Source organism: Eptatretus burgeri, chromosome 12 (genome assembly GCF_056783735.1).
Source record: "Eptatretus burgeri isolate ZD-2024b chromosome 12, Ebu_testis_v1, whole genome shotgun sequence".
NCBI classification, from domain to species: domain Eukaryota; kingdom Metazoa; phylum Chordata; class Myxini; order Myxiniformes; family Myxinidae; genus Eptatretus; species Eptatretus burgeri.
The window spans coordinates 52,597,063-52,669,151 of NC_140972.1; the positions used below are offsets into that span (position 1 = coordinate 52,597,063).

The window sequence follows — 72,089 nt, forward strand, 5'->3', positions numbered from 1 at the left end:
ATAAATATGGAAGCCAGTGAGATTACAAAAAGATTGGGGGTATTACGGAAAATAACTCAACTCACTGAGGAGGAAAACAAAGAATTGACAAGTCTATTAGCAATATTTTCAACAAGACTTTTGTCATCGGCAAGATATTGATTTTAATTCAAGTTTTTCATTTTTTTCTTAAATAAATGGAGGAGAGAGTAAAGATGTTTGTAAGGATTCTTTATGTTTTAAAAATTAAGATTCAAATGTGCATGTTGGAAACTAATAAGGTTTTCACACTCTGTAGGAATTTTTCTCATAAATAAATGAGTTGTCTCAAATGTAAAAAGAAAACTAATACTAAAAATATTTCATATTTTAAAAGTAAAAATAACAGGGTTATACAAAAAGGTACATGTTCGGTGTGTGGTTCAAAAAAGAGCCAACTTATTTCCAAACACACACATGGAGGAGATATACAAAAGTTTTTATCAGGAAGTAAATTTACAACTACTGGAATACCAGGGGAATTACATCTACCAGGGTATTCTTTCTGTGGTCCAGGCACAAACTTGGATAAAAGATTAGATGAGGCAGACAATCCTAAATCATGGAGTAAGCCCATCAATAGAGTTGATGAAGTGTGCATGAGACACGATATTGATTATGGGAATACCACAACTTTGGAAGAAAAGCATGAAGCCGATAGAGAAATGTTGAATAATTTGTCTCTGATACAAAAATCCAACCTTGAGAGAAAAAATTGATAGGTTCATCATGAAGAAGATGATTAGTGCTAAATTGAAACTTGGACTTGGAAATTCAAAAAACTTATCGGCTCTAATGATGTCATTAAGATTGAAGAGCAATTAGCTGATGAATTACATAAACCAATATTCACAAAGTTTCAGAGAAGGAAGGTTTATTCCAAGGAAGTTGATTATATCTGGTCCACTGATTTGATTGAACTCAATAATGATAAGGGGTACAAGTATGCTTTTACTGTTATTTATTTGAGGAGTAGATACGCATGGGTTGTCCCTTTAAAAAACAAAACAGGTAATACTCTTGTGTTAGCCTTTCAACAGATATTTAATGAAAGTAAGAGAAAACCTAAAAAATTGTGGACTGATGAGGGTAGAGAGTTTTATAACGAGACATTTATGAATTTTCTAAAAAATAACAGTATTACATTATACAGTACCTTTAATGAAGGGAAGGCCGTTGTTATTGAATGTTTTAATCGTACCTTAAAAGAGAGACTATATAAAAAATTCACACAACTCGGTTCACAACAATGGTCATCTTTTATTCAGGATATTGTAGATAGGTATAATGACACGATTCACACGTCAACGAATATGAAACCATCAGAAACATTTACAAAATTAAAATATGCAAAAGAGAATAATGTCAGACATCCTAATATAAGTTCAAAGTTGGTGATATCGTAAGAATATAAAGATGGAAATCTCATTTTGAAAAGGGTTCTACTAAACGATGGACGAACGAACCTTTAAAATTTTTTTGATGTAATAGATATGGTTCCTTGGACTTATAAGATATATGATTTAGAAGGGGAAGAGATTTTAGGTTCCTTTTATTCACAGGAATTACAAAAGACAAAACGAAGCAGATAATACCCAGATAAAGCAGACAAAAGATAATGGGTTGGCACTTCACTCCCTCCTACTATACACCGTTGTGAACACTCGAGGGCCAAGTCTAAGGTGTATAACAGTATATAATGTGTGTCAAGGGGGGACGTTCTTAGATCTGTGAACCCAAAACACAGAATCCTCAACTGAATAGTCAAGGCTTAACGTGTGTGTGTGTGTGTGTGTGTGTGTGTGTGTGTGTGTGTGTGTGTGTGTGTGTGTGTGTGTGTGTGTGTTTCCCCCAACCCTCACATTCAAAATCTCAACCCCAACCCTCATTCAATATCTCAACCCCAACCCTCATTCAAAATCTCAACCCCAACCCTCACATTCAAAATTTCAACCCCCCACCCCAACCTTCACATTCAAAATCTCAACCCCCCACCCCAACCTTCACATTCAAAATCCCAACCCTCACTCCAACCCTTACATTCAAAATCTCAACCCCAATCCTCGCCCAACACAATGTCTTTTTTTTTTCAATACGTATTTCAACAAAATATATTTTTTATGTTTGTTTTTCTCTTCCTCCAATTCTGTCTTTTAAGACTTTCAGGTTTGATGAAGTAGAAAGGGGAAGTAAGAGCCTTCCTGCATATTCTTCTCTGAACTAACAATATATATTTTTATGTTTTTTTCTCTTCTTCCAATTCTGTCTTTTAAAGCCTTCAGGTTTGATGACGTAGAAATGGGGAGTAAGAACTTTCTTGATATTGCTCTCATCAAGCACCATCCAACAAAGAACTACATCGATAGGTTGAGATCCCAAAGAGTGGTAGCATTTCAAGTCTCCAAAATAAACCCAACTTTCCAAGTCTCCAAGGTATAACCACATTCCTGTTGAGTTTCCAAGATACGCATCACATTGTGAGTTATCAAGCCAGAACCCACATTTCAAGTCTCCAAAAATATAACCATCTATCCAAGACTCCAAGGTAACATGACAATTTCCAGAAATATTGTTGGTTTCGGTGATAGATCTCACATAGTATAACTGTGGATCATCAAGGAAAACTCCATTTTTCCAATTTTTATGGGTTTCAGTAATAGATGTCACAGTATAACTGTGGATCATCAAGGAAATCTCCATTTTTGCAATTTTTATGGGTTTCAGTGATAGATCTCACATAGTATAACTGTGGATCATCAAGGAAATCTCCATTTTTCAAAATGTCTGGAATTTGTTAGTCTCCAAGGTAGGTTCCATATTTAGAACCATCTTGGCAGAACCCTTTTCCCGAGTCTCCAAGGTAGTTATTTAAACCATCAAGGCAGAACTCATTTCCTGATTTTTTTTTTTCAAAATTTGTGAGTCTTCCAGGTAAAACTTGTATTCTGGCTCATCAAGGTATAACTCGTTCAGTGGGTATTGTCTTGATAACTCGCAATGAGTACTATTGCTGTAAGACTCTTTTTCAGGATTTTGCTGGTCTCCAAGGTATAACTCTTTGGTTGGGCCATCAAGGTCGAGCTCGTTCTGTGGGTCTTGGTCGCTCATAAGGTCTTCAACCAAGCCAACAATTTCGCCCCAAGTTGTAGCAAAAGCAGTATTTTCTTTTCGTATTTCAGATACAATTTCCTGTGAGAGAAAATAATAATGTATTAATTAAGTGATTTAATTATTAAATGAGTCTATGCTTCAATCAAATTTTGAAAATAGGAAAATAAAATCTTACCTCAACAGATAAGAGGTTTGAATCCAGTTCAAAAACTTGAAGGTTTAGTTCCATACAAGTAGTACAACTCCAAGGAACCCCAAAATCATCCCACTCAAGGTCGAGTTCGTTCTGTGGGTCTTGGTCGCTCACAAGGTCTTCAACTAAGCCAACAATTTCACCCCAAGTTGTGGCAAAATCGGTATTTTCAGATACAATTTCCTGTGAGAGAAAATAATAATGTTTTAATTAAGTGATTTAATTATTAAATGAGTATGCTTTAATCAAACTTTGAAAATAGGAAAATAAAATCTTACCTCAACAGATAAGAGGTTTGAATCCAGTTCATCAACTTGAAGGTTTAGTTCCATACAAGTAGTAGATCTCCAAGGAACCCCAAAGTCAGTACAGCACTCCATTGTCAGAATTTTTTTTTAAAATGGAGTCTGGGTTGAACCTTTTATAGAGAAAGACTGGTTGCTATGGTTTCCTTTTTCAAAATGGAGGATTGTTTGAAAAAAATTGCCTAACATCCCAAACAAGCCTTGGAAATTTTTTCAAAACCATAACATTCTAGAATTTTCCAGTGATTTCTTTGTGAGTCAGAGATGAACTGTAAATGATGTAAGAGGAGGTTGGGCTTTGCAAAAGTGGGCGGGGCTTAGTAAAAGTGGGCGTGGCTTACGAAAACACCTCATGAAAAGTGGGCGGGGCTTATGAAAAGTGGGCGTGGCTTATGCAAAAAATAATCTGTGGCTCAGGAGGTGGTCAAACAAGAGCATTAAGAAAAGTTTATCATTTCGTAATGGCACAAAAGGGGTATCTTAAAAAATATAAAGATTCAAATGTTTTATTTTTAAATATTTTAGATGGGGATTATTGTGCAAAGAAAATTAAACTATTGAAGGAATTTGAGAATGAACAAATCTTTATCGGTTCAATGAGTGAGCTAAGCAATATGCATTGGTTATTTGAAAAAGAGTGCCTTACATGTTTCGAAAGCCTTAAAAAAGGCTTATAAGGTACATAAAAATAATTACATAAAATACAAATACAAAAAAAAATACAAAAAAAAAAATAAGTACATAAAATACAAATAAAAAAGGTACATAAAAAAAGCCTTAAAAAGGCTTACATGTTTCAGATATTTCTTGAGAATCACCTTTAACAAATCACATTATTACTTTACTACTTGAACAAATCTTTTTCTTATTGCATTGGTTATTTGAAAAGAGTGCCCCTAGGTTAAAAGGGGAGACTAATAAATATACCTTGGGATAAAAAGGGGGTTTCTTTGTAGGGGAAAAAAATATAAGTCGCTGAAAATCCCCCATTCACTTACATGGGGAAAAGTGAGCCAGAATCAGTATATTCACCCTACTAAGGTCAGCATAGGCCCAAGGTCAACAGTTAAGGTGATATTTCTAAAATCTTCAATTTTCATCCGATTGACTTGAGATTTGAAGAAGATTTATATTTCAGGTCAATGAGTTCAACCACCAATTGTTTTTGAGATCCACATCGGCCAAAAGGTCAACATAGGCCAAATTTCTAAAATTGTCAATTTTCATCTGATTCACTTGAAATTTGAAGAGGAGTTGCATATTTGGTCATTGAATTCAATCACCAATTATTTTTGAGGTCAAATTTGTTTTCTGGATTTTGCAAGTGTGTGTTCTGCACGATGTCTTCTTCTTGTTACTTACGAAACCTAAAGATTTCGTAAGTATATTGATGACTTCCGTCCTCTGTTTGTGTGTGTGTTTGTGTGTTTGTAGGCACGATAACTCGAGAACGGAAGAAGCTACCAATGTCAAGTTACACCATGTGATTCAGGAGGGTGATGGCTAGCGATGTTTAGATTTTGGTCAAAATCGGTCAAAGATCAAGGTCACAGTGAAGTCAAAGATCCAAAACATGATAACTCGAGAACGGAAGAAGCTACCAATGTCAAATTACACCACATGATTCAGGAAGGTGATAGCTAGCGCTGGTTAAATTTTGGTCAAAATTGGTCAAAGGTCAAGATCACAGTGAGGTCAGACATTCGATTTTCGTTGGTTTGGTACAGAATCATCATAGAAACTTCTGGTTTGCGTTGCTACCTTCTCTAGAGACAGCTTTTATTGGACAAGGTCAGAGGTCAAGTTGACGATTCCGTAAGTACCAGTCTATGACTGCTTGTTACTTACGAAATCTAGATTTCGTAAGTATATTGATGACTTCCGTCATCTGCTTGTGTGTTTGTTTGTGTGTTTGTTTGTGTGTTTGTTTGTTTGTAGGCACGATAACTCGAGAACGGAAGAAGCTACCAATGTCAAATTACACCACGTGATTCAGGAGGGTGGTGGCTAGTGCTGATTAGATTTTGGTCAAAATCGGTCAAAGGTCAAGGTCACAGTGAGGTCAAACATTCAATTTTTGATGGTTTGGTACAGAATCATTGTAGAAACTTCTAGTTTGCGTCGCTACCTTCTCTAGAGACAGCTTTTATTTGACAAGGTCAGAGGTCAAGTTGACGATTTCCTAAGTGCCAGTCTATGACTGCTTGTTTGTTTGTTTGTGTGCATGATATCTCAAAAAGTTGTAGACAGATATAGATGAATTTTTCTGGACAGGATGGGTGTGTGACAAGGACAAACTGATTGAATTTCGGTGAAGATCCGGACCGAATCCGGCAACTAGAATTTTTTTCAGTGATTCTTCACCATTGAGAGATCGGGCCGAAAAGCGATGGAGTACTGCAAAGCATGATATTTCAAAAATGTATGGGGCCCAAAATGTTCTCGTGGAGCAGGCATTACGTGGCAGAGGTATGCGCTCTACCGAGTGCCCTTTTCGTGAATTTTATCCGCTGGGGCTATCTGGTTAAAGTAAACAAAGAAACCTGGAAGCGATTGCAAAATCCAGCAATCTTGTGTGAACGCGAGGCAGATGGGCTGAAAGGTTCTATTTGTACTGTTGCGGATTTGGAAAGCTATCGCACACAACATTCAAGTTCCTATAGCTCAGTTATATTGGTAAGTATGTGTTTTTTAGATAGCTTACTTCCCTTGTCTAATGGGTAAATCAATGTAAATGCGCTGTGATTTAATTTAGGAAAACCTCATCTTCAGCGACGAAAACACAAATGACCGTTGGGGCGAGTCTGCAGCGCCATAAAAAAGAATGACGGTTAAAGCAATGCTGCAGCGAAGAGCAACGATCTCCCGTCCTGAGATTCTCCACGGGCTGAGAAGAGGGAGGGGAGTGCGCCAAAGCGCATAAAAGGAGGGAGAAGCGAAAAATGAGGGAGAAGCGAAAAATCAGGAGGAGAAGAGAAAGGAGGGAGCAAGCGAGAGAGTAGCGAGCCAGCAAGAAGCAACGAAGGAGCACCCACCTTGCTGGATCGTTCATCAGTTGGAGCGCTCGTGTTGTGGGAGCGCTCGTCTCTGAAGGCCTGGACTGGTCTTGCCGCTGCCCTCTGGAACGTCTTCTTCTTCCTCCTCCTCCTCCTCCTCCTCCTCCTGAAAGATCGAGCCAGGAGTCGAAGTTTTGATGGCCGGGATGGGCGCCGAACTGAGTCATCTTGAAGACGGCACGAGGCGGACAGGTCCAAAATAGACCCTGGCCTTTAGCTCCACTACCCTCCGAGCTGAAGACGTAAATAAAGGCATCAGCCACCACTTCTTTTGCGTGTGTGTGTGTGTGTGTGTGTGTGTGTGTGTGTGTGTGTGTGTGTGTGTGTGTGTGTGTGTGTGTGTGTGTGTGTGTGTGTGTGTGTGTGTGTGTGTGTGTGTGTGTGTGTGTGTGTGTGTGTGTGTGTGTGTGTGTGTGCGCGTGTGTGTGCGCGTGTGCGCACGCTGTTCAGAAAGCATAACAGTTCCTCTCTGCGAACTCCTCTGCCTCCGAAGGCAGTGGAGCACACTCCCACAAAATCTCTCGCTCTCTCTCGCTCTCTCGCTCTCTCTCGCTCTCTCGCTCTCTCGCTCTCTCGCTCTCTCGCTCTCTCGCTCTCTCGCTCTCTCGCTCTCTCGCTCTCTCGCTCTCTCGCTCTCTCTCTCTCTCTCGCTCTCTCTCCCCTTCTTTTTCTCTCCCCTCTTCGTATTGATGTTATCCAAGTGACAAGTGGTCTTTGCTGGTGATAAATAAATGAAGAAACCCAGAAGCGATTGCAAAATCCAGCCATCTTGTGTTCACAAGTGGCAGATGGGCATAAAGCGTCTATTTGTACTTTATGTGATTTTGATGTCGTTATCAATGACTCTTCTCCATATTCTAATCATAAATGTTGATTGAAAGTTTGATGACAAAAGCTCAAATGGTGAAAAACGTGTGTCTGTGTGTGTCTGTGTGTGTCTGCGTGTTTGTGCGCAATGAGGGACGTTCTTACCCGTGAACACCAAACACATCAACTGCATAAACTGAGCAGTCAGTCAAGGCTTATCAACTGCACACAATTGTGTGTGTGTGTGTGTAGGTGTTTGTGCGTGTGTGTTGATGTGTGTGTTGGAGAATGTGTGTGTGTGTATTTGTGTGCAATGGGGGACGTTCTTACCCGTGAACCCCAAACTCAGAATCATCAACTGAGCAGTCAGTCAATGCTTAACTTCTGCACACAATTGTGTGTGTAGGTGTTTGTGCATGTGTTGGTGTGTGTGTATGTGTGTTTGTGTGTGTGTGTGCGCAATGAGGGACGTTCTTAACCGTGAACCCCAAACACAGAATTATCAACTGAGCAGTCAGTCAAGGCTTACGTACTGCACACAATTGTGTATGTGTGTATGGGTGTGTTGGTGTGTGTGTGTGTGTTGGTGTGAATCATATCAGACCTATCAGTGGGATACAAAATGTAAACTATTCAGCCTGGTGGAGGGAGGTAGCTCTGCACCAAGCGCCGTACCGTTTCACCTAGTTCACTCCATGAGTCAGGTCAGGTCAAGTATGGGAGCATGTGCCAGAACAGCGCGTCGCTGCGTCCACTTTCCGCCGGTACTCCAGGGGCCTCCGTCTGGCCTTTCTCCAGGCAGATGCCAGGCCCATCCCCATCTCCTTGAGATCAACCTACTGCAACCATGAGGGACATGGTCGGCCCATTGGCCTCCTCCACTCACGATACTCCCTCGCTGAGAGAATCTGGTGAGCAGGATCAGCGTCAGGAAAACGAGCCACATGTTCATACAGCCGCAACTGACGCCCATGGACCATGCAGGTAACAAATCTCATCCGAGTCTATCTCAGCAACCGCTCGTTGGACACAAAATCTGACCAGCGACAGCGAAGGATTCTCCGAAGAGACCTGGTACCAAAGGAATTAAGTCTCCGCCTCAGATCCTTGGTCAGAGACCAAGTCTCGCATCCATAGAGCAAGACTGGAAGTACCAAGGACCTGAAGATTCGGACTTTCGTCCTCCCGCACAGGTACCGGCAGCACCACACCCCATGATCCAGTGAATCCATGACTCCCCAGGCCCGACCCAGACGTCGATTGACCTCTGACTAACAGCCAGCAGAGACATGAATATCACTGCCAAGGAAAGTGAATCTCTCCACGACCTCAACATCCTCACCACAAACAGGCACAGACAGGACAGCAGCATCCAAGATGTCATTGAAAGCCTGGATCTTAGTTTTGACCCAAGAAACCCGTAATCCCAGTGGCTCCGACTCCTCATTCAGCACCTCGAGTGCCCCCAAAAGGATATCTAAAGTCTCCGCAAAGATGACTGCATCATCTGCGAAATCAAGGTCTGAGATCTTGACATTCCCAAACGATGCACCGCAGCTTGATCTTTCCGACATCCTTCCTAAAATCCAGTCCATACAAGTGCTGAAAAGTGTGGGGGCCAGTACACACCCCTGACAAACTCCAGTAACAACTGGAAATAAGTCAGAGATGGTACCACCACACTTCACAGCACTCTCAGAACCAGAGTAGAGTTCAGACATCAGATCGATCAGTTTTGGTGGCACCCCACGAAGACCAAGAATCCTCCAGAGGACATCCCGATTCACTGAATCGAACGCTTTACAGAGATCAACATAGGCTACAAGCAGCCCCTGCCGAAACTCTCGTCTGCGTTAGGTGAGGACACGAAGAGCAAGGATACAGTCAATCGTTGACCTCTTTGGTGTAAAGCCTGACTGCTCTGGACACTGGTGCTCAAGCAGATGGTGGCGAACCCTATCAAGAATTATCCGAGCAAAGACCTTGCCCGGCACTGAGAGCAGCGTCACCCCTCGGTAGTTGTTGCAGTCTTGGTGATCACCCTTCCCTTTCCAGAGAGGGACAACAAGGCCCATCCCAAATCTTCCAATCAGTTGGGATGATGCCTGTGTTCCAGGCAGAGCACAAAACTGCATGTCATGACATGAGTGCAGCATTTCCACCAGCCTTGAGAAGTTCAGCATGGATGCCACAGATCCCTGGAGCTTTACCCTGTTTCAACCAGTTCACCGCAGCCCGTGTTTCCACAAGCGAAGGTGGACCACAATTGCTTCGAGGGTCAGCAACAGGGATTGTAACACCATTGACGTCCAACTCGACAGCTGGTGGATCAGCCTGGTACAACCGCTCAAAGTAACCGGCCCAGCGGGCCTTCACTTCAGACTCCTCTGTTAAGAGCCTACCACTCTCTGCTCTAACTGCAGTGCTCCGAGGGATGGGCTTGGATGAACGCAATGCGTGAATTCCCCTGAAAGCGGGACGAGAATCACCTGTCCACAGGTGATGCTCTACCCCCTCAGAGATTCCTCACACATAGGCCTCCTTGTCCACCCTTAGTGCATGTACAGTTTTACGCTTCAGCTCCCTGAACAGGTCAGCTCTGCCATTCAGCCTGGCCCTCCGACTCTAGTCAATGGTATTCAGTGTCCCTTGATAGACAAAATTCTTCTTTGCCCTGCGGTGAGTTCCAAGACATCCACCGGCAACATCAAGGATGGTTTTCTTGAAGGTAATCCATAACTCTTCAGGACCCCCCAAAGCGCCCAGACACCCCAAATGTCCACTCAGCCTGTTGGCAAACTCTTCAGCTACTCTCTCATCCTTGAGCTTGCCAACATCCAGCCTTGGCTGAGATGGTACCATTCTCCAGGATTTAAGGTGCAGCTTTAGAGTTGCTACAACAAGCTGATGGTCAGTATTGAGGAACTGAGCACTCCGGTGGAGCCTGCAGTGCTGGATCATCCTCTAGCAACCGTCAACGAGGACATGGTCACTCTCCTTTGCCGCACCGCCAGCGTTGGAATACCAAGTCCAGCGATGAGCTTGTGGGCGCTGAAACCATGAACCGGCCACCCTAAGTCCATGACTTCTTGCAAAGTCAAGGAACTTAGTGCTATTCTGATTCATAGTTCCTGACCCATGGGGACCAACACACACCTCATAACCATCCCTATCAGTTCCAGTCGATGCATTGAAATCCCCCAAGACTAGAAGTGTATCTCGTCTGGGGCACTGATCAACCACAGACTCGAGCGTGTCGTAGAATGTGTCCTTCACGGTGAGGTCACTCCCCTCAGTCGGAGCATAGACAGAGACCAGGGAAATGACACCTAAGGAGTGATGAATCCTTAGTCTCATAATATGCTCGTTGACCGGTGTGACCTCAATTATCATTGGGGTCAGCTTATTGGACACAGCTACAGCAACTCCTTGAGTCTGGTAACCATCAGAGCGACCAGACCAATAGTAGGTGTAACCACCCACCATTATCTCGCCGCAATCCGGTCTCCGAACCTCAGGGAGAGCTGCAATCCCGATGTCCAAACACTTGAGCTCAGATGATAACAGAGACAGGTGATCATCCTCTCTTCGGGATAGGACATTCCAGGCACCCACCCGAAGGGACCGCCTCAGGTTAACCCAAGGAGACCGCCGTCTGGTGGACGACACCTCAGCACCACTCCGCAACACAACATTTCCCGCAATCTGACCTGGGGAAGTTACCCCGTGGTTTCCCTCCTTCCATCAAAGATTGGGGGTCCCGAAGGCTTTGCCCCAATCCCGTCAGCCGGTGAGCTGCCCTGCGAAGGGAAGCTGCATAGGAGGTACTCCCAGGTAGTGGGTTTTCAGATTTTTTTGCGTTTGTGTGTTTTGCGGAATGAAGGGTTCTACGGTGGCCGGAGTGCAAATCCTGCCACCAACCTCCTGATAAGAAGTAACCCAACTGCAGGAGGACGTCCGTAGACACAGTTGGGCACTAGATATGGATGGCCGTTGGCTCACAAGGAGCTCCTCTGTCCTTTAACAGGTTTTGTTTTTAATCCTGCTGGGTGTCCATATCCAAACACCCTCCTCACCAGAAAACCTGGTGGGGGAGATGGTTTAGTTGCCGACAACCCGACCATGGAACAGGTTAGTACGGGTTTACATGGTACCTGTAGAAAGTCACAGATCTGACATGACGTGTGTGTGTGTGTGTGTGTGTGTGTGTGTGTGTGTGTGTGCGTGCGTGTGTGTGTGCGTGTGTGTGTGTGTGTGTGTGTGTGTGTGTGTGTGTTGGTGTGAATCATATCAGACCTATCAGTGGGATACAAAAGGTAAACTATTCAGCCTGGTGGAGGGAGGTACCTTCTCCACCGAGCACCGTTCCATTTCACCAAGTTCACTCCATGAGTGATTCCTCATTTATTTGTTGTGCGATTCGGATGGAAAATATCAAAAGGTAACAAAAGCACAAATGGGTTTCCAATCTCCGGATGACGTGTTCCGCTTTTAACAACAATTAATTAATTTTCTCTCCCTTGAAATCATGAGAATATAATATCTACGTTGTGATTTGATATTAAAAGTGGTTGTCAACATCTTCCATACAATCCTAAATTTAGTCTCTTTTAGTTTAATTTCCGAGTGGATTTTATGGCTTTTGCTCTCGAAATCAATGATAAAAACATCGTCAACAAAACATATTCTACTCCCCTGTTACATCCTGGTCCATTCAGTGTATTAACACGAACTCTTCCATGAGCCTCGACGATGTATAAAAAATTAAATAATTATAAATCCTTGTCCGTCATTCAAACTTTCATTTATTATTACATCGGAACACACAAGGCTCCACAATACCTGTTCAGGTGACTTGAGGAAACACCAGCCGTCAAAGAACGAGAGTTGACCCGCGGGAGACTCTCAAACAAACCGCCTCTCGAACACCAACGAACACTTCACTTGTTTTGAAGATTCCCAGATGTAGTTTGGGTCCCGAAGAGTTCCCTCCCTATTGATTTTCCGTGTTTTTTTTAAACTTTAATATCGTTTCAATAACAATAAAAACGAAATGGCGGGTTTAATGTACACTTCGAAGGTAAACAAGATTGACAATGTGGTGTCCGAGGCGCAGCGGAACCTGGAGACCGAGACCGTTAGCAGTAACCCCGCTTTATTGCGCGTCCGGATGTACATCACTGCCACCCCTCGCGGGCGAGTCATGATATACGAAAACCCAACCACGTGATACAGCACACTCCTCCCCTCGTAAAATGACAATTCTAATGATGAAATGACAATTATAACATGACCAAATGAAACCAATCAACAATCAAAATCCTCCAAGTACCGCGGTCGTTTCTTGACCCGCCTCGGGCAGGCAGCGCCCAGGCTCAGACGCCTCCCGGCTAGGTTGAGATGACACCCTTGCCGGACTCGCCCCATCCGCAATAACAACCGCCCCCGGACGACCAGCTTGCTCGTCGTCCTCGGGCAGGACTGAATCAGGCAAAGACCCCGCGGGCGTCAGCACGTCCGGCCATGGCAATACAACGCCTGGCCACGGCGACAACACAGGAGGGGGTCCCACATCGCTCGGCACGGGGGGGGGGGGGGTGACGCTGAACAGCGATCATGCATTTGGTCCACGTGCCGCTTCCACACCTCTCCACCATCAGTCCGCACCATGCAATTCGCCGGCCCCAGTACCAAAGAGACCACAGCCGGCACCCATTTGGAACCGTGGAAATAATCGCGCACCATTACCCGCTGTCCCATATCAAAACCGCGCAGCAGCGTCGGGCGCGACACCGCCCCACTCACCGACCCTCTAGGTCGCAGCAAATCTAGTCTGGACCGCAATGCCCGTCCATAGAGACGAATGGCAGGAGAATTGCCCGTGACAGGATGAATAGCATTCCTGTATTGAAGCAAAAAGACATCGACCACCATCTGCACAGGTGCAACACCCCCCCTGCGCAAAGCCCGTTTCAACATTTTAACAAACGACTCCGCCTGCCCATTCGTCGCAGGATGATACGGTGCGGAACTTAGATGTCGAATACCATTTTGACGCATAAACTCATCAAATACACCTGCTATGAACTGCGGACCGTTGTCAGAGACCAGAATCTCGTGTAAACCTTTATTAGCAAAGATCGTCTGCAGTTTTTCTACCGTAATGTTTGCCGATGTATGCTGCATCACTACAACCTCCGGTCATTTAGAGAATGCATCGATCACAATCAAAAACATTTTGCCATTAACCGGCCCCGCAAAATCCACATGGACCCTGCCAGGCCCTGTCTGGGGTAGGCCATAGTTCCGAAGCTCGACGCAGGTTATCAGCATCTGTTTGGCACGTGGTGCAACGCTTAACCAACTGCTCAATGTCTTTGTCCAACCCCGGCCACCACAACAGGCTACGAGCAAGACTCTTGGTCTTCACGACGCCAAGGTGACTAACATGCAGTTTTCCAAACACCGCTGCCTGAACTTCGGTGGAATCACCGCCCTCATTTCTCACATAACGCACTGTTGGACCAACGACAGCTCCGACGCACGCGACGCGAAAGGCTGAAATGCCGGTGTTGAAGGTAGATCGCTCCAATTCCCCGTAGAAATCGCCTGAACGACACGGGCGAGCACTGAATCATGAGCCGATTCCACCGCGACCTGTTTGGCCGTGATCAGCCCGCGTTGGACCTGGCCCAGCGCAAACACATCAACCCGGTCGGCCGACTCAGACGCAGCTGGACCCTCCGCGCAAGGCAAGCGCGAGAGCCCGTTGCAGTTAGCATGCTTTTTGGTGCTTCGGAACTGAATATCGTAATTGGAAGCAGCAAGAAATAGACACCACCGCTGTATTCGCGCGGCCGCTACCACCGGTACCCCGCGTTCGGGTTTCAGGATGAATTGAATTGGTTTGTGATCCGTCTGCAAAGTGAAATGCCGCCCCAGCAGGTATTGATGAAACCTACGCACACCCCAGACGAGGATGAGAGCCTCGCGCTCGATCTGGGCATATTCCCGCTCTGCTGCGGGCAGGGTCCGGGATGCAAAACAAACAGGCCGCTCGGAACCATTGTCCATCCTGTGGGAGAGCACTGCCCCGATGCCATATGCAGAGCTCTCACATGCCAATAAGAGCGGACGCGCAGGCTCGTAGTGCACGAGGACCGTATCCTCTGAGCAGCCGCTTGACGCGGTCGAACGCCGTCTGGTTCGACGGTGCAGTGTGCAGGCCTCCAGGCCCAGCGCTCGTCCCTCCTGAGCAACTGTGTTAACGGCGCAAGCTGTGAGCTGAGCCCATGCACAAACCTTTGGTAATACTGTGCCATATCAATGAACGAGCGCAGCTGTGTCTTGTCGCGAGGCGGTGGCATGTGCTGAATTGCCTCCACCTTCCGAGGACCTTTCAACAGCCCTCCGGCGTGATGATGTGCCCGAGGTATTCCAAGCACTGCTTGAAGAACGCGCACTTGTCCCTGTTCAAGCGCAGGCCGCACGCTTCTAGCTTTGTCAGCACTTGGGCAATGTTCGCAAGGTGCTCTGCGCCATTTTCTCCGCAATGAGCACATCGTCCAGGTAGGTCTGAGCGGGCAGGCCAATGCAAACCTGATCCATGGCTTTCTGCCACAAGGCCGGGGCCGAAGCAATTCCAAAACAGAGTCGGATATATCGATAGAGTCCTTAACACGTGTTGATTGTCAAAAGGTCGCTACTCCCGGGATCCATCGGCAGGTGAAAATATGCATCACGCAGGTCTAGCTTCGTGAAGTATTGACTCCCCGCCAATCGTGCATATATTTCATCGATTGACGGCAGTGGATATTACTCCACGCTGAGCCCCGGGTTAACTGTGGACGTGAAGTCCCCGCACAATCGGACGTCTCCATTCCGTTTCAGCACTGTGACGACCGGGGTGGCCCAATCTGAGTACGACACCCGTTCGATCACTCCACAGGCCTCCAGCCTATCCAGTTCACCCTAGACCTTGTCCCACAGGGCATACGGCACCGGTCGTGGTTTACAAAAATGAGGAACCACCCCCTCCTTCAGGAAGAGCTTTGCCTCCACGCCCTTGAGTTTCCCAAGGTCGTCGCAAAACAAACCTTGATGTCTTTGAAGAATCTTCTCCAACTGATCCTCCCATCGGCTCGGCACGGGTTGCACAAGGTGAACGGCGGCCCAATCTCGCCTGATGCGGGTCAGCCAGTCTCGGCCGAGGAGAGACGGACCCCTCCCCCGCACGACGTACAACGGAAGCGCGGCGACCTGGCCTTGGTACCGCACAGACACGTCTGCCATCCCGACTGGCGTTATCTTCTCGCGGGTGTACGTGAACAGTGTGAGGTCGGACCTGATAAACTTCAGGCCGTTGAGTCTACGTGCGGTCTGTTCGCCGATGATCGACACCGCCGCTCCCGTATCAACCTGAAACGTGATCGGCGTGTTGTTCACTTCGACTTCCACTGTCATCGGGCGCGCCGCCGCAGGACCAATTGAAAACAGGCCCATCAACGGCTGCCGGTTCCGCCTCGTACATCGCCGTCCATGACCTTTATGATGGCCAATGCCCCTCGGCACTCACGCTTCAGATGACCCACCTTGTGACAATGTAAACACACGGTGTCTTTATACGGGCACACACGCCACAGGTGTCGACCTCCGCATCCCAAACACATCCGCGGGGTCACCTCACCGCTCGTGCGGCCGCGCGGCGACGTCTGGCCCCAGCCCGCACCGAAGGTCGTGCGTGCGTCCTGGGGCGCTCTTGACACCGCGTGGGCCCCCGGGCCATCCGGCATGCCGCGGCCGGTGATGGCCCGAACATCTCCGAGAGTCTGCTCAACAGCTGTAGCAGTGTTGACCGCCGAGGTAAATGTAATGGCTTCACCCTTCAGCCGTAGAACCGCCGAAACCATTTTCGCATCTCGCAAACCAGAAATAAAACGATCTCTGAGCCGAGCCGGACGCTCCTCCTCCGTGAACTTGCATGCCACGGAAGAATGCTTCACTCGCGCCACGAAATCAGCGACGCGCTCCTCCGTACCTTTCGCGAGGCGATCGAACTGGTATCGAGCCAGCTGTAATGACTTCTCCGGCGCCATGTGTGTTTTCATCCTCTGCACAATGTCCCGAAATGACAGCCCGTTCCCACTGGGCTTGTCCGGCGCCACCAAATCACTCAGCAGTCGATAATGTCCCATCGATAGCGAGGCGAGCAAGATCGACTTCTGTTTGCTCTCGTCCACCACATCATTCGCGTGGAAATAGCACACCAACTGTTCTGAAAACAATTCGAAGTCGTCTCCGACGAAAACGGGCACCTGTCCGTGAGCCGTGACTCGTCGATCAACCATCCTCGTCGCCAACTGTGGTGTCCGAGGTGCAGCAGAACATGGAGGGGAAGAGCGTAGCAGGAACTCCGCTTTATTGCCCCTCCGGATGTACATCACCGCCACCCCAAGCGGGCGAGTCATGATACACGAAAACCCAATCACGTGATACAGCACAACTATGAGCAGCACTGATGAAGTACAAGAGTGATGCGTATGAGGCAAAAGGTGAAGGAAGTCACTGAGTCGGTTCCACAGATGAGAAAAATAGAGGGATGAAGGGTGGAGATGAGTGTTTAGCTTGAAATTGTAAAAGCTAATGAGGCATGGGATTCTGGAGGAGCAAGTTTAACCTGAGTGGGTTGGGGTCAGATGGAAGGACAAGAGGTTGAAAGAAGTGGGGTGATATAAAACTGTGAAAAAAACACACATCACACACACACACACTCACACCACACACTCACATACTCACACACACACACTCACACACACACACACTCACACACACACACACTCACACACACACACACACACACACACACACACACACACACACACACTCACACCACACACTCACATACTCACACACACACACACACACACACACACACACACACACACACACACACACACACACACACACACACACACACATACCACACACACTCACATATTCACACACACACACACACACACACACACACACACACACACACACACACACACATACTCACACACACACACACCACACACACTCCATACTCACACCACACACACACACACTCACACCACACATACTCACTTACACCACACACACACACACACACACACACACACACACACACACACACACACACACACACACACACACCACACACACTCACATACTCACACCACACACACTCACATACTCACACCACACACACTCACATACTCACACCACACACACTCACATACTCACACCACATACAAACATCACACACACACACACACACACACCACACACACTCACATACTCACACACACACACACCACACACACTCACATACTCACACACACACACACACACACATCACAGACACACTCACACACACACACACTCACACCACACACTCACATACACACACTCACATACACACACACACACCCACACACACACACTCACACCACACACTCACATACTCACACACACACACACAGACACACACACACACACACACACACACACACACACACACACACACACACACACACACACACGCACACACACACACACATACCACACACACTCACATATTCACACACACACACACACACACACACACACACACACACACACACACACTCACACACATACTCACACACACACACACACACCACACACACTCACACCACACACACTCACATACTCACACCACACACACACACACACATACTCACACCACACACACTCACATACTCACACCACACACACACACACACACACACACACACACACACACACCATACTCACACACTCACATACTCACACCACACACACTCACATACTCACACCACACACACTCACATACTCACACCACACACACACACACACACACACCACACACACTCACATACTCACACACACACACACATCACAGACACACTCACACACACACACACACACCACACACACTCACATACTCACACCACACACACACACCACACACACTCACATACTCACACCACACACACTCACACCACACATACTCACACCACACACACATACTCACACCACACACACATACACACACAAACTCACATATACTCACACCACACACTCACATACTCACACACACACATACTCACACCACACACACATACACACACACACTCACACCACACACACACCACACACACTCACATACTCACACACCCACATCACAGACACACACACACACACACTCACACACACACACTCACACACACACCACACACACTCACATACTCACACCACACACACCACACACACTCACATACTGACACACACACACACACACACACACCACACACTCACTTACACCACACACACTCACTTACACCACACACACACACACCACACACACTCACATACTCACACCACACACACACACATATACTCTCACACACACACCACACATATACACTCACACACACTCACATACTCACACCACACACACTCACATACTCACACCACACACACACACATACTCACACACACACCCACTCACATACTCACACCACACATACTCACACCACACACACACACACTTACACCACACACACTCACATACTTACACCACACACACATACTCACACCACACACACTCACATACTCACACCAGACACACACACATACTCACACACAGACACCCACTCACGTACTCACGCCACACATACTCACACCACACACACACACTTAAAACACACACACACACACACTTACACCACACACACACACTTACACCACACACACACACACACCACACATACACTCACACACTCACATACTCACACCACACATACTCACATACTCACACCACACACACTCACATACTCACACCACACACACTCACATACTCACACCACACACACACACACACATATACTCACACACACACACTCACCACACACTCTCACCACACACTCTCACACCACACACACACTCACACCACACATACTCACACCACACACACACACTTACACCACACACACACACTTACACCACACACACTCACACCACACATTCACACACACACACACACACACACACACACACACACACACACACACACACTTGTGAAGACAAAGAGGATTGACGACAGCAGAGAGAGATAAGGAATTGGGAATGAGGAGGGAAGAGAAAGTTTTGGACATGGGATATTTTTTCAACCTTCGTTGCCCTCATCGTGGTTTTTTGTTGGAAGTTAAGGAAACAGAGACACATTGCAGGAACAAACGGTGAGAGAGATCGGCGACAGGGAGAGGTTAAAAAAAAAAAACCAAAATAAACCAATGTCACACGCAGGGTGACCCGTATCTTGCCAAAAGGTGACCACGTGTGACATCTTTAAGGTCACACTGAGGTGAACAGAGCTGCTATCCACCAGGAGCGACTCCTTGAGGAATATCTGCCTACGAGAGATTCCGATGAGAATCGTTCTACAGAGTAACCATGAAAAATATGTTTTTGCCTCATAACGTCACCAAATGACGTCATAATGTCTCAAGCTTGACATATCTCGAAAGCACTCATCGAGGTGTTCAATTTGAGGTACTACACGATATGGTTCCTAAAACTTGAAATTTTGACCTTGGGGTCAAATATGTTTGACCTCAGGCGCTAACCATGAAGGTCAAGGCCAATCGCCACCAAAAATTAATCAGCTGAGCGCCAGACCATGAACTATATTCCCATGAAGTTTGAAGATGATCCGATCAAAATTACTCAAAAAATAAGGGTTTCGTCGACTACCCTGATTTGCGACAAAGTGACCTTGACCTTTGACCTTGACCTTCAAAATTTTGTGCACTGAAAGGGACCTCTATAGGCCTCTGATATGAGAAGTTACAAAAATTTCCGATGATAACTGTGCTCTGCAGAATTTTTTATACGTGATTACAGACAAAAAACAAACGAACAAAAAACATACAAGCTGACTAACATATCTTACAAAAACTTCGTTTTGGCAAGATAATAAGTTCGACAATATTTCCACACTGTCCATTATAAATGTATGGTGGTGACAGAGGGTATGAAGCACGAGGCGGTGTATAGTATCAACATCAATTATTTTGACCTGTGCACACGTCTTTTATATTTCTCTTTATTTATTGGAAATTACACCGTTCGGTCACTCGTCTGATCGTATCCGTCAGCGATGTAATAATAACAACAAGGAGAGGTCGTGGGGGGGGGGGACCCATAAACGGCGGGCACGGTGCTCAGTCACGAGGCCTGACCTGACGCATGCTTGCTGGTGCACGCGCGGCATTGTCACGGCCACGAGTCCTCTGGAGGTTTCTGACTGGAATTGTGTGGGAACGTGTTGAGCCAATCATGGCGGAGGAAGCCAAGCGTCTCGCCGCTGTTGAGGCGGTGAATAAGCACGTGGCGGTATGCTTCTGGTTACGTTTAATCGTAGAGATAATTTTCGCGCTTCATTTGGTAAATGAAATTCACTGTGCTTGTCACGTCCATGTTCCATCACAACCAAACGAGGATATTACTTCGTAAGAGATTTTCATATTCACAGAAAAACTAGGTGGAATCTTAAAACTATTTAAGTCGAATGACTTTCTTCTTGATAGGGCAGTCAAGTTGATATCCGTAGTGAGACGTCTATTGTTTGGCAGTTATCATTGTCGTGTTGTATAAATCACTATACATACATGAAAGTTATTTAAAACCAGTAATGTGGGTAGTAACTTGTAAGCACAGTGGTATGTCGAATAATCTGTGACGAATCGAGTGCCTGGAACTCGCGGATTTGATGACCATGAAGACCTCTGATGGGAGCAAGCGGAGAGAGAAGCACATGGTCATGGAGGTTGTGCCTCTGACGGGCTCAAACGCTCCGAAAACTGCTGTCTGGTGCAGTGACAAGCAGGGGGCCCTGCCTTACCGGAACGTCGTCCGTTACAATCACCCTTTGGTGACGTTAAGCCGGCTGTCCCGTCCGCTTTTAAAGAGCAGGTTGCGGGTCACCAAACATGTTCTGAAAAATTATCAATATGATTATATGTGCATTAAGTATTTCGATGCAAACTATTGTGGTTGCCTAACTATTGGGAAAATTGATGAAATTTAACTCCGAAGTTATTTCTCGAGGCTGTTGAAAGAAACAGCCGCGTGCCCATATATGGATGGTGACGTCACGTTCTCCAAAACAAAGCGGACGGACGCTCACTCGCTCATTGAAGAAGTGTCCAGTTCAGCGGACCGTTCTTTCGCTTTTTTGAGCTTGCAACTGTCTATATTATCCTTTTTTATTTTGAATTATTGTGGAACAGTTATTTGGATATTTGTACATCATGCCTTGTACGCGTGTCGTCATGTTTTGCGAAAATGGTTGGAAAACGGGTAATCGCTCCCACCGATTTCCGAAGGAATCGGACATTCGCCGGCAGTGGATAACATTTGTACAAACAAAACGGGCGAATTTTCTCCCAAAGAAAACTGGTAAAGAGGACCCTTTGGATAGACTTGTCATTTGTGGGGCCCATTTCACAGCCGACGATTACGAAGGCATAAACACATCTGATCACCACTCTGTGAATATGAGTTGTTGGTTGACAAGTTCTCCAGATACTGCTCTGTCACAGAATCAATTGTTGAGTTTAAGTGAGACAAGCCGGTAGGTGACATGGCTGCTCGCTCTAGATGGAAAGCTGGCCGACGCGACTTGCCGATATTCATGTACATGCTATCAATCAATTTAGCACAATAAATATGATTATCACAGCCCTCTTAGTTTGCGCCCAGAAACCCGCCTTGTGAAATTTCAGGCATGTTTCCAAAGAGACTCTAACAAATGGCAGCCCTGGTAATTCCATTTATCTATTCGCTAAAGATTATATTTTTTTATATGATGCTGTAAGACATTCTCCTTGGGCACATAAAAAACAGGTCCCCCGGAGGTCCAGTTTCAGAGGTATTGATTTTTTTGTACGGTCCAAAATAAGTGTATGATGCATGATGAAGTATTTTAGCTGTTACTAAGCAACGGAGGTGTGCATAGCAACCATTCATTTTTGTGTACATGCCAGCCACGTTGTACACATTTCACCCAAGTTTCATCAAAACAGACTTTCTCTTCGAGATATTCGCAATTAACCGTTTCTGAAATGTTCGACATGTACTCGCCCAAAACCTATCTCCTCCTACAAATATTTTTTGTTAGGGCTGCAAATTGGCATGAAGGGAGCGAGATAGATTGCGCACAGAACTCTGAGCTTTGATTTTTCGATTTTTTTAATTATTTTTATTTTCGATTTTTTGACCACTTTAAAGGGCCCTTGCTATGCCGTTGCTAGGGCCCGGAGTCCCATATTCGAAAGCACACGATTCCCAGAATATTGGTCCTACCTCCCAAATTTCATTGGAATCGGTTGAGTGGTTTAGCCCCGAGGCTTGACCAAAGTTTCGCGGACAGACAGACAGATGGAAATGTCCAGAATAAGGGTGCTCGAAGAGCAGCCAAAAAACCTTGAAATGTATTCTTAAAGAGTACATGGAAAAACACATAAATAAACTCTAAAAAACACAAGCATAAAAATTTTTCTCAACAAATCAACTTATTGTTGATTAAATTACTTTTTTTAACAGCATCAGCAAATTGGGCTATTTCATTTCAATTGTAAAAAATTGATCAATTTTCCACTTTTTTTTCTAAATTTGGGAGAATATTTCCCAATGAGGCCAAACATGTTTTGGTATTTATATGCCACAACAGTCTCTTGAAAGTTGGGGTTTGTTTTAACTGTTCACTTTCGCTGGGGTCAATTTCAGCTGTCAGAAAGACTTCAACGCCAAGGATACGGTGTATAATATATTTGGGTCCATTATTGATTCATTCTATTTCTGACTCTTGAGTGACTAGAGGGTTAAAAATTATTAGATCAAGTCACAGACGAATCAAACTTTACATTATTTTATACATCGAACAAGAAAATGAAAATCTACAAACCAATCTGTCTGGTGGAGTCTGTCAGTGTGAACTGCCGGACAGTCAGTCCTGCCACTTGTACACGAAATAGGCCGTTTTCTGGCACTTGCAAGTGGATCAAATTTATATAGCTCAGGGCCAGAAACTCCATAGTATAAATTCCCATCATCCTCCGACTCGTCCTTGGCAATATCGGAATGAAAACGCTCAATTTCATCGCAGCTGAAATCACTCTCTGATTCGCATCTCGCCATTGTTCACACGCTGTTTCCGAATGTTCACAAAGTTTTCGGAGAACGTGACGTCACATCATCTTCGGTAAATTCCGGTCTGTTTTTCGATCACTGACAAAAGTTTTGACTTCAAAGTTAATTTTAGCATAATTTGAGTTTCAAATGTAAGAAAATAATTGCCCAACGATTATTAATGTGATTACAACCTTCGAATCACGCAAAGTCATCAGCGACCCAAAACCTGCTCTTTAAGATCATATGCATTAAAGATCTCAGGGTAATTTTTTTATTTTTTATTTTTTCGAAATGAGCAGGTCAGTGTGGGTGAGCAGCGTCCCTAGTCTTGGCGTTACCTGCCGACAAGAGGATTTGGATCTGCTGGGATGTGTATAATAATTTGCAGACATGCGTAATGGGCCAAATTGCCTTTTGATGTGCTTGAAATACCTTGGGGGTGGGGGTTGAAGTGTATATATGTATATATGTATATATATATATATATATATATATATATATATATATATATATATATATATATATATATATATATATATATATATATGTGTATATAGAATTATCGATGTTGGGGAAAATTGTGAATGCTTAAATTTGCAAGGAACTTCTGAAATGAGTAATGACATCAAAAGCTGTACTACCATGTGGTATTTTTTTTATCTCACTTATTGTTCATGTCATTATAAGCACTAGTGCGGGCCCGTACTTGCGAGTAGTTCAAGAACGATATCAAACCTTGAAAAGGCACATACTCAGGCCCCCAGTGTCATTTGTGATGTCATATCAAACGAAGAAGAAGAAGAATTGTGATGTCAATCGTGCAAAAAAAAAAAAAGAAAGAAGAATAATTGTGACGTCAATCGTGATGTCATAGCACCGTGTCTTGTCATTGGTTGGCAAATAAATGGCCGTAACTTGGGAACCGCTTGTCCGATTAATATTGAACCTTGAAAAGGCACATCCACAGGGCCCCAGCAATATACCTGGCAAGTTTCAATCAGATCGGACCAGTGGTTGTCGAGAAACAGCGGTCGCAGACACACAGACACACACACACAGACACACAGACATTGCTGGAATTATAGATAGATGTTGTCACATTCCTTTTTGTTCATGCAGAACAATCAAGTGGTTGGAGTTGGGAGCGGCTCAACTATAGTGTACGCTGTTCAAAGGTTGGGTGAGTTGTGAGTAAACTGATGTAAAATGTGGTCCTTTTTTGACGTGAGTGTTGAACTTTCAACTTTGCTTTGTGGGAAATAGTCGAGATATTAATGGGTTTTCAGATGTAGTCACAACTTCTAGCATTGAGACAAAAGAAAACGCTCAAAGTTAAACAAACACAAGTGTATTGTGCTATCTACCTTGTACAAATCGACATTATTTGTGTTGTGATTAAGCTTCGCTGTAGTAGCAAGTTTGTCTCTTCCTAAGAAAATGATTTTTGCATTCCAGTGTGTGTGTGTGTGTGTGTGTGTGTGTGTGTGTGTGTGTGTGTGTGTGTGTGTGTGTGTGTGTGTTTGTGTGTGTGTGTGTGTGTGTGTGTGTGTGTGTGTGTGTGTGTGTGTGTGTGTGTGTGTGTGTGTGTGTGTGTGTGTGTGTGTGTGTGTGTGTGTGTGTGTGTGTGTGTGTTTGTGATATATATATATATATATATATATATATATATATATATATATATATATATATATATATATATATATATATATATATATATATATCTCTCGGTAGAGCTACATGGTATAAGTTGAAGGCTTGAAAGTGAGATTGCATTGCCGGCTTGACAACTTTGAAGTTGTGGATCTACTAATGTGCTTCCACGGCCAGAGTTGTGGACCCACTATTTGGAGATTATGTAGGTTGAAAGGGGAGAAATGATTATGAAGAACAAATCCCAGTTGATTATTCCAGAAGTTTGTTTGGTATGAGTCTAGTTACTCTGCCAGTTTCCTTGATCGGTCAGGAAGCTATTAGACCGACTGCATACATTTCAGTTTCTCAGCTTTCTAGATCAGTCTGTGCCTAAAATACGGATTATTGAGAACTGGCAAGTTATCAACTCTTCACAAAGGTGTTTTTTCTCAAACTGAAATTAAATTTTTATCCCCTCACTTTTTGAAAAAAACAGAAATTCACCAAAATTGGTAGTTATGATCAACACATGGCAAGAAGGTGTGAGAATGGTATCATCTTTTTTATTTTTTTGCCCATTCCCACCCCCCCTCCCCCAGGGTAGATTGAAAAGGTCAAATACTGAAAAATGCAATTATGGGCACATTTTTAGCTCACCTTTTCTGGGGAGCTTATGGGATGGCATATCGTCGGTCCGTCCACAAACACATGCAACTTCTGAAACTACACATACAATATCAATGAAACTTCGCCACAATCTTTATCACCCGGTATGTACAAAAGTTTGTTCATAGGAGATAGGGTGCCAGACGGACAGACACATAGACTGAGCCGATTCCAATATCCCCCCCCACCCCACCCCAAGTTTTTTTTTTTTTTCAAAAAGCATGGGGATAACAAAACTTTGCATATGCAATCAATATTGGGGATACATGAAATATGTAACAATTTTTGGGATTTGACTCCCAGGTTCATGCTCCAGTGGGTGGGGACTTGGGGTCACAGGTCAAAATGGAGTTTTTATTATTTTTTTTGTTTTTAATACTCGAAATCTGATATTCGGTCAATCCTGGTGGAACTTTTCGTCATCGTTCAACTTTGTTTTTGCCGGGAAGCGTGTGGATTGGCAATGCAGTGGGGATCTCTAGCTATAGATTTTGCTATAGTCTGGCATTGCTTTAAAATGCAAACTGTCGTGTGGTTTATGGCAAGCTATGTAGCGAATTGTGAGGAGACTGAATTCCACAGACCATATAATATAGTGTTGTTACTGTGTTTGCCAATGTGAACACTTTTCTTTCCTTTATAGTTGAGAGAGTGAAAGAAGAGAAGCTCACCATTACCTGCATTCCAACTTCTTTTCAGGTGTGGGCTCTGTGTTTCATGATGGATCATGTTCTGTGTATAATTAATACACTTTTATATTCCCAAAATGAAGGGTATTCAAAACTTTAACATGCGTTTCATTTAAGCCTTAAATAGAAGTGATCCAAAGTTTTACTGTGATTGCTTGAACACATACAGGTCAGAGAAGGATTGTTATTATTCGGTGCATTCCACAGTTAAGATCACACCTGCTTATATAAAATACCTGTAATGTCTCAGCTACATGAACTGTGAAAGTTTTGTACTGTTGCTGTCTGGTTTAGTGGTATCAAAAAAGCTGATTTGGTAAAATTGCAGAGAATAGCAAAACAGATTGGATAGATCATTGGAGGAGAGATTGAACTATGTACGTGTAATTTCTCATGAAGGAGTTTTAACGAAGGCTAAATCCATTATAAATGCAAAATGGTATCCACACATTGCACATGTTCTGAGTAGATGGTCTAATACAGTGGTTTTCAAACTTCTTTTAGTGGTGACCCAATTTCAGAACCTCTCTCCATCACGCGACCCTAAAGATTCATAATATATATATTATATAAGATAAGATTTCATATGACACAATAACATTTACTGTTTACTTTATTCACCATCGTCATGTTTTCATAGACGAGTACACGGAGAATAGCCGACAGTATCCAAATAGTACAGTTGAATGTTTCAGAAGTTTAGTCCGAATGACATTTAGATATATCAGTGAGAAGGATGAGCCTGTTTTTCAAGAACCAACTTCTCTATTATTGGAGAAGTAGATGACAATGCCAGGATCATATCATGCTCCATTTGTAGGCGATTTCTGTACTTTGTTTTAATCACCACCATGGTGGAGAACGACTGCTCACAAAAGTATGATGAAGGATATGACATGAGAACCTTAATGGCGCGCCGTGACAGGGTCGGGTACGACGGCAGCATTTTGCACCAGAATGTCGACAACGAATTCGTCCACGCAAGAGCCTGTGCTCCTGAATCCTGCTGGAGCTGTACAAGCTCTTCCTGTGCTGTATCATCTTCATCAGCAATCGAGTCCAGTGGAGCCGTGAAAGGGTCCCGAACCACGTAAAAGGACTGCACATCCAGCTCAGGGAAATAGTGCTCGAACTGTTCAATGAGCGACCGAAGGTGACGTGCTATCTCCCCAGAAAGACTGTCGAGCTCAGTATCTTCGTACTGGCAGGTTGTTAGATGCTCCACCAGACGGGGGAATAGGCTGAAGCACTTAATAGCTGCTTTGTCTGCCAGTAATTTTAGAGTCGCCAGAAATCCGCTCGTTTTGTCGTGAAAAATCATGAGGTTGGCATCTTTGCCTTGGAGGGAGCGGTTGAGGACATTGAAATGTTCAAAGATGTCAACGGGATAGCACAGTTCTGACAGCCAAGAGTCCGACTCAAGCAACGCTACCCATGCCGTTTTCCCTTGTGTGCGTAGGAACTCCTTCAGTTCATCTTTGAGCTCGTAAACGCGCAGAAGGTTTCCTCGAGATAACCATCTGACTTGAGTGTAGAATAGTGAATTGTTATGGTTGGCGTCCATCTCCAGGCAGAATAGCCTGAATAACCTCGTGTTGAGGGCGCTCAATTTGATGTGATTCACCATTTTTACGACTTCTGAGAGCACGCTCTGCAAGGTTTCTGGCAAAGTACGAGAGGCGAGCGCTTCTCGGTGAATCATGCAGTGTACCATGGAGGTCTGAGGAGCCACCTCAAGCAATTTAGCCTTGAATCCAGAACGCACTCCAAACACTGCTGGCGTGCCGTCTGTTGTAGAACCGAGCAACTTTCCGAAGTCCAGATCATGGTCACAATAAAACTGCTCTACTTTCCCAAAAACGTCCTCGCCTTTGGTGGTGGCCTCCAATGGTTTGATGAGCAGAGGCTCATCGACAAAGTTATCAGCCTTGATGAAGCGGACCCAGACGATGAGTTGCGCGTATGATGCGATATCAGTGGACTCGTGCAATTGTATGGCGTGCCACGGCGATTCCTTGATCTTCTGTACGACCTGAGCCGTTGTGTCCAGGCTCATATATTCAATTCTGCGTTGGATGGTGTTGTCAGAGAGGGGGTATAACTGCCAGTTTCTTCACCGCTTCCTCCCCAACCATCAGAGATACCATGTCCTTTGCACATGGCAGCACGAGTTCTTCCGCAATGGAGTGAGGCTTTTTAGTCTTGGCAACATGGAGCGACACTCGATATGAGGCCTCTAATGCCCGAGAATTGGTCTGATGGCATGTACCCTCTCTGTGAAGACGCGTATTCTTGAGAGCAAGAAGTTTCCTCTCAAAGAACGCTCTCTCCTTATCCTGATAAGGCACATGTTTTGTGGTCAAATGCCTCTGCAACTTATTTTGTTTCATAGACTCCGTAGAAAGCACTTCGAAACAAATCACACACTGAGGCCTCTGTGCCCCACTTTTATCCACCACGTAGTAAAATCCAAGGTCCAGAAATTTATCCTGGTAATAACATTCTCGAGATTGGCTGGTGGCCGGTGCTGCCATCACAAATACCGTCTCGAGTCGTACGTGGAGACGTGAATAGATGTTAATGATTCAGAGTCTGAGTCTGAGAGGCCGTGGATCAAACCACTAATTTCCCGCCAAAATGAACCGCCCTTCAGCGAGCCCGCGCATCGACTGGATCCCATTCCAGGCGACATGTTGCGCCGGTTCCCATACTTTGAACGAACCGTTTATATTACATCCCGTAAAAGCGAACACCGATCGAAAATAGACAATTTTTTTTTGCTGCAAGCGGACGCCTGCGACCCCACGAAATTTGCTTGGCGACCCCACTTGGGGTCGGCCCCCGGGTTTGAAAAACCAAGGTCTAATAGGAGGTTAAGAGGTTTCATGTGCAGAAACAGTCGATTTTTGAAATGGTTTGTTTCGGTTTCTGTTCACGGTTTGAAAGTCGGTGATATTAAAGTGGTTACAAGGTGGTTGTGGGAATACTGTAGTTATCTGTTGAATTGTTTGTTCGCTTTGTGCTTTTTTTATCGTGGGTTTTGTTGTGCTATAGCTATTGTTTTTGTCATTTTATTATCCCCCTTTGATTTTTGGAGAAAAGGGGATACAGTGGGGTGGTGGGGTTGTGTGCATTGTAATTGGGTTTGTCTGTCTGTCTGTCTCTCTGTCTGTCCATCATGCTTTCTCCAATATAATATACGGGCGGATGCTTCTCCTTTTATCAAGTGATGCAAAAATAAATAATCTACTATAATTTATCTTGCGATCCCAGAACCAAGCAAAAAATGTATTGTTATAGTCATCCGGTCGTTCCAGTTCAAATCCAGCGAGTTGTCTCAACACAATTGTCACGGTTGACTGCTTCGTGGCCTTCCCTGGCCAGATCTTTTGTCTAAATGCTGCGATCTTGTATGGCTTGGAAGGCCGAATCGGCCCAGCGTTATGCCAATTAGGCCGGGCAAACCCGAGACGAGTGATGTTTTCCGGGTGTGCGGTGTTTAATAACCATGGCCAATCGATCCATCAATGTGTCTTTCTTAACCACCAAATGAGAACCATGACAGTCAGAATTCACCCTGAGAACAAGTAGGTTTAATTACAAAAGTTCCAGAGAGGGGAATATACAGGAAGTAACAAGTAGGTATTAAATTTCAACCCATTCTCCACCACCAATTATTGTACTCGTGGATGAAACGATCAACCCGGGGTTCCTTAATTATCCTAAGCCTTTGGGTCCGAACAGACAGACCGTTTGATGGAGCTAAAGCGGGTAGGGCAAGACAAAAGTGCTTTGCGGTCAACCCGACGAAGCTTGCAGGATGGGTCTGCAGTCCTGGCTGGCAGGCGGAAGGGATGAACATCCCACTAGCTGAGTCGAAGGTTGTATGGTGTCTATCGGATAACCTTTATTGTTGATATAGTGTTTATATCAAACTCATTGCGATTGTTTCTCTAAAACTAATTTCGATAAGCTTAACTATACTTTTCTGGATCATTCCTGTTGGTTTGAATTTCCATTAGATCAATAAATAATTGATAAAACAAAAAGTAAAAAGGGGGATTTTCCCATCCAAGCTTCTGAATACAGCATTGTGCTCTGTTGAGCTGAACTGCATGTATTCACACCCCTGTCAATTTGGTTTCCCATCAGCTTTGTTTTTCACACAGTGTTCGGCAATTAATTTGTCTTTTCATTCAATGACAATCATTTGATACAAAGCTCTGTGTGTTCCTGCTGTGATTTCGCTATGCTGACCACCACCATGATCTCTCCATTTTCCAACTAGTCCCGCCAACTTTTGCTTTCCCATGGCCTGCCCATTGGAAACCTTGATACCAGCCCATCGGTGAGTTGTGGCCCTCGTACTCGGATGTAGCATTGTGCGGGAGGGCTTTGGAGAGAGAAAATGACCTGGGATCAAGACTGCTTGTAGATGTGATTTCAAGGTGTACAATTGTTCACAGATCGATGTTGCCATTGATGGTGCTGATGAAGTGGATGCAGAACTTGTATGCATAAAAGGTGGAGGGTGAGAATAACTAATTTTATTGCTCTTTCATTGTCATTGCTATCCAACATGGCAAAAGTGTTTTTTGTTGACTGTTTGTCTCATTATTCTTCAGGGGATGCCACACACAGGAAAAGATTGTAGCTAGCTGTGCCAAGGACTTTATCATCATCGCCGATTATCGGTGAGAGTTTCCATACTTTTGTTGATTATTCAACACTCCAATGTGTAAAATAAATTTTATGGCTGGGAGGCATGGCTGGCAAAGGGAAATGATACGGAAGATGCTTTTTAGAGCTGAAACCTGTTGTGAAACATTTTAATTGTGTTCTTTACAGAATGATTATTGTTTGCAGGAAAGCATCACAGAAGCTTGGTGAACAGTGGAATAAAGGTGTACCCATCGAGGTTGTTCCCATGGCATACGTTCCAGTGTGCAGGACAGTGACAAAGCAGTTTGGTGGTCACGTAATTCTCCGAATGGCTGTGAACAAAGCGGTGAGCCCACGCGAGTGAGGGGATTTGGAATCTGCATGCATATTTGGTTGTTCGTCATAATGATCACCTTGACACATGTTCTTATGTTGGGGATGGTCATACATGTTTATGAGATAAAACACGACAGCAGTTGAAAAGTAAGCATAAACGGCTCTGGGTGAAATACTGCCATTGCTGTGAAAATGTGAAAACGTTCACATGGCAAAATACAGGCAAATGAAAAAAAATATATGATCAGTATCAGTAAGCAGAAGAAAATGAGGACTCTGAGGAAGGAGAAAAGAAAGTATGGCATTGAGAGTTGATGTGCACTGAAATGGATGTCTGCAAGTTTTGGTACCTGATGAGGAAGAAACCTGATGGCCACTCCTGGTGAATCTTGGTGTTGGCTTAGCGGTGAGGGTGGTGGCTTGGGATCCTCGGGAACTGAGTTCAAGCCCCGTTGGCTGCTGAATTAACACCAGGGGGTTGACTCAGCCTGTCATCCTTCCGAGGTCGGCAAAGTGAGTACCAGTGTACTGGTAATCGGGCATTGCATCAGCGGCATGTCCGTGCCCCTAACCAATGATGCAACCAGCAGCCAAAAAGGCTGCACATGAAGGGAAGGGGGACTTCTGGTGAGCAGGAGAAACCTGATGAGGAACATCAATTATTTGTCCATATTTTAATTACTCTTGATTCATTGTGTGCTGTTTTTTTATTATTATTATTATTATTATTATCTTGGGGAGTTGGAGGCACAGAAATGGCAGAGAAAAAGAAAAATCTGTATCTGGTTATGCAGCTCTTTTAGAGTCAGAGCTCAAGGAGCATTCCCCTTCCTCAGAGCTATAGAGATATCTGTAATTTGGCCATGAGCCTTGCCCTTGTCAGACGTACAAGAAAGCAGCATTTGATCGCAGGAAAGTGCTAACTTGAGAGTAATCGTCGTTAACTCTTCTCAGTACCAGTGACCAAATGTGTGAAGGCCAAAGCAGCTTCAGGGAGAGGTTCACATGTAAGAGCTATTTCTCAATTATTTGTCATTATCTTAATTTTTCTTGATTTATTGTATGGTGTCTTTTTATATATTTATTTAATTTTAATTTTTTTTTTTTTTAAATTAACATCATTTTATGAATTGTACTTGTTTAATTTAATTGAGTGCTCTGAAAAGTGCTGTGGACTTTGTCGTGCCGTGATGTCACAGACTCTGTTGATCTTTAACCTCCAGGGACCCGTGGTGACGGACAATGGAAATTTTATCTTGGACTGGCAGTTTGACTGTCAGCAAGACTGGGCAGCAGTGAATACTGCCATTAAACTTATTCCCGGTGAGAAACTTATCTGACATTCAAAAACACAGTCACCGCTTGCCATTTTTCAGAGATACATAATGGAGATGGTGTGAATTGGTGGGATTTTTTTTCTTCTTCTTTGTTTGTTTGTTTGCTTGCTTGTTTGTCATGTCCCCTGGATTGGCAGATTTAAGAATAGCTTCATATGTTAGCTCGTCACAATTTTGCCACATGAACACCGCAATAGGACTTTAATGGCCATTCTGATATAGGACACAAGCTGCCTTGAGTATTTCTCTTGCAGTACAACACTGACTGGCAAGATGGCTTAGAGGTACATACATTCGGCTCTGAACCGTTTCACCTGGGTTTGCATCTTGGCCCAGATAGAAACTTCCATCCTGGCGTCTTGCAGGCAGGACGATGCATCAATATGTGTGCTCTCCTTCGGATGGATGTGAAACTGGGAGTCATGACTCCTGGTTTAGTTGGTGGATATTAAATATCCCATTGTGTCCTTCATGAATAGTATGAGAGCTATCGCCAGCACCCTGAACAAATTACAAACACCTGCCTTAACCGACGGGGGACACTGCATCAGTGGTACAACCATGGCCCCAGCCATTGATGTAACTTGCAGCCTTGAGCTACCTAGAAAAGAAGTAGCACAACATTGTGAGCATTGGGATAAGGAGGTTGCTTTACAAACACACTCCAACACCTCAGGTACAATGCACTATTAAACATGATAGTGTATCATCGTGAGTTCCATATTTACCATGACATTGTAATGGTTTCCTGGAACCTTCGAGCTGAGCCAAACATGTCGATAAGTAGTATGTGTGAATGTGCGTGGGTTTTAATTGCAGTACAAACCAAATTGTGCAGTATAACTGAGTAAATGGAATCTGATGTTGAAAAAAAAACGTTTCTTTTCAAATTGCCAGTGTTAAAATGGGTGAGGGTCAACTGCACAATGAATCGATGAATAATGATGTCTGCAACATACCGTGGTGATTCCATTTTGGGAATCCCAGATGATCATTGAACTTATTATTATCATTATTTTTGTGATGTTTGCCAGAGATACATTGATGGGAATCCAAGTGTTTTCAAGGACAATTTCCAACAAATTGATGTCATAATCTCATTTTATTCTGTTGTTTTATTTTATTATATATTTTTAAATTTTAAAATCGATGGAGTTATCTTCTGTTTTGAACAGACAACTACTGAATCGTCACTCGCTCTTTCTCAAGATTGAGAATCTAGTACCTAGAACTCCCATGATGATATTTTGAGAAAAACAATTTGGTAACATGACTGCGATTTGCTTGAAGAATGGACCATGACCCACTTATCGCAGACCAAGGGGTGATTTTTAGTTTAATGGGAGTCGTCTTGACCAAGTCGAATGCAAGGCAAACCTGAAGCAACTTTTGGGCGATGCCGCAGCGTTGTTGTGGATGATTGCCTTGTTTTTTGACAGGCGAATCACTGCAGTTTACATCTTGTTCAAGTTGTGTTTATGTTGTAGGGCACTGGACAATATATTTTGTTTGTTTAGGGTGCTGGCACTAGCTTGTCAAATCTTTGCGAAATATGCCGTGGGATCTTTCAGGTCCATTAACTAATTCTAGCACACGGAACACCTGGGTGTGCTCCGGCTTTCAAAAGGAATTCGCCACTGTGGCTAATCCAGGTTTAGAATGATTAGCCACAGGAGAAAGGAAATAGCCACATATTTTATTCCAATTTTTTTTAGCAATATTGTTGCGGATTCGCGCCCGCAGGCGTGCGAACGGCCACGTAACTCGAATCGCGGCACGTCGCCCACCGGACGGACAATCCCGTCGTGACCCTCTCGGACTAACGCCGGGAACTAGTCACGGGTGGACCTTTCGGCCTCACCACGATCGTGCCAATCGGCCCCCCGCGTGGGATAGGGTTGCTCGCCAAATTCGACCTACCTAAGTACCCACACGGAGGGTAGACCGGGCGATCGCACCTCGCCGCAGGTCGACTTCGGACACGGGCCACTTTAAGCGACCCGTTCCGTACTATCGGGATAACCGAGCGGTGTTATCGTCGGCCTCGACGGTTCGATTAATTATCGGGCGTTTTACCCCACGACCAACCCTTTACGTGAAGTAAGATGGAGATTCAATAAAGGAAAAGACGAAGCGAAACGGGAAAAACAGTTCAACATAAAGCACATTTATTTCGCGATGGCACACGGATAGCACACATATACAATTATACACCAAAAGCAAATGTAAAAGAAGAAACACCACAATAATGCACAAAAAGCAAATGTAAAAGTGAAACACAATGCAGATCTACAACCGACTACCGGGCACACGGCAACACTTATACAGTTTTACTTCACAGACGGCGCCGACAACACATATACTCAAAGCAAAAGAAAAAGGGACCACCCTCCACTATGAGGGGGCAGACGGGCCTGGGGCCGAGACCGCGTCGAGCCTACCCGTCTGGTGATGAGCCGCAAAATGGCGGTGGCGCCCCGACTCCGCTGGCCTCGCGGACAGTGTCTGGAATGGGGTGGGAACGGGGCCCCCTTCTCGCACTATCTCAGCGCGGGGGGGAAACAGGAGGGGGTTGTTGATGCTCGGGGGAAGGAGGATATCTCGCTGGCTCGGGTCCCGCGACGAGCGTCTCCACCGCGACCTCGGTCGCGTTACCGGCCTCTCCTCTCCGCAGCTCCCCGACTCTGACACGAGCGCCCCCTCGACTGCCTTCGCCGCCACCACCTCTCCAACTCTCCACAGCTCTGTCCAACTGCTTTCTCCGACTCTTCTCTTCACTGACTTCCCAACTCAACTCCCCTGCCGGCGAGCGAACGCGGCCCTTTATAGCCCCCGGGGCCTCGCTCCTTCACCTTCGACCCTTTACCTCTGGCTGGCTCCCCATTGGACAGAGGAAAAGTGGGCGTGAATGCTTTTTGATCCATGAATCTGCATATAGCGATATTACTCCGACGCACCTGGAGGCGGGGCCAAATCGCCCCATGCTCGCTGATAGGACGGAACAGAAGTGGGCGTGAGTCGTTTTTGATCCGATTTCTTCGGAAAGGCTGGTGTTTCTGCACCCGCTGCTCGGTGCGCGCCCTGCACGAGTCCAGTATCGGTGCCCACAAGCGGCGCGGGAATGACGGTGATGTGATGGTTGCGAGGGCGAGTTGTGACGGTAAAGGTCGTGGCTGTTGTTGTGAAACGGCGTTGCGGTTGGTGGTTGTTGTGTGATGGCTATTGAGACGTGGTTGGTGGTGGTTGTGATGGTAGTAATGGCGGCTGGTCCAAAATAAAGATAGTAAAAGAAAAACGGCTATCTAGAGGGGTCGCAGCCCGAATGAATGACATTTATTCCCTCGAAACAACGGGTTTGGGCCTAACTACACATATACTTACAGAGATATCTCACCTAAGGGACCTGAATGGTGGTTTGCGAATTTCGTCAACCACAACAATATGAAATAATAAGTTACTTTTAAGGCGGATGTGTGAGTTTGATGGGTGAGGTTGGTTGGATGAGTGAGTTGGATGAGTGAGTTTGACGTGTGAGATTGGTTGAATGAACGACCATCAGGGGAGGTGGTGATTGTGAGGGATGGTGTGTGTGTGTGTGTGTGTGTGTGTGTGTGTGTGTGTGTGTGTGTGTGTGTGTGTGTGTGTGTGTGTGTGTGTGTGTGTGTGTGTGTGTGTGTGTGTGTGTGTGTGTGTGTTGGGGCGGGGGGTATGGTCGTTGTGCCTTTAGTAGGTGGGGGATTGGGGTGGTTGTGGACCAGGATTGGACCAACCTCATGCCAGTCAAACTCACTCATCCAACTAATCTCACCCAACAACTTCACTCATCCAACCAATCTCACACATCAAACTCTCATCCAACCAATCTCACACATCAAACTCACACTTCCAACCAATGTCACACATCAAACTCACTTATACAACCAATCTCACCCATCAACTTCACTCATCCAACCAACCAAAGTCACCCATCAAACTCTCTCTCATCCAAACAAACTCGTACTACTACTGATTGTGTCAAAACTCACCTGGCAACCACTGACCAAACGAAGCATGCAGCGCCGAGTAGCGCAGAATCATGCCGAATCATTCCCGGGGGGGGGGGGGGGGAATAAAAAAAATTAAAATAACATTTTGAGACGAGAATCATGGGAATCTTACGTGATTTCGGTCGACTTTTTTTTTACTAGAAACTCGTTAAAAACTACTAAAGTTAGTATATATAAGCTTGTACGAAATCACGCGTGATTCCCGTAATCAAAACATACAAAATGGTGGCCGTCTCGGCCGTCTCAACGAAGGTTGAATTCTGTGCTAAAATCACCCAACATTCATCTAAAACTGGTAAAAAAACCACTAAAACATGGATTAGCCACAGTGGCTAATGGGTGGTTTAAAATATTAGCCACAGGTAAGGGGGATTTGCCCTGTGGCGAGCGGCAGCGCACACCCAGAACACTGAACTTAATGTCCACATGAAGGATGTCACACTTTGTGATGCAACGCCCTGCATGCAAAGCACCAATCAGACAGTTTATAGTCAGATGGAGAATTGTTACCCAGAATAGATAGTTCAAAGGTAAGTACACTACCTCTTCACCATCCCATCAGACTTTATTTTATCGATGCCATTCTGTTGTCATATTTCTGTTATGTCATTGTTGTCATCAACTATTCTGATATTTCTGTTGTCATGAGAGAAAATGTTGTGAAACACACATGCTGCGAAGCATGTTGACCTCCCTGGGTATTAAACATTGCAACGGATGATGTTCATCAGTATGCTAATTGCCACTCATGTTCCTTTTGTCACAGGAGTTGTGGAAACCGGCCTCTTTGTTAAGATGGCCATCAAAGCATATTTTGGAATGGCGGATGGGACGGTGACTGTACGAGACCGAAATGCCTGAAACTGGTCCACCTGGTGGCAGTTGCATCTCTCCCTTTGTGGTGGGGACCCATTGATGTCATTATCGTGATACCGTACTCACTGTTCGTGCTATTGATGAAATTGGACAGCACCATGTTATGAACATTTCCGTTGTAATCGAGTGCTGTGAATGATTTTTGTTCTTCCCAAAACAAATCAGTTGGGAAATTGTCTTGTTATTGTGTATGGCATTGATTAAATAAATAAGTATTTTGTTTTAAGTACTATTTGTGAAGTACTGCATACCAATCTAGGATTGTACCTCAACTCAAAACAAACATGTTTCAGTGCACTATGGGACAAGCTCTCCATCAATTCATTTTGAGGGATTTTTTGAGCATACTGGCCTTCCTTTCCAAGGGTTGATTGGCCAGAGTGGGCTGCCACAAGAATTGAACCTACACCAGCCAGCAGAGAACAAAATCACTCTTTACCCACTCCACTCCACCAAAAAAAAAAAAAAAATTTACCACCAAAAGGTTTTGGAAAATACATCACCAAGCTGCTCTACACCACAATGTACAAATATCACATTGTAGGAGTGTTTGTATGTCACCAAGTACTGCTTAACACCGCATAAAGGAATTGGGGGATGGCCAGACGGGGCCCCCTGGAGTATCGACGGAAAGTGTACGTAGCAACATGCTGTGGCACATGCTCCTGATGTATGTATGTATGAATGAAGGAACAGTCTGTGATGGAATGAAGGAAGTCCTTTTCGCTCCAGCTTCCAATAATGGTCCGTGTTTTGCACAGTCTGTAAAGCTGACAAAGTATCAGGACAAGCACCAAATCAAAATTAAGTTGGATTTTTCTATTGGACAGCAGATCAATAGTTTCCAATCAACATGAAGCTGATAATCCTTCTCTCTTTGAAGTGTTAAATGCAGGAATGTGGAATTCAAATCCAAACTATTTCACAAACTCATGTCAACACAATTGGCATTCCGATTGTTAAGAATCTGCAAAAGACGACAGGTAAAATATCACGTCGGCTACACCATGATATTGGGCCACGAGGCGAGGTTAACTACTATGTTGATTTGGCAATTGTCTTGATGTCCTTGTTTTTCCTCGAATCAAATGTACATTTGCTGATCTATGAGCCTTTAACACACAAAAAAACCTACATTGTCAAGATCTCATTAAAACCTCCTCGACTAGACCTCTTTGCTCTGCCTTGGATTCACTTTTATTTATTTTGAACACAGCACAAGGCCACGGGTGGCATCATTTGCTGTGGTGGCTGTGTTGTTTATATAGTGCAAAGTCCTGCTCGAACCAATGTGCCCCACATTGTAGATTAGGGCAGGAATTTGTTCAGGGTGTCGATGATACTCTGCTTACTTTTTGTCAAGGACACCGTGGGATCTTTTACATCCACCAACTAATGTTGGCAGACGGGACATCCAGTTTAATTTTCACCTGAGGGACGGCACACCTCGCCTTATTCACACATACCTTGCCTTATTCATGAGTTGGTAATTACCTCCGCCACAGATGGTGGACGGAGGTTGTTTTCACCCGTTTGTTGTTTGTTTGTTTGTTACTTGTGAAATCGAAAATTTGCAAAATTTGCAAAAAAATATACTAGTTGGTCAGGTCTGTTATTCTGTCTGTCTGTCAATTGCCTCCAGGTCACATTTATACTTTGATCTTCACGAAACTTAACCACCTGGACGAGTTAATCGCAAGCAAGAAGCCTATTGTTTTTGAGGCCAAAAGGTCAAGGTCACATAAATCGTCAAATTTCATCCGATTTCCTTGATATATATGTATATATTTATTATTATTATTATTATTATATACAACTGAAAAAACATGGGCAGACGGTGAACCATTAGTGAGGTGAAGCCTCGGTTGACCCATGTGAATATGTCTTAATTACATCGTGTTTGAATGTGAGTTGAACTGCAAGTACATCTAATAATTACCTATGATTGGACCAGGACTACGTCTAAATGTGGACTGTTGGAACGTACCGTTGAGACCAACATACCCCTTGGACCTTTTTGACAATTTGAATCTTTGAACCTAACCTTTTATGACCCTATAATACCCCCTTAGACCTCTTCGACTTTTTCACCCTTTATACCTTTGCATAATTTAGACTGCTTTGACCCTTTAGACCCCTTTAGAGGCTTCTCGACTTTTAAGACCCTTTAGACAGACCCCTGAAGATCTACAAATTTTAGACTGCTTCGACTCCTTGACCCTTAGACCTTGAAGACAATTAGACACTTCAGACTGCTTAAACCCGTCTGACCCCTTCAACCCTTTTGATTGGTAACTACTGCTGGAACATACCCTTTAGATCTTTAAGGCCCTTTACAGACCCCCTGAGACAACTTTGATTCCTTGAGCCTTTCGACCTTTTTAAGACCCTTGAGACACCTAAAGACCCTTCTTTCCCCTGACTGTTTTACCCATTACACTTTAGACCCCAACAACTATTGGAAAACACCCTAAATCTTTCGACCCTTTCAGAACGTTATAGACCCTTTGAAACACTTACACCCTTTAGACCCTTGCACACCAGGGTCTAAAGATAGATGCACACCAGGCAAACGTCTATGATCTTAGCATACACAGACGATATTTTGTGCATTACTTGCTGAAAAAAAAAAATACAAAAATCTCCACCTACCTGACAGATGGGTACTCTGCTAAGTTGAACAGAAATTGCATATTGCTTCACCAATCAATACCTAGAAACATATTGCTTTTGAAGTCAAAAGGTCAAGGTCATGTAAAATCATCAATGTTCATCTGATTGACATAAATTTTTTAGAGTTTGCATATTGGGTAACTGAAGCCCATTGCTTTGGCTCAAAAGGTTAAAGCTCAAGGTCACAAAATTGTAAGTTTTTATCTTACTAACTCAAAATTTGAACATGATTTGCATGTTTGGTCAGACCTGGTTCGCCAAAAATCAGAACGAGCGATTTAGCCTTTTTGACATGCCAAGGGCTTCTGAGGCAATTTCACCCTGCTATATTCAAATGGGCCTTGTGTGAATTTATTATTGCCAAACCTCAGTAATTTTTTAAGATATCAAATTGAAACTTTTACACAGCTTATTTGTACGTATGTGAGTAAGGTTTCGTTAAACTTCGTCAAAGATCAAGGCCATCTGAAACATGCAAAACACTTTTTAGGCTGCATTTATGAAAATACGAGGGCCAATCAATAAATAAGGTTAAAATGCTGATATAAATTTGAGAATGTAATGTGTTTAGTTGTAGACAACATATGTTATATCAATAGGTAAGAGTCATGTTTTGCCTGTTTTTGATCTGGTAACATTGAGCATTTGACGTCAGTAGAGCAGTTCCAAGATGGCGACTCCCTTAGAAGCATGCACCAGGGAGGAGCAACGTTCTGTCATCCGTTTCTTTGGAAGTGAGGGTGTGAATCCCAGTGAAATTCATCGCAGAATGAAGATGCAATATGGAGACGCATGTTTATTGCTGCAGCAGGTGTACGACTGGGACAGGAAGTTTAAAAGTGGAGTGTCCAGTGTGGCAGATGCTGCTCGCTCGGGCCGGCATCACACAGCCGCCGCACCAGAAATGATTGCAGGAGTTGAGCGTGTGCTCAGGGAAAACAGTCACATTATGCTGGATGATGTGGTTTCCGAAATGAACATTAGCCATGGTTCAGCACATCATATCATTCAAAACGTGTTGGGGTTCCGCAAGTTGGGTGCCGAAACAACTCGCACCCGAAATGAAAGAACGGTGAGTGGACGCATGTGAAGAACTTCCGTGACGTTACGCAACAGAAGGTGACTCTTACAGCGCAGTGACTGGGAATGAAAGCTGGGTCCACTACTTTCAACCAGAAATGAAGAGGGCAAGCAAAGAGTGGTGCCATTCAACTTCAGCGAAGCCCCAAAAATTCCGCACAGTCGTCCGCTGGAAAAGTGATGCTGACTCTCTTCTAGGATAGCCGAGGCCCACTTGTAGAGCATTACATGCCCAGAGGGATTACAGTCACCAGTGTGTCATACTGCGACCTCCTTAAAAATCATCTGAAACCAGCAATCGGATGAAAACATCGTGGACTAATTCACTACCCGTGTTTTGCTGCAGCATGACAATGCTCAGGCCCCATACTACCCATGCTTCAGCTGCAACAATAGAGGACATGCATTTTGAGTGTCTTTCTCATCCACCTTGTATGCCAGACCTCGTCCCTGACCACATCTTTGGTTCACTTTGAGGTGCCTGGTGGAACCACTTTCCGATCCAACGAAGAGGTCCAAGAGGCGGTGTATGAATGCCTACACAAGCGGCCAAAAGATTATTATTTTTTTTTCTTGAGTCCAGGCCTTCGTAAAGCGCTGGAAAAAAATGCACTTAACGCAATGGAGATTATGTTGGAAAAATAACAGTTGCTCCTCATGTACAATGTACATGCAATAAACAATTTGTGAAAAAATATTTAAAGGTTATATATTGACTGGCCCTTGTTTATCAACCATATTTGCTATGCACAACATTCCATCATGTAAAACGCTTGATAGGTCAAATTACCAAATTGATGTTAAAAAAAAAAAAAAATTATTAATTTATTCCCCATGGCATCTATTGTTCGTTTGGATTTTGCAAGTATCCCACTATGCCCGACTGTTTGTGATTTCTTGAGTTTTTGTTTGTGTGTGAGCAGGATATCTTTTCAATAGTTATGGATGGATTCGAATGAAATTTGGTGAATAGGTTGGATGTGTGACCAGGACAAAATGATTTAATTTTGATAATCCAGATGCCCATCTGCGGTATGTTCAGTTACCAAGCAGCTTGCTTGTGCTTCCCAAGCCAGTCTTTCTTTATCAACGGTTTCCAATGGAGTGGTTGCTTGAGTGCTTAAGCCGCTTGGTGAGTGAGTGTTCTACTATAAATTTACATCAGTGTGGGTGTGTTCATTTACTATCAGTGGGTTACAAATTGTAAACAGCTCAGTCTCGTGGAGGTATGCTATCTACCGAGTGCCGTTATCGTTGATTAATTATTGGCTTTAGAAAAATCAAGAAAACCTTGAATATAAACAAAAAACAGATAGTAATACCCCTGTGTGCTCACCTGGTAGGGACTTAGTGTAGTAGATAGTAGAAAAATCGTGCAAATTATGATACAAGCATCAAATTTGGCATTTCTGTTCTGCAGGGCTTTCTGATTAAATCTGCCCGATTAGCCATTTGAAAAATTTGAAGAAAAAAAAAAACTTCAAAAAAATTTGAAGTCACAGCTGGCTGAAATTCTTAAAGCACAAGTGAACATTCCAGACAGAGAACCAAGGGGAGATGCAGTCATCATTGATGGCTCAGCACTTATCAATGCCCTACCTCCACGCACTTCTAAGATATTTGATGACTATGCTAAACAAGACATCATCCCAAAGGTGGAATCCTATGGTGCCAGGTATGACAGGGTGGACGTAGTGTTTGATGTGTACAAGAAGTCAAGTCTGAAGTCCGAGGCAAGGTTGAAAAGGGGGCAAGGAATCAGAAGAAGAGTGACAGAAACCAGTAAGACCCCAAGTAACTGGAGAAGCTTTCTTTGAGATGACAGCAACAAGACAGCTGTTACACTTCCTTGCGGAAAAGATGTGTGAAGCACAGACGACAAGCACAGTCATTGTCACAAATGGAGAAGATGCCATTAGCAACACAAGGAAGTCACTGGATGCTGTGTCTCCATGTTGTCATGAAGAAGCTGACACTCGAATATTTGTACACACCAGGGATGCAACGACGGATGGTAGCAAGTCCATTATAATTAAGGCTAATGACACGGACGTACTAGTCATAGCAATATCTGTACTGCCATCCTTACAGGAACTAGGTCTTGAGAACATGTGGATTGCCTTTGGCTAAGGAGCCAAGGCACGATGGATTCCAGTCCATGAGGTAGTTTCTGCAGTAGGGCCTGAGAAAGCTGGAGGGATCCCATACTTCCATGCGTTCACTGGATGTGACGTCGTGTCTGCCTTCCGCGGTAAAGGGAAGAAAACTGCATGGCAGACTTGGAACGTCTTTGATGATGTTTCCGAAACATTCACCAATCTCAGCCAGCATCCAACATTGATTCGTGATCTTGACTTTTTTGAAATTTTATTTTATTTTATAATTTTTCAAAATTTGGATTTTCAAATGGCCAATGAGGCAGATTTGATTAGAATCCCCTGGAGAACAAATGTGCGAAATTTGATATATCTTGTATCATCATTTGCACGATTCCTCTCAAAAATTGCTGTTATCTGCCCCACTAACTGGATAAAATAACCATGGAATCACTGTTAGGCATGCATGACCCACAAAATATGTAATGCAGAAGAAAGTAAATACATATTTTCAGAGGGGAAATGGCTGAAGAAAAATAGTCATAGATAATAGATATATAATTGACTGCCAAAACAGGTATTTACTTTCTTCTCCGCCACTACACAAACACAATTTCGATGAAACTTGACCACACACTTCATCACCCATGATGTACCAAAGTTTATTCACGGCATTAAACAAACAACAACAAAAAAATAAACCAATATCACCCACAGGGTGACCCATATCTTGCCAAAAGGTGACCACGTGTGACTTCTTTAAGATCACACTGAGGTGAACAGAGCTGCTATCCACCAGGAGCTACTCTTTGAGGAATTTCTGCCTACAAGCGATTCCGATGAGAATCGTTCTACAGAGTAACCATGAAAAATATGCGTTTGCCTCATAACATCACCAAATGACGTCATAATGCCTCAAGCTTGACATATCTAGAAAGCACTCATCGAGGTGTTCAATTTGAGGTACTACACGATATGGTTCCTAAAACTTGAAAATTTGACCTTGGGGTCAAATATGTTTGACCTTAGGTACTAACCATGAAGGTCAAGGCCAATTGCCACTAAAAATGAATCATCTGAGCGCCAGACCATGAACTATATTCCCATGAAGTTTGAAGACGATCCGATCAAAATTACTCAAAAAATAAGGGTTTCGTCGACTCCCCTGATTTGCGACAAAGTGACCTTGACCTTTGACCTTGACCTTCAAAATTTTGTGCGCTGAAAGGGACCTCTATGGGCCTCTGATATGAGAAGTTACAAAAATTTCCTATGATAACTGTGCTCTGCAGAATTTTTTATACGTGATTACAGACAAACAAACAAAAAAATACAAGCTGACTAACATATCTTGCAAAAACTTCGTTTTGGCAAGATAAAAAAAAAAAAAAAAAAAATATATATATATATATAGATAGATATATCATTATTTGGGTTTGGCTGGCCATGAGGGGGCATCATCATCCCATCATCCCTCCAACATGACAAACAGAGAGAGACTTCATGGCTCTGTTTCAGGAGCGTACCGTGAGCGGTGCAGATGTATGGTATGTGTTGATGTAAAACGTAATTTTGGTGCTGCTCGTGCATTCGTTTCTAAGAATAACAATGAGGATTGTGATGTCGTTTCGGTCATCATAACGTCATTTGATTGGTCACGTGGGCTGTTTTAAAAGCTCTAAGAAGTACATCATCATTGTCAAAGACGTCAAAAGCCTAACCAACATAAAAGTACAAATATGCAAAAAGTATGAGTGTTGATGTGAAATGATTGCATCATCGGCATATATCTCACTGCTTTATTATTGAGGTGTATCCTCGATATATTTTCAAGTTAGGCTGGGGCTCATTTACCGTTTCAAATTTCCTGTTGCGTTTGCTCAATACCTTAATAACGCTAATTCGTCTTTAACCAACAAAAAATATACAAATATATATATATTTGTAAAAAATATAATGTGCGTGATGGCGGCACGACAGGTGACGTCATACTTTCAGTTTGACAGGCTAAATTCAATTTGGTTATCAATCGTATCTTAGTTCTCCAAAACGCTTGGAAGACGATCATTTTTTTTGGAAATTATTTATTTATTTATATTAAGGAAAGTCTTAAACGGTTGCCATGGAAACCTAATCAACAAATCTCCCAGCAACAGGAAAACGAGCGCCGTTTTATGATAAATCTGTTTGTCCATTATCCCTTGTGAGACTTTCAGTGAGTAACGCATAAGTGGAGTGACAACGACAACACAATGTCCCGTTTAAAAATATACTCGGTAAGAATTGAAAATGAGATCAAAGTTAATTATAACGTCTCTTCACTCCTAACAAAGGAAGATTTAAAAAAACAAGTTTTTAAATAAACCACACGGCGTGCGGACGTTATTCACTGCTGCGGTGTTTGGTCTTCGTGCAGTTTCACCTCGAGATGAACATTTATTAATTTTGTTAAGGAAACTACGAAAGGATGAAGACGATGGAACATGCCGGGACGTATATTAATATTTTGAGGAGGAAGAAGAAGATTGAATATGTGGCGAGAAGGAAAAGGAGAAGGAGAAGAAGTAGGAGGAGGAGGAGGGTTCCGAGAGTGACGTGTGACGTCACGCTGGGCTTTGCAACCCACGGGCTGTGATTGCAGGCCGAGCACGGCTGGAGGAGGCTTGTTTATACGCTCTTTGGAGTGGGACAGGAAGATCCACTGTAACGTTGAACGCGACGGTCGTTTTGCCGTCCACAAAGGGAGGCATCCGCGGCAACCAGGTGACCTGCGGCGCCGGCGCTGCGCGGGCCTGGGGGGCCCGGGACGGTGTGGCCCGAATTGTGTAAAACCCAGTGTGGGCCGTGCGGCCCCCATTAACTGTGACTGGAGCGCGTCCACAGGGTGCCCCCCTTTTTGCCTACTCGAGTCGTAACTGTCCCCGTGGTGTCTTTCTTCGGGTTTATCTTTGCGTCTCAAGCCGTCTCAGTTACTTCGCAGCGCTCTCAGGGAAGGAGGTGGTTGGGGATGATTTGGATGATATGTGTGGGGGTGGGGGGTACTTCATATAATGGGTGTCCGTGGGGAGGGGGTAGGACACAGCGGTGTTTTGTTGTTTCTTGATATAATGTGTTGTTCTTGTTTGTTTAAAAGATCCATTTTAAATGATAAATGAAAATCCTCTGATATCGTGAACCCTTCACCGTTATTCCGCCCCTCCCCCCTCCCTCTCTCCCCCCCCCCTCCACACTCTTCCCTACTCACAACATCCCCACCACTTCTTTCCTTCCATCCCAACGCGTTGTCTCTTACCAGAAATATTTTCTCCCGACTCAAACCTCACCCCCCCCCCCCCCGCTCCATTCCATTCTGCACCCCCTTTTCCATGACTCTGTGCCAACCCCCCTTTCAGTTCGCTTAAGCCACGTGACCCTTCCAATATTCTTCCCTCTTTCCCGTCGAGGTTCAACTTGACTTCCCTCCCCCGATTTAATTAATTAATTATCAAACATCTCTGCTTCGAGTATTTTAAGGTACCGTGCTTGCGGGTGCACATTACCCTGGTAAGTACTGTACACGGTGTACTGCATCCACCAGCAAGTGTTACCTCACTCGAGTGGAGTGGTGTTTTACTAGCAGGTGTTACCTTAGTTGAGTGGAGTGGTGTTTTACTAGCAGGTGTTACCTTACCCTAGTTGAGTGGAGTGGTGTTTTACTAGCAGGTGTTACCTTACCCTAGTTGAGTGGAGTGGTGTTTTACTAGCAGGTGTTACCTCACCCTAATTGAGTGGAGTGGTGTTTTACTAGCAGGTGTTACCTTAGTTGAGTGGAGTGGTGTTTTACTAGCAGGTGTTACCTTACCCTAGTTGAGTGGAGTGGTGTTTTACTAGCAGGTGTTACCTTACCCTAGTTGAGTGGAGTGGTGTTTTACTAGCAGGTGTTACCTTACCCTAATTGAGTGGAGTGGTGTTTTACTAGCAGGTGTTACCTTAGTTGAGTGGAGTGGTGTTTTACTAGCAAGTGTTACCTCACTCGAGTGGAGTGGTGTTTTACTAGCAGGTGTTACCTTAGTTGAGTGGAGTGGTGTTTTACTAGCAGGTGTTACCTTACCTTAGTTGAGTTGAGTGGAGTGGTGTTTTACTAGCAGGTGTTACCTTCTGTGAGCTGTTCAAACCCCCTTTTTTTTCTTTTTTTTCCCCTTCATTATAACACCTGCTCAATATTCCCTTATCTTTGGTCATCGTTGGTACATTTTGGAGTGTTTGATTTGGCTTTGTTGTCCAGGTGTGTGCATGTGGTTTCCAGTGTTATTTGCATGCAGCTGTGTCTACCTGGTGATGTGTTTTTGTGAAGCCACAGACACGTGATTCCATTGTGTGCCCCTTTCTCCGCACCATCCATGTATACCTGTGTATTATAGCTTTCGACAAATTCTTGAGGTTTAAGTTTTTTTTGTCAAAACAAATTGTTAAGCAGCAACTCTATCTGATTGGTGTTTCCTTTTGCTTTCAATTCACTTTCTTTGCCCTGAACCAAGACTCCCATGAACGTGCGGTCCCTTTTTTGAGTCATTCCGGCACTGTGGACTAAATACATCTGGGATTTGAAACATTGCCTTTTGGGTACAATTGGCTATGCTTTTGGGTGTTAAAATTAATTGTTAAAATGTATCGATCGAAGACTCGTTGAGTTAAAACGGACCTCAAATGTAGGACAGAGAACATTGTAGACGTCAACGTGCTTTGTACAAACTTGAAAGACCATTCGGAGATGCACCGCAAATCGACAGGGTATACGAGGTTCGTATATGTTCGACAAGGTTCGAACCTGTGATCCCAGCCACATCTTGGCTGTGTACATGAAACGGCCTAAACCCCAAAATAGGCCAGTCAAAATATGTCCAAAATGTATTACATTTTTGTCTAATGAGAACGTCACGTGCAGTGTTCTCATTTACACGCATCTGCAAAAGAACACTCATCATGTGCAGTGTTTTATTTATTAATTTTAATTTTTAACTGCTCCTCCTTCAGGATCTCGTCTTGTGACAATTTACAACAATATTGGGGGTTGAAGTTTGTGTCATTGCATCGCATAGGTTATACAAAATCTTCTTCAATGCTTCAACTATCTCCACTTTTTAGGGGAGGGGAAGGGCAACAATTCTGGCCGAAGTCTTTCACAAATAGGCTGGTTTGACCTGACGTTCCACTGCAAGTGATTTCGACAGGAATTTGTGACTTATTCAGGGTGCTGGAGATGACTCCCCTTCTGTTTGCATGAAGGACACCATGAGCTATTTAATGTCCACCATCACTATTGTTGCTCGACTGGTTCTCTGGCTTAAAGTCCTTTTGAGGGATGGCCAACGCATTGACACTTCACCCTGCGTGTGAAACACCAGGGTGACAGTTTATAGCTGGGTCGAGATTCAAACGCAGGTTAGATAGCTCAAAGGTGAGTGTGCATACCTCAAAGGTATCTTGCTAACCCTCATTACAAGCTGACTATTTCATTCAACTTGTTGCTTGAGGGGGAGGTGGGGGGGGTTGAGTGAGTGGGGGAAGGAAGGAGCGGAGGGGGAGTTTGTGTTTCGAAGACGTGTACAGGGTGTCCCATAAGTCCCTTTACCTGTGTCAACAATTTTTTTTTTAATGCCTCCACTGACAAAGTCGCCGGAGGCATTATGTTTCCAAGTTGGCCGGCTGTCCGTCCATCTGTCCGTGTGTCCTTGATGGGTTTTCGTTACCTCGATAACTTGAGAACAGCTGAAAGTCAAACTTGGTACAAGTATGTATAATGATGCAGGGATGAACTGCTTAGATTATGGGGTCAAGGGGTCGGAGGTCCCGCTAGGTAAAAATTATGTTTCCGTGCTATCGTGACATCGTGACGTTGAAGAGTGCCCTTCTGGTTTTCTTTATTACAGGTCAGTTGGGGGTAGGATTTTTGAACATGACTCAATGTATGAGTGACTATATAACCCCACTACATTACAAGAGCATTTGGTGTGGAGTATTTGGATGCATGAATGTAATCAGACGGGGAATTCTGTAGCGAACGAGAACGGCACTCCTCGGTAGAGCACATACCCACTGATACAATACAAGCTGCCTATTCTTCCGTACATTATCCAAAATCTAATCGGCTTGTTTTTGTCACCGAACCAACTATTCATCAAAGTTTGGTTTGAATCCTTTCATAAATTTTGGAGATATCGCGTTGTATCTCGTTTTTAGTGCGATCTCTCCATGGTGAAGAATCTCTTAAAAAAAAATTCTAGTATCTGGATTCGGAGCTTCACCAAAATCTAATCAATTCGTCCTTGTCAAACACCAAACCTGTCCATCATGTATCGTCTGAATCCATCCACAACTTTTTGAGATATCCTGTTCATAGACAGACAGAGGTGAAAACATAACCTCCATCCACTTTTGGTGACGGAGGTAAAAAATAAAAAATTCCCGTTATTTTGTATAAAAGTACAATATTCCATGATTGATGTTTTGTTCTAATGTTATCATGATCGTGTGGGAATAAATACAAAAAAAAACCACATAATTTTTCTTGGTGATGAAACAAATTGATACAGTTGTTCATTTCATAAGTGTAATCATTTAGTTCCTCATTGATTTATCTTGACGTGCATCCGAAGCAGAAATCATTAACGTTGCTATCTATCATTTTTGCATCAATTTCGACCACTCACCCCACCCATTTGGAAGACTGATGCAAGTAGAGCTGGTTAAGGCCCTGCCATTGCTTTGCTTTTAAAAGGGCAAATGTAATGGGCAGAACAGTGACGCCACATGTGTTTACTGACTGAACGTGGGCCAGCGGTCGTGATGTGCAACTGTATTCTCTGCAGATACCGTTTTTGTTCGCCGCTCGGAACATTTGATAAAGATTGCATTTTGACGATATGCCTTCAACTGAGCAGTTACCGAATGTTTTGCTTCGCTCCGAAGCTTGGTGAACCCAGATTGTGGGGAGAGTCCCTTTTTGTTGATTGCTATGCCGTTTGGCTTTCGTGTTGCGTCGGTGTGTTCACGACGTGCCTGTGCTTATCAAGCACTTCCAAAATTGTTCCAAAGCTTCTGCAGAAAAGACGGTCATATCGGTTGAAACCTCGTAAAAAGGAGCTGTATATTTGGTGTGTGAGAACAACCTTTAAAAAAAAAAAATACAAACAGAGGTGTGTTTGCATGTGTGCGTGTGAGGAATAGAAGCAAGTTATCAGCCAGGTTCAGGTCAGGTCCAGGTATCTCAGCATGTGTTGGAGCAGCGTGTCACTGTGTCCACTTCCCACCGGTACTCCAGGGCCTCTGTCTGGCCATCACCAAGGCAGATGCCAGGCCCATCCCCATCTCCTTGAGATGCTGATGAACCTGCTGCAACCACTAGTAAACGTGGTCGGCCTATTGGCCTCCTCCACTCACGAGGCTCCCTTGCTGAGAGAATCTGGTGAGCACGATGAGCGTCAGAAAAATAAGCCACATGTCCATGCAGTTGCAACTGACCCTCACGGATGATGCAGTTAACAAATCTGATTTGAGTCTCTCTCAGCAACCGCTCGTTGGACACAAAGTCTCCTAAGAGACCTGCTACCAAAGGAATTATGTCTCCATCTCAGATCCCTGGTCAGAGTCCAAATCTCACATCTGCAGAGCAAGACTGGAAGCAGCAGCGACCTGAAGACTCGGACTTTCGTCCTTCTGCATTGGTACTGACAGCGCTACACCCCATGATCCAGTGAATCCATGACTCCACAGGCCTGACCCAGAGATCTATTGACCTCTGGCTCACAGTCAGCAGAGACATGAATATCACTGCCAAGGTAAGTGAATCTCTCCGTGACCTCAACATCCTCACCACAAACAGGTACAGACAAGATCGCAGCATCCAAGATGTCATTCAAAGCCTGGATCTTAGTTTTTATCCAGGAAACCCGGAATCCCAGTGGCTCTGACTCCTCATTCAGCACCTCGAGAGCCCCCAAAAGGATATCTGGAGTCTCCGCAAAGATGACTTCATCATCTGCGAAATCAAGGTCAGAAATCTTGATATTCCTAAACGATGCACTGCAGCCTGATCTCTCCGACATCCTCCCCAGAATCCAGTCCATACAAGTGCTGAAAACTGTGGGGGCCAGTACACACCCCTGACAAAGTCCAGTAACAACTGGAAATAAGTCAGAGATGGTATCATCACATCTCTCAGCACTCTCGGTACCAGAGTGTTGTTCCCTCATCAGGTTGATCAGTTTTGGTGGCACCCCACGAAGACTAAGAATCCTCCGGAGGGCATCCCGATTCACTAAATCAAATGCTTTACAGAGATCAACACAAGCTGCAAGCAGCCCCTGCCGAAACTCTCGTCTGCGCTCGATGAGGACCCGAAGGGCTAGGATACGATCAATCGTTAACCTCTTTGGTGTAAAGCCTGACTGCTCTGGCTGCTGTTGCTCAAGCAGATGGTGGCGAACCCAATCAAGAATTATCCGAGCAAAGACTTGCCCGACACTAAAAGCAGCGTCACCCCTCGGTAGTTGTTGCAGTCCTGGCGATCACCCTTCCCTTTCCAGAGAGGGACAACAAGGCCCCTTTTCCAGTCAGTTGGGATGATGCCTGTGTTCCAGGCAGAGCACAGAACTGCATGCAACGATGTGAGTGCAGTATTTCCACGAGCCTTGAGAAGTTCAGCATGGATGCCACAGATCCCAGGAGCTCTACCCTGTTTCAACCGGTTTACCGCAGCCCATGTTTCCACAAATGAAGTTGGATCACAGGTGATTGGAGGGTCAGCAATCGGGATAGTAACACCCTTGATATCCAACTCAACAGGTGGTGGATCAACCTGGTACAGCCGCTCAAAGTAACTGGCCCAGCGGGCCTTTACTTCGGACTCCTCTATCAAGAGCCCCCCACCCTCTGCTCTAACTGCAGTACACTGAGGGACAGGCTTGGAGGAACACAATGCGCGAATTCCCCTCTAAGCAGTACAAGAATCACCTGACCACTGGTGATGCTCTACCCCCACATATTCCTCGCACATAGGCCTCCTTGTCCATCCTCAGTACACGCAGAGTTTTACGCCTCAACTCCCTGAACAGCTCAGTTCTGGCAATGAGTCTGGCCTTGCGACTCTGATCAATGGTATGCAGTGTTCCTTTAGAGACATTCTTCTTCGTCCTTCGGTGAGTTCCAAGACATCCACCGGCAACATCAAGGATGGTGGACTTGAAGGCACTCCACAACTCTTCAGGATTCCTCAAAGCACTCAGACCCCCCCCTCTCCCCCCAAATCCGCACTCAGCCTGTTCGCAAACTCCTCAGCTACCTTCTCATTCTTGAGCTTGCCAACATTCAGCCTAGGCTGAGATGGGACCATTCTGCAGGATTTAAGCTGCAACTTCAGAGTTGCTACCACAAGCCTGTGGTTGGTATTGAGGAACTGAGTACTTTGGCAGACCCTGCAGTTCTGAATCGTCCTCTCGCGACCATCAACGAGCACATGGTCAATTTCCTTTGCCACACCACCAGCGTTGGAATACCAAGTCCAGTGATAAGCCTGTGGGTGCTGAAACCATGAACCACCCAACCTAAGTCCATGACTTCTTGCAAAGTCAAGGAATTTTTTACTCGTCTGGTTTGCAGTTGCAGACCCATGGGGACCAATACATGTCTCATTACCATCCTGATCTGTTCCAGTCGATGCTTTGAAATCCCCCAAGACTGGAATTTTGTTTCACTTGGGCACTGATCGATCGTGGCATAGAATGTGTCCTTCACAATGTGGTCACTCGCCTCAGTCAGAGCATATCCAGAAACCAGCGAAACGACACCCAAGGAGTGATGAATCTTTAGTCTCATAATACACTCGTTAACCGGTGTTACCTCAATTACCATTGGAATCAGCTTCTTGGACACAGCTGCAGCAACTCCTTGGGCATGGTAATCATCAGAACGACCAGAACAATAGTCGGTGTAACCACCCGCCATGATCTCTCCACTATCCGGTCTCTGAACCTTAGAGATTGCTGCAATACCGATGTGCAAACGCTTGAGCTCAGATAACAGACACAGGTGATGATCCTCTCTTTGTGATAGGACATTCCAGGCACCTACCCAAAGGGACCACCTTAGGTTAACCCAAGGAGACCGCTATCTGGTGGACGACACCTCAGCTCCACCCCGACACGCACTACTGCAATCTGATCCGGGAATGTTACCCTGTGGTTTTCCTCCTATCATCAAAAATTGTGGGTCCCGAAGGATTTGGCCCAATCTCGTCCGGTGAGCTGCCCTGCGGAGGGTAGCTGCACAGGAGGTTCTCACGGAGTGGGTTTTCAATTTTCTTCCTGGTTTTCTTGTGTTTTGAGGAGTGAAGGGGTTTACTGTGGCTGGAGTGCAAATCCTACCACCAACTTCCTAAAAAAAAAAGTAACCTTACTGCAGGAAGACGTCTGCAGACACAGTTGGGCACTAGATATGGATGGCCGTTGGCTCACAAGCTTCTCCATCCTTTGACAGGTTTTATTTTTAATTCTGTTGGGTGTCCATCTCATACACCCTCCTCACCAGAAAACCTGGTGGGGGAGACTGTTTAGTCGCCGACAACCCGACCATGAAACAGGTTAGTGCAGGTTTGCGTGAGACCAGTGGCAAGTCACAGATCTGATGTGGCTGACCTGGCAATAGCGAGGTTGATACCCCGAGATATCTCTGAGCCCCATCTCATAAGTAAGGGTTATTGTATTTGACCTTGGACCGTAGTTTATCGTTTGGACTTTCTAAAAAGATTGTATTACGAGCGAGGTGTGTTCTTTTAACGAGACGTTTTCCTTAAAACATCTGTTTCAAGTGCTTGTTGCAACATACAAACTGCATAACTTAGGCAGTCAGTTTCATTGGAAGATATCGCCAGAAATCACTTATTCCTCCTCTGAAACATGATTGCAAATAGGGTAAAACAGTTCTGGAGTGGTTGGCTGGCTGGCAGACATTCAGTGAGAATTTGGTGAGGTTAGGGAAGGGGTGGGGAGGAAGGGGGTAATGTTCACAAGTGTACAGGTCATTGACTATTCGGTACATCTGATGTTTCAATGGGGGTGCCGTGTGTGTTCAATGGGGGTTCATCAATGTGTGTGCCGTCCGTTGGAGAGACGTTCAACGTGTGTTCCGTCTGGCAGTATTAGTTGGACGCAAAAGATCCCATGGTGTCCTTCATGAAAAGGGGTGAGTTATCGCCCGCACCCTGAGCAAATTACAAATACCTGCACTATGCTACAGGTGGCACTGCATTGGCAGCATAGCAGCACCCCCAGCAAATGATGCTACCTGCAGACAAGTACTGCATACAAATAGAAGAAGAAGAAGAAGATTGTTTATGCCATTGGATCATTCACTGTTTGAGATGCATATTTCTTGGTGAAAGCCATTTGATGGTCAGTGGTATTGAATTCCATATTATCTTCTTCTTGCTCACAGCTTCACTTGCGCTGCTGGGAAGATTTGAGTACACTCGAGGATATGGATGAGACTTTTGGCCTCAACTAATGACACCTTTAGAAGCTCTGATGCTACACTGGATTTCCAAGGAGCACTGAACATTTTTTTTCTTCTTTCTTTTTGCACCTCCACTGTCTTTGATAACGTGCCTGCCGTTGCCAAGCAAACGTTTCTCTAACTGCCGAAGGCTTTTGTTGCAATATTTGTGCCACAATGAGCACCGCCAGTAGCTCCCTGAAGAAGGAGGCAAAGAAAGAGTCAGGTGCTGGCACGGGGGTGGCCTTCACCTTACAGAATACCATCAAGAGGCCCAACTCCCAGATGACTCGAAAGAAGCCCTCAAACATGGAGGTCATGAAGGAACTTGCCAAATGCAAGGAGCAGAACTCCACTCGTCTTGACCTTGCCAAGCGTTCAATCACCGCTTTGCCTCCAAGTATCAAGGTCAGTGCTCAACTTTGTTTTTTTCACTCGGGTCTTCAGTTTTCATTACTTATCAAGGTCATTTTGTTTCTTGGATATAGATGGGTTGAAGTTTTCATCGTTTTATTGCTGTGTGGTAGAGTTTGTTGGATCATGACATTATTGACCTGGTATTTCATCAGGGCTATCCTGCCAGCCCCTCCGTTCCGCATTACCCTGAGAAATATGGTTATTTTAGAATAATGCCATAACCACCATTAACTGTGACATCAAAGAGGTGTGTGTAGTGTGGGCTTTTTTTTAATATCCATAGCCAGTTGTATAAAGGTGTGGAAACCTGATGTGTGTTGGTGTTTGCTTACAGGAGCTCACACAGCTGACTGAATTATACCTATATGGCAACAAGCTGCCCACACTTCCTGATGAAATTGGCTGCCTGGTGAATCTGGTAACGCTGGCACTGAATGAGAACACTCTCACGGGTTTACCCGACACACTGTCCTGTTTGCACAACCTCCGCATGCTGGACCTGCGGCACAACAAGCTGCGTATGATCCCACCCGTTGTCTACTCTCTCGTCTCGCTCACTGTACTGTACCTGCGCTTCAACCGTATCACACAGGTACACCCCCTCCCCCCCCACTCATTAACCCATAGTGTCTACATCATATGTATGTGAAATGACCCACTGCCCCTCCCTCCCCAGATCAAACTTTATTTTACATTCTTTCAATGAACTCCTCTCCTTTGTCAACCTCGTTTGTTTTCCAATCCCTTTCTTTTATCCTAACATTATCTTTCCTTTACACACTTCCAAAGGTGTTGATCTCCCCAACCCTTGTGATAAATTCTGCCTCTGCCTAATTTTATTTTATGAATACTTGTATTTAATATTATTATTATTATTATTATTATAATTATCTTCTGATGTACTTCAGGAAAAAAAAAAGAAGGCATAGCTTTATTCTCTTCCTATCCAAGATCTTTCTACTCTCACTGACTTCCCTCAAGTTCACCTGAAACTTTCTCCGCTTCCTTTTCCTTTCCTGTTCACACACCCTTTGTCTGCTCACCCCTCCCGCCCCCCCCACTCTGATTCCTTTGTCCTCTTTGTACATATCAATTTACTGTTTGCTTGTCCCCTGTTAGCCTCTTTCCCACTGCTCTATTGACTGTGTGATGACCTTACCCATTATCAATGAGCTTCTCCCCAACCCTCTGAAATGGATCTTATGACTGAAGGCAACAGGACCCTTGTGATTCTGAAATTATTTGTGTGATTGCACTGCTCAACTACTGCTCTACTTCGTCACAATTGTTCTGTCCTGGGATGATTATCAAGGCAGAAACCTGTACACACGTTGCACTAATGTTTGGTTTCTTCTTGGAAGTGGTTCATATTATCCATAATTGTGTAACAAATCTAATGGAATGCTGTGATTTGGTAAACACGATATTGTTAACACGACTGAGGACAGACTATTGAGACCTTTGAAACTTGCAGCACCACTCGTGACAAATCCAGTACTGATACCGTAAAAAGCTACCCCTTGTTCTATCACATGCAGGTGGTAATGTAGCAATGACCCGTACAAAGCTGGTAGGCCGCAGAAGCAGCGGCAACAATGATGACTCGGACTCGGTGGTATTTTGCATCTTAAGATGGGCACAATCGCTTCAGCGCTGCCTTTGACTCGTGGTCAGGTTTCTCTCGGAACCCCAGAATCGCTGGAGATTCTCACGATAAACACGCAAGTCTTGATTTGTGGACATGTTTATTTGTTTCAGGTCGAAAAGGAGCTTGGGAATCTGTGCAAACTCACAATGCTAAGTATACGTGAGAACAAGATCAAGCACCTTCCTGGAGAGATCGGTGAGTCCTTGGCTGATCCATGACTTGCGGGTTACACTAGTAATTAGGGTTTTAAAATCATAATGGTGTGCCTTTTACAGGAGGGTTGCTTCTGCTTTGCTATGCAACAAGAGGGATCTTTGCTTTTTTTTTGTTGGAATTTCTTATGCGTTGGAAGCACAGCAAGTCATTTTTCACAAATGCTATTTGAAAGCAATTGAGTTGGGTTTGATGCCAGCACCAAACATGGTATCAACCTCGACAGCCATTTTGTTCCAATCGGGCTGTCCTCATCCTTTCGGTGAACTAAGCTGCACATTCCCAACACAGTACCAAGATGGCACATTGCTGCATTTGAATGTTTTGGTGAATGTACTGATTCTTGCTCATTGCTAACCTTTACAATTGTGCATTATTTGTACAATTGGTCGTAGTTCATGAACTGGTCACCCTAAAAAGACGGAGTTGTTACATGTTTTTCAAAACATCCACTTTCCACTTTGACTACAGACCAGAAAAACCACATATATCTAGATATCTTGTTATGAGAAGAAAGGTAATTTTGTCTAGTTTAATGTGGAAAAAAAACAGAAATAAAACTATGCAATAGTTTTTGTGTAACAGGCAAATAAGTGATACAAGTCAGGGGTGGAGTAAACAGGCGGATGTGGTGAGTCAAATTTGGAATAAACTGAATTTATTTCAATCAATAAGCTTTAATCTAATCTATTTTGTTATTTTTTAGGTGAGTAACACTTGGGACTTGCTGTGGCATGATGCAAAATTGATTATTCAACTCGTTACCTTCGCAAACTTTGTTGCGAAGGTTATGTTTTGATCGCTGTGTATTTATTTGTTTATTTGTGAATATGTGTGTTTGTTATCTTGCCAAAACAAAGTTTTTGCAAGATATGTTAGTCAGCTTGTATGTTTTTTTTTGTTTTTTTTGTTAGTAATCACGTATCGATCACTCTGCAGAGCACAGTTATCATTGGAAATTTTTGTAACTTCGCATATCAGAGTCCTATAGAGGTCTCTTTCAGCGCATAAAATTTTCAAGGTCAAGGTCAAAGGTCAAGGTCACTTTGTCGCAAATCAGGGGAGTCGACGAAACACTTATTTTTTGAGTAATTTTGATCGGATCGTCTTCAAACTTCATGGGAATATAGTTCATGGTCTGGCGCTCAGCTGATTAATTTTTGGTGGCGATCGGCCTTGACCTTCATGGTTAGCGCTGGAGGTCGAAAGTTTTTGACCCCAAGGTCAAATTTTGAAATCTTAGATACCATATCGAGTAATACCTCATATGAAAGCGCTTGATAAGTGCTTTCCAGATCTGTCAAAAGTTTGACGCTGTGACATCATTTGATGACGTCATGACGAAAAAACGGATTTTTCTTGAAAATTTTATTTCCTCAGTTCTCATCAAAATCTCTTGATATTTCATGTACAACGGTCCTGGAGAGAAACCATTAACCGTACGAAAATATAGAGGTCAAGGTCACAAAAAGGTCAAGCATCAAGGTCGACGAAACCCTTATTTTTTTGAGTAACTTTAATCGAATAAATAAGTCCCTCATGTTCACATTTTGGCAAGATACTGGTCACCCTGGGGGTGACATTGGTTTTTATCTTGCCAAAACGAAGTTTTTGCAAGATATGTTAGTCAGCTTGTATGTTTTTTATTTTTTATTTTTTATTTTTGTCTGTAATCACGTATAAAAAAATTCTGCAGAGCACAGTTATCATTGGAAATTTTTGTAACTTCGCATATCAGAGGCCTATAGAGGTCCCTTTCAGTGCACAAAATTTTGAAGGTCAAAGGTCAAGGTCACTTTGTCGCAAATCAGGGGACTCGACGAAACCCTTATTTTTTTGAGTAATTTTGATCGGATCGTCTTCAAACTTCATGGGAATATAGTTCATGGTCTGGCGCTCAGCTGATTAATTTTTGGTGGCGATTGGCCTTGACCTTCATGGTTAGCGCCTCAGGTCAAACATATTTGACCCCAAGGTCAAATTTTCAAGTTTTAGGAACCATATCGTGTAGTACCTCAAATTGAACACCTCAATGTGTGCTTCCTAGATATGTCAAGCTTGAGACATTATGACGTCATTTGGTGACGTTATGAGGCAAACGCATATTTTTCATGGTTACTCTGTAGAATGATTCTCATCGGAATCTCTCGTAGGCAGATATTCCTCAAGGAGTCGCTCCTGGTGGATAGCAGCTCTGTTCACCTTAGTGTGACCTTTAAAGAAGTCACACGTGGTCACCTTTTGGCAAGATACGGGTTATTTATTTGTTTGTTTGTTATTCGCATAACTCCAAAAGTATTGAACTGAATCGCAGCAAATTTGGTGGGATGATTGGTTATTATCCGAGGACCATTTGATTAGATTTTGGGATCGATCGGGTCAAAGGTAAAGGTCATGAAAAGGTCAAATCGTCTTTTTACCATAGCGCGGTCAATTTGTATCCAATTTGCATGCAACTAATGCCAAAATGTTCAGAATTCAATGCCCCATCTTGTGATATGTGACATGACACAATGACGTAATAACCCTTATTAGCGGTTGGGAGTCAAAGGTCAGGGGGGGGTCACGACATTGCAAAATGTGCGGTTTTCGTCATAACACGGTCAATTCTTATCCAATTTGCATGAAACCAACACCAAAATGTTGACTTCTGTTCCCCACACTCTAATACCAATTACAAAATTAAGAGTACAAAGGTCAAGGTCGAGGTCATGAAAAGGTCAAAATCGTCATTTTGCCATCGTGCGGTCGATTTTTATCCAACTTGCATGGAACCAATGCCAAAATGTTGTGAATTAAATGCCCAATCTTGTGATATACGATATGACACAATGACGTCATTACCTTTGTTAGCGGTTTGGGTCAAAGGTAAGGGGGGTCAACGACCTTTATTATCATAACGCGGTCAATTCTTATACAATTTGCATGTAAGTAGATTCAAAATGCTTAGAATTCAATTCCCTGTCCTGTGATGTGTAATATTTGATTTCTTATAATGTGACCAGTTGTCATCAGATTGACTTGACACCGACACACAAAAAGGTCAGGGAGTTCATACAGAAATTGTACAATGTATGTGAATCAGTGTCAAATAGCAGGAAATTGAATGTTTTTAAGCCATCATAACACACATGACATGGCAGATGTGGTATGGGATTAAATACCCTCACAATCAACGGTTTCTGGGGGGGGGGGGGCAAAATGTAGCGTTGGCGAAGGTATGCGCTCTACTGAGTGCCCGTTCTAGTTATTATTGAGAGATGTCTCCTCCCCTCCCCTGGGTGGCCTGCCTCACCTCCCCTCCCATGGCCTCCCCTCCCCTGCCATCCCCTCTCCTCCCATGACCTCCCCTACCCTCCTGCGCCCTCCCCAGTGAGAATACTACTATGAACAAAGGCATTTCAAGAAGTCATACCTGGTAACAGTCTGACACAAATTTTGAGATATTTATTATAAGGCTTTTGACGTGCAGATGGTATACCCCTATAGTTTGTAGTAGTAATTATACTAGGTTTGTGGTAGTATTTGTTCTAGGTTTGTGATAGTATGACTGCACCCGGCCGTGGGCATGAACTGGCATCCTCGCCTGGAACTGGCTCAACCTGGGCGGCCATAGATGGCTAATGAATTAACCAAATTCTCGGATTGTAAGGTTCATTGTGTTTTTTTCTGATGATATTGGAGGACTGTTATAGAATAAAATAAACAAGATAAAGTTCTGAGAAAATTGTGTCTTTGGGTGGAATATGGTCAATTTGGTCAAAAGTTGGCAGATTTTCAATAAAAAATATTAAGCAAACCCTGACCAATATGTACAAACTCCTAAAAGAGATCTACTAAATATCTTTACAGTTATGTATCTTGCAGAGTCTCAGGATTAATTTGGCACTTGAATTGTCCAAAACAGCCAAAGGATAACTGATCCACATCCAATTTACTCAGAAAGGGTGAATTCGAGATAAACGCGAAAATGTGTTTTCCTTGTAATGCATTATCCATTAAAGTTCATAATTAAAATACCATATTTGCCGTTAATTAGTGGTTTTTGCTAATTTTTTTCACACAAGTGCATGTAGCTTGGTGATGTCTATCAATACAGAGGAAACTGAAAAATTGAATATTTTGATCCTGTAACGCAAATGATGACCAGCTCATGAACTACGACCAATTGGAGATGCAACACACGGTAATCAGTGTGTGTGTTTGATTATTTCCATAATTCGGGTTTCAGGAGGTGGAACGGAGCACTCCCAGGATTCGAAGTGTCCACCTTTGTTTCGGTGAAAGATGGTAATTCATGGCCTAAGCTGTGAAGTTGTTTTGTTCTCGGAGTTTTGCTCCGAGGGCTCTGTTCAGGATCGTCACCGAGCTCTGGACAGCCTCCATTTGTAGGTTGTTTGTGGTAATTTTCCAAGGGATGGTTTGTGGGATCTTTGTGAGGTTCTTCTTTATCATTCCCGTTGTTCCAATTATCACTGTATCACTGGTTCAATTTTGGCATTCTTCAGCTTCCAGGATCATTTCACTTCATTCTTGAGATCTTGATATTTGGTCATTTTCTTGATTTCTGCATTGTTTAGACCAAAATCACTGGGTACTGAAATCTCAATTAACAATGCCGTATTTTCCTTTTTTGTATCTGAGTACTTTGCCCTGTCGCAATGCTTTGTTTTCTTTGTTCACACTGAATGGGATCATCAGGTCGTACGTGAGAATTATGTCCTTGTTTTCAATGATTGCTTTTGGTTCATGTTTCCACCAGTTTTGTGGGACTGGGATATTGAAATTTCTGTGGATGAGCCAGGTAGATTACTTCTACATACCTTGTTGTGCGTTTGTGTGTACATATGTTCTGACATGAGTTTTTTTTTTTAAACATACCGATAGGTGGCTCATGCTTTGTTTGTACTTTGCAAAGTCTACACTTGTACGATTGGTTCAGTCGTGCCATTTTTTATTTATTTATTCCCCCAAGCCATTTGTGTAGTGTCCGTGGTGATTGTAGAACATTTTGTGACGAGTGAGGAGTTTCCTTGTTCTGATTTCCATTTGTGGCCAGTTTACTATTCTGCAGCTGTATTGGTATTGCTGGTTGGTTCATGGCTTTGATTTTGTTCCTTGGAGAAAGGTATGTTTTCAGGATTAGCCTCGTTCTTCACAGGTATTCTTTGGTAATCGTTTTGTGCATTTTTTTTGGTGACATAGTTGTTGGCCCTCTTCTACTCCTCGGTATTTGTAAGATGCTTCGTTGTCTCGCTCTTGTATTGTCTAGGTCGATTTTTATGTTGTCCGTTTTTGTTGGTTTACTACCTTGCACGGATGTGCGCTTGGTGCATTTATCTCAGCAACTTCTATTTAGATGTCATCGGAGTACTATTTCACTAATTTCAGTTGTTCTGTCAATTTTTCGTCATTCAGTGCAAAAAGTTTTAAATCGTCCATGTACAGTAGATTTGTCACCTATGTTGTTTCTTTGGACATTATTTCATTGGTTGTTAGGGTGTATCTGTGTCATTGCTCATTGAGGTTACTTCATGGATCCAGAGCCAGGCAAAACAGAAGGGCAGAAGAGGGGGAAAACGAGAGAGGGAAGGTGGGGGACGGGGAAGTTGTGTGTCTGTGTCTTTCCTGATTTGTTTTCCCTTTAAACCCATACCTGTAAAAATCCCCATGTTATTCTTTATGAGGTTTGTGAAACATTCCGAAGAGGTGGTGTCTCAAACGTTCCGACAAATGCAGGGTTCTTGCTTTGTTTGGAGATGCGCTCTCGAACGTACCTTTTGTCATTGCTTTGTGTTACCTTGGCCAAATATTGCTGCAATTTATTTCTTTATTTTGAAAGTGTCGGAAGACAAAAATTGAGGCGATTTTTTTTTTTGTTTGAGGCATCATCAGGATTTTCAGAATGCACAAAAGGCAGAGCTGATCAGCTGCAGCCATGAAAATTTCTTCAATCGCAATGGGTTTTTCTTCAGTATTTTGATTCTTGCTGAAGGAAATGACTTCTCTACACAGTCACAATCGTTTGGGAAGGATGTTGTTGTTATTATTATTATCTTGCCAAAACGAAGTTTTTGCAGGATATGTTAGTCAGCTTGTATGTTTTTTTGTTTGTTTGTTTGTTTTTTTTTGTTTGTTTGTTTGTCTGTAATCATCTCTAAAAAAATTCTGCAGAGCACAGTTATCATTGGAAATTTTTGTAACTTCACACATCAGAGGCCTATAGAGGTCCTTTTCAGCGCATAAAATTTTGAAGGTCAAAGGTCAAGGTCACTTTGTCGCAAATCAGGGGAGTCGACGAAACCCTTATTTTTTGAGTAATTTTGATCGGATCGTCTTCAAACTTCATGGGAATATAGTTCATGGTCTGGCGCTCAGCTGATTAATTTTGGTGGCGATTGGCCTTGACCTTCATGGTTAGCACCTCAGGTCAAACATATTTGACCCCAAGGTCAAATTTTCAAGTTTTAGGAACCATATCGTGTAGTACCTCAAATTGAACACCTTGATGAGTGCTTTCTAGATATGTCAAGCTTGAGACATTATGACGTCATTTGGTGACGTTATGAGGCAAAAGCATATTTTTCATGGTTACTCTGTAGAACGATTCTCATCGGAATCTCTCGTAGGCAGATATTCCTCAAGGAGTCGCTCCTGGTGGATAGCAGCTCTGTTCACCTCAGTGTGACCTTAAATAAGTCACACGTGGTCACCTTTTGGCAAGATACGGGTCACCCTGAGGGTGGGTTATTTTAAAATTATTAATTTTTTTTGGTATACAAAGTGGAGGCTCATGGAAGAGCTAGAACATTGGATGGATCAGGATTCAGTAGAACAAAGGGAACGAGAGAGGGGGTGGCTGGACACCAACAGCAGGGAGACGTGGGGAAGAATGAGGGGTACGGAAGGACTCATTAGGGGTACATGATGGAGCAGAAACACGTCGATATTTTATCACGCACAAATTAGAATACATTCCGGTATACAGTGTAACATACATGCACAAGTGTTTTGCAGCTGATAGACTGATGCATGTGCTGTTTCATTAAATATTATTAGTGTTCCTTGCTGCATTGTCTTCAAAATTTTTATTTATGGGGGCTGTTTTTGGGGGGCTTAAAGGATAGCAGTCTGAAAATTAAATTTTGAAACAGCCGGCGGATGTAGGGAATGCAGGCCACTTGATAGGATTGCCTCCTTTGTGCTTGCATATGACGTTTGGTGTTGTGGAGGACTTCATCCGCACCATTTCTGGAATCGTTACTATAGTTAATGTGTGTGTGTGTGTGTGTGTGTGTGTGTGTGTGTGTGTGTGTGTGTGTGTGTGTGTGTGTGTGTGTGTGTGTGTGTGTGTGTGTGTGTGTGTGTGTGTCGGTCGTGCTACTACGACTGCAGTTCTGGGCCGATTACATCCAGATTTACTACATATGATAAGCATGACTCCAATTGGTGCATAAGTGTGTTTTTATCTTTGTCAGTCGTCTCGGGGGTGGGGGGGATGCAAATTATCTATGTAATTGTGTATCGTGTCGTGCCACTCCAGGTGGGAGAGAGGGTATTACAAGTTCGCACCCTTTACAGTGCAGTATTCCTGTCCCCATGTTTTCCAATGCAGTGAGGTGTTTTGATTTACGCAGCTCAAGGTATTTTGGGGAGGTATTTTGAATAATGGTAAATAATATAAATCCCCCTGGCAGCTCACTTAGAATACACGAGAAGCACCCGCTCCCTAACGTGTCTCTCCATTTGCTTTGGTGTCCGAATATGAAACTAGAATGGGCACTCGGTAGAGCGCATACCTTCGCCTCCGCTACTTTTTTGTTCTTGGCATGAGAGTGGGGGGAACAGAACAGTGAACATTTTGGTGTTGGTTTCATGCAAATCGGTTTTGATTTGACCGTGTTATGACAAAAACTGCATATTTTGAAAGGTCGTGACCCCACTGAACTTTGACCCCCAACCGCTAACAAGGGTAATGACGTAATTGTGTCATGTCGCCCATCACAAGATTGGGCAATGAATTCTGAACATTTTGGCATCGGTTGCATGCCAATTAGATCAAAATTGACCGCGCTATGGTAAAAATACGAATTTGACCTTTCCGTGACCTTGACCTTGACCTTTGACCCGATCGCTCCCAAAATCTAATCAAATGTTCCTTGGATAATAACCCATCATCCCACCAAATTTCAAGTGATTTGGTTTAATACTTTCTGAGTTATGCAAATAAAAAACAAACAAACACACACACACATATACACAGCAACCAATACATAACCTTTCGCAGAATGCGAAGGTAACTATCCAAGTCTGGCTGTACCTCCGGGTGTGAAATCCAAAGTGTGAATGTCACACAAAATGCTCACTCTGACGTTACAATCTGAAAGGATTCTGTTGAATCTCTTCTTGGCTGGAGATTCTCTATGATGCCTCTCCACTGAGAGATGTTTCATTTTGTGGTAAAATCATGGTTTGTTACTTGGCTTGTAAATATTTTCAAGTGTTTGTATGTTATTCTTTGACGGCCAAACCGTAGCACCAATAGGCCCCAACTTTTGGGCGTAAGTACTTCAGAATCTGGGCAAGGTTTAAAGCAACCAGACATTGGCCTTGATGTCCGTTTTGAGGCCACCAAAGGCTGCTATAAAGTGTATAGTGTATTGGGATGTGGGGTCAGGCAGTGCGACCTCCGGCCCGCAGGCAAAAGATAACCACCTCGAGGCCAATAAGTCAATTCCTTTTCAACGTCCAACATTCCGAAAGCTCACCCGACCAGGCTGCGCTGGATAGCCCATGCTTGTCGATTATTATAATTACAAAAAATACTTTAGTTTCAGCCTCATGATGCTTTGGATCGGTTTGTTTTTCGCCTTTTACCCTCGTATTCAAAAATACATTATATCTGGTCATCTGTATCCAGACGTCACTCGTTTTTTAGACTCTTGTATTCTTGTTTTCTTTACACAAATTCCCTAAAAGGGGTCGAATGGTTATTAATACAAGAAGGGCACTCGGTAGAGCGCATACCTCCGCCACACAATGCCTGATCCACGAGAACATATCGGGCCCAATACATATATTTTAAAAAGATGCTATGTATCTTTTTTTGGTCCTATCTCTCAATGGTGAAGAATCACTTTAAAAATCAAATAACTCTCGTATCCGTCTCCAGATCTGGATCTTCACTAAAATCGAATCGATTTATCATGGTCACACATCCAACCTGTAGACGAAGTTTCATCCGGATCTGTCCACAACTTTTTGGAGATGTCATGCTATATATTAGTTTAGCCCTATCTCTCAAAGGTTAAGAATCGCTAAAAAAAAAATTCTAGTAGTCAGATCCGAATCTGGATCTTCACCAAAATCTAATCAGTTCGTCCTTCTAATCAGATCAGACCTAATCTAATCAGACCGACACCCAGTCGGTCCACAAAATGTCATCCGGATCTGCCCACAACTTTTTGAGATATCCTGCACACAAACAAACCGACAGAAAGGGGGTGAAAACATAACCTCCTTCACTTTTGGTGACGGAGGTAAAAATTCATTCAATTCATTAATTCATCAGAAGAAGAGGGTATTGCATTTGGGTCTGTTTGTCTGTTCACACATGTGTTAACGTAGGCCACAAACCACCTTGTGGTGGTTTACGTAATAACGTATTACACGTTATCTTCTTTTCAACCGAGTACCTTAAAAGTATTAACGATTACAATGCAAGCTCATCTATTAAGTACATAATACTAGACTGAGCAGGTCTACAAAGTATGTACTATTACAATGATTGTCTATAAAATGTATATGATTGGATTGTGAATCTACACAATAAAACGGAAAGGTCTGTTTGTCTGCTGTATGGACAGAAATCGATGTCAACGCATCATCTACACCCAACACAAACACACCACCACATGAACTCCACACAAAACCAGTCCTCGAGCGGATCTGTAATCTCTGATGGCTCTTTCTCGTTACCTCCGTCATTGAAGGTGGTCGTAGGTTGTTTTCATCCCTGTCTGTTTGTCTCTCTGAGAAGGAGATCTTAAAAGGTTTTGGATGGATTTTGATGAAACGTGGTGGACAGGTTGGGTGTCTGACTGGGATGAATCAATTGGATTTTGGTGAAAATCCAGATCCGGACACTCAAATTAAAAAAAAAAAGTCATTCTTCAACATTGAAATATGGGGCCAAAAACTATATGTAGCGCAATATTTCAAAAAGCTGTAGATGGATGACAACTTTGTAGACGAGTTGGGTAGGTAGTTAGAACAAGCCGATTACATTTTAGTTTGGGTCCGAATCGACATCTGCCCTATCAGAGTGATACAAAACGTAAATTGTTCAGCTTGGTAGACCAAGTGTTTTGTTTGACCAAGTGCCTTTTTAGTGGAATAGATGCCGTTAAGATGACAGTTTGGTGCACATCACATTAATGTGCCCAAATGTGTTTCATCGTTGGTTATAGGTTAAATCTATCATACATTGCATCAAACGCTCCTCATTATTTTCCTCTCCATTCAACACCACCCCCACCCCCCCCCCCCAATGTTCTGCTCTCAGTAGGTTGCCTTTTTCCCCTTTGACCTCTGTCTTCCATGAGCCTAAGTATCATGGAAAGTAAATAAATCGACTTGTGGCATTCTTTCAATGCCATGCCATTAATTTGGAGGCAAATCATTTGATTTGTGAGATGTTCAGGACTATTACCACTGTTGTTTTAATTGGTATTCATCAATTGTCTTTTATTTTTTAAATGTGACTAAATACCTTGGAAAGGGCCGTCTACATATTCAATATCAAAATATGGCTGTATTTTTGATACCCCCATGCCTAAAATGCATATTGAGGGAAAGATGTAGGTGTTGGATAAAGGGGAGAGTTTGCAGTATTATTTAGGGCAGGTGAGGCTGGAACTGAGCAAGAGGCATGGGCTTTAGGCAAGGATAGGGTTCAAGGAGTGATTGATTGATTGATTGATGGTTTTTAATTCTTTGTTTTAATATACTGTATATATATATATATATATATATATATATATATATATATATATATATATATATATATATATATATATATATATATATATATTTTTTTAGTCTAAATTTTCCAGCTATTGTAGAAACAGTTAAGTCAAAATGATTGTAATCAGTATTATGTACAGCAGGTGGTTGCTTTGCTTATTTGTTCCCCAATCCAAGTAGTCTTTTGACTTGCTTGCTGGGAGTTCCAAAGCTAACGATTGATACCCAGCAGGCCATTGTTGACAGTCTTCCTGATCGCTCACTCCTTGTGACCAGGACACCTACGCAGTCTGCTGACGCTGGATGTCGCACATAACCAACTGGAACATCTGCCAGAGGAGATTGGAAATTGCACGCAGATCACCAACCTGGATCTCCAACACAACGAACTGCTGGACCTTCCCGAGAGCATTGGTAAGCCGTGCCGTTCTGGTCATGGGGTGGGGTGTTGATGAGACTTTCAAACGAGGCGCTAAAATAACTGTGGTGTAAGAACCTGGGAAACTTGGATCGAGGACTTTTCACCTTGCAATTTATTCTGTCTCCCTTCATGTAAAGAAGCCACCTCTTGTGTACTTGCGCAAATATTCCTCTCTTTGTGTGACACACCGAAAGGCCCTCCCTTCCCTTCATGTGCCATACGGCCTGGGAGACCCAATTCCCCCTCTCCCCACGTACAGCACGCCGCTTCAGCCCCCATGCATGTGTTGGTTGCCACCATATGTGTATTTAATGCGAGGCACACAGCTGCTGTTGGGTCCACTTTCATCTGTGGAGTTTTAGGTTTAACCCATCTTGGAGATGCACTCTTTCCCATCCCACATCCCCCCACCCCCATGGCTTAGGATGCTGGGATTCCATGTTAATATAATTTTTATTTTTTTTAATCTAATGTGTATATAAAGCTTTTTTTCTCACCATTCACTCACTCACTCACTCAGTCATATAAATGTTTAGTACTTTCTCGGTGGGCTGAAAAGCTGAAATTTGGCAAACTGCTGCAACTCTGAGCCAATATAACAGGAAAAATCACAAGTCACAAAATGTCCATAAATAAAATTGCCAGCTCAGTGCAAGGCCCTGAGCAAGTTCCCAGGCCTATATACCACATTATGCTGCTTGTGTGGCCGTGGAACTAACCGGGTGCCACGCCAATAGATGCTTGTCTTGTAATTCGGCCGAGCAAACGGCGAGGTCATGTGACGCGGTCTATTCGGTTTCAATTGCACCCCAACTGCCTTGCAACCAGCTGAAACCAAAATAAGTCAGAGTAAGTCATCTTGTTACATGTGATGCTGAGGACACAGCAAATGTAACTTTTAGACAGTATTTCTGGGAGAAGATTGTGTTTGTAAAAAAAAAAAAAAAAAAAAAAAACCTCTCGTGGGCATGACGATGGTTAAAAATATAACAATCCATACCGGAGGAGTTATTTTAGGTCGGGTCAGCCCAGATTAGATCTGTGACTTGCTACAGGTACCATGTAAACCTGTACAAACCTGTTTCGTGGTCGGGTTGTCGTTGGCGAATAAACCGTCTCCCCCACCAGGTTTCCTGGTGAGAAGGGTGGATGGATGTGGGCACCCAGCAGGATGAAAAACAAAACCTGGCAAAGAGTGGAGGAGCTCCTTGTGAGCGAACGGCCATCCATATCTCCTGCCCAACTGTCTGCTGACGTTGTCCTGTAGTTGGGTAATTTTTATTTTTTATTATTTATTTAATGAAGTTGGTGGCAGGATTTCCACTCCAGCCACCGTAAAACCTCTCACTCCGCAAAACGCAAAGAAAATTGAAAACACACTCCGTGAGAGTACCTCCTGTGCAGCTGCCCTGCGAAGGGCAGCTCACTGGATGATGGGATTGGGGCAAAGCCTTTGGGACCTCCACTCTTTGATAGGAGGAAAACCACGGAGTAACCTTCCCGGGTCAGATTGTGGTCGTATGTGTCGGGGTGATGTTGAGGCGTCGTCCACCAGACTGCGGTCTCCTTGGGTTATCCTGAGGTGGTCCCTTCGAGTGGATGCCTGGAATGTCTGATCCCAAAGAGAGGATGATCACCTGTCTTTGTTATCATCTGAGCTTAAGCGTTTGAACATCGGTATTGCAGCACTCTCTGAGGTTCGGAGACCGGATAGTGATGAGATCATGGTGGGTGGATACACGTACTGTTGGTCTGGTCACTCTGATGGTTACCATGCCCAAGAAGTTGATGTAGCTGTGTCCAAGAAGCTGACTCCAATGATAATTGAGGTAAAAGCAGCCACCGAGCGTATTATGAGACTGAGGATTTGTCACTCCTTGGGTGTTGTTTTCCTGGTCTCTGAAAATGCTCTGACTGAGGTGAGGGATCTCACAGTGAAGGACGCATTCTTTGCCACGCTCGAGGGTGTGGTTGATCATTGTCCCAGGTGAGATACTCTTCTGGTCTTGGGGGATTTCAATGCATCAACTGGAACTGATGGGGATGGTTATGAGATGTGTGTTGGTCCTCATGGGTCTGGAACTGTGAACCAGAATAGCACTAAGTGCCTTGATTTTTACAAGAAGTCGTGGACTTAGGGTGGCTGGTTCATGGTTTCAGCGCCCACAGGCTCATCATTGGACTTGGTATTCTAACGCTGGTGGTGAGGTAAAGGAGATTGACAATGTGCTCGTTGATGGTCGCGAGAGGATGATTCAGAACTGCAGGGTCCACCGGAGTGCTCAGTTCCTTAATATCGACCACAGGGTTGTGGTAGCTACTCTGAAGTTGCAGCTTAAATGTGGGAGAATGGTACCATCCCAGCCGGGGCTGGATGTTGGCAAGCTCAAGGATGAGATGGTAGCTGAGCAGTTTGTGAACAGGCTGAGTGGGGATTTTGGCGGTGTAGATGATTTTGGGAATCCTGAAGAGTTGTGGAGTGCCTTCAAGACCACCATCCTTCATGTTGCTGGTAGATGTCTTGTAACTCTCAGTGGGGTGAAGAAGAATTTTGACTCTCGGGACACTGGATACCATTGACCAGAGTCGCAGGGCCAGGCTTGATGGTAGAGCTGAGCTGTTCAGGGAGTTGAGGCATAAAACTGTACATGTGTTGAGGGTGGACAAGGAGGCCTATGTTCAAGGAATCTGTGAGGGTGTAGAGTATCATCTGTGGCCAAGTGATTGTCCTGCTTACAGGGGAATTTGTGCATTTTCTTCCTCCAAGCCCATCCCTCGGTGCACTGCAGTTTGAGTGCAGGGTGCTTTTCTCTTGTCAGAGGCATCCAAAGTGAAGGCCCGCTGGGCAGGTTACTTTGACAGCTGAACCAGGCTGATCCACCAGCTGTTGACTTGGATGACAGGGGTGTTACTATCCTCATTGCTGACCCTCCAATCAACTGTGATCCACCTTGGTTTGTGGAAACACAGGCTGCAGTGAACCGGTTGAAATGGGGGTA

General features: G+C 43.9%; 2 protein-coding genes and 1 long non-coding RNA gene across 6 annotated transcripts in view; 2 read left to right on the plus strand and 1 right to left on the minus strand.

The window, feature by feature from the left end:
- Nucleotides 1-2,059: 2,059 nt before the first annotated feature.
- LOC147015627 (uncharacterized) lies at nucleotides 2,060-21,397 on the minus strand. Its single transcript, XR_015050387.1, has 3 exons — nucleotides 21,261-21,397; nucleotides 3,305-6,917; nucleotides 2,060-3,207 (listed from the first exon to the last, which is right to left on the minus strand). It is a non-coding gene; the product is annotated as an uncharacterized LOC147015627 (long non-coding RNA).
- RPIA (ribose 5-phosphate isomerase A) lies at nucleotides 20,739-39,161 on the plus strand. Of its 3 annotated transcripts, none has more exons than XM_085850561.1 (9): nucleotides 20,739-20,948; nucleotides 24,867-24,927; nucleotides 26,689-26,744; nucleotides 31,023-31,082; nucleotides 31,201-31,265; nucleotides 31,360-31,428; nucleotides 31,601-31,742; nucleotides 32,956-33,055; nucleotides 37,882-39,161. In XM_085850561.1, exons 1-9 carry the CDS (start codon nucleotides 20,802-20,804, stop codon nucleotides 37,974-37,976), a joined length of 795 nt encoding a protein of 264 aa, XP_085706687.1. In that variant the 5' UTR covers nucleotides 20,739-20,801; the 3' UTR covers nucleotides 37,977-39,161. The 3 variants fall into 3 exon arrangements, with proteins under 3 accessions (XP_085706687.1, XP_085706686.1, XP_085706688.1); XM_085850560.1 differs by lacking the exon at nucleotides 20,739-20,948 and adding an exon at nucleotides 21,055-21,486; XM_085850562.1 differs by lacking the exon at nucleotides 20,739-20,948 and adding an exon at nucleotides 21,072-21,381.
- A 7,210-nt stretch (nucleotides 39,162-46,371) lies between these two features.
- The window catches only part of SHOC2 (SHOC2 leucine rich repeat scaffold protein), a 50,366-nt gene continuing 24,648 nt past the window's right edge, over nucleotides 46,372-72,089 (plus strand). For both annotated transcript variants that reach the window (XM_085850570.1, XM_085850571.1), the window contains exons 1-5: nucleotides 46,372-46,603; nucleotides 55,310-55,774; nucleotides 56,118-56,375; nucleotides 57,542-57,626; nucleotides 68,946-69,083. In XM_085850570.1, the coding sequence (XP_085706696.1) occupies nucleotides 55,544-55,774; nucleotides 56,118-56,375; nucleotides 57,542-57,626; nucleotides 68,946-69,083 (712 nt within the window). In that variant the 5' untranslated portion in view covers nucleotides 46,372-46,603; nucleotides 55,310-55,543. The remainder of the gene's footprint in view (nucleotides 46,604-55,309; nucleotides 55,775-56,117; nucleotides 56,376-57,541; nucleotides 57,627-68,945; nucleotides 69,084-72,089) is intronic.

Coding starts and splice junctions, on each gene's coding strand:
- RPIA (XM_085850560.1), top strand. CDS start 21,325: ATGACCATGAAGACCTCTGATGGGAGCAAGCGGAGAGAGAAGCACATG. Junction 21,487..24,866: donor TCCGTTACAATCACCCTTTG/GTGACGTTAAGC, acceptor TTGTTCATGCAG/AACAATCAAGTGGTTGGAGT. Junction 31,429..31,600: donor ATCATCATCGCCGATTATCG/GTGAGAGTTTCC, acceptor TATTGTTTGCAG/GAAAGCATCACAGAAGCTTG.